The following is a 60948-nucleotide window of genomic DNA, read 5'->3' on the forward strand; positions in this document are numbered from 1 at the left end:
GTACTTAGCTCTAGGTGAGAATACGTGGGTATTCACTGAAATATGTTCCAACATTTCTACATTTGGGAGTCATTATAATAAAACATTGGCCAAGATTCTAGTTGTCTCATTAGTTATCTTTAACATCTGCTTCACATTAACCATATTGAACTATCTTCAAAGTAAATTAACCAAAGAAAGTGCATATTATTAGATTTCATTTTTCATATGTTTTCTCATTCTCTCTTCCTCTTCTTATTTTTCAGACATTTTCCTAATTTTAATGCTGTTTCACCAGGATATGTACACAGCACTTGTCAAAAATCATAATTCCCCTTTTCTGCTATACTATAGGCATACAGAGTTAAATATGGGTAATGTAAGGTTGATCTCCAACTGGCAAAAACAAACTGGCTCCAATATACCTTATATAACAGGCTGAAGATCATAATAGTGGAAACATTAGCTAAATTGCACTCAGAAAATAAAATTCAAAGAAGGAAGGTAATTGCAAACATTGCTTTTAAGTGATGAAGCATTTACACACCCATTTCAGAATTTCCTTTCATTTTAGTTGGAGAGAGTTCTCACATATTCACCTGGGAATGTCTATAAATGTTAAACCCACTAATTTTGGAAAACTTTGACATTTCACTACACCTAATTTCACCAAATACCTCATCAATTTTTTTTTTAGAAATGTGAGCCAAGTATAAACATTGATGAGTCAATAGCCTCCTACTTAACTCAGCAAAGAAATAACAAATTCAAATTTTTACCAGATGGACAGTGGAAGGGGTTTTTACGAGGTCCTTAAAGAATATGACGGAGCCGATGGTGATGGCACACGTGCCTTTAATCCCAGCACTCAGGAGGCAGACACAGGTGGATCTCTGTGAGTTTGAGGCCAGTCAGAGTGAGTTTCAGGATAGCCAGGACTGTTTCACAGAGAAACCCTGTCTCAAAGCTCCACAAAAAGAAAAAAGAAAAAAAAAAGAAAAAAAAAACTAAACAATAAAACCCCAAAACCAAACCAAACCAAAACAGAAAGCCAAAACGAAAACAACATGATGGTGGGGAAATGTCTTCTTTCTGGGCAGAGGACACCACCTGTAAATAGTGCTGTGTCTGCCTTCCTCTCTCTTCCTCTCCTCTTCCCCTCCCCTCCTCCTTCTTTCTTAGTTCCTTTTGTTCTTTGGCTCTCTCTCCTACTTTTCCTCTATCCTCCCATGTCTCGAATATTGGAGATGAATTCCAAAAAGGGCAAAAGTTTGCCCTCAGTAAATTGGAGGAAGTCACTTGTTTCCTGGGATTTGCTCAAGTCAAATTCGCAATCTTCTCAAGAGCAACAACGGGAGCTAGGTCCTTCTGGAAACTTGAGGAGTTGATACCAAGGGTAGAGAGGGCTGCAGTATTGAGTGAGCACAGGGGAATCATTCTTCCTGGGCAAGTGAAAAGTTAAACGGAGAGGAGGACTTGTTTAAAGAAATGGAATGGCACCAAGATTTTCCAGTGATTAATTTTGTTTTTTCCATACTGAACACCAACTTCTAAAGAGTTTTCTAGATGTCTTATAGAAGCAGAAGTGACTATATATGTTGTTGGACTCCAAGAAAGCAAAAATTGTGGGTTTTCTACTTCACAAACTTTAGAATTTCCAGGTTAGGCCAGGGACACATATCCCCTATGTGGAAGCCCCATTCCGTTGCATAACCCAGTTTTGCAGTAAGAGCTAGAGGCAAAACTAGGAGCCGGATTGAGAGTTCTTTTCCTCATTTGTCAAGCTGTTTTGAAACTCAAGTACTGGCACAGGAAGGCTTTTTCAAAGTTGGAGAAGCTACTGAAACATGGCCATCCTCGGATCATCCTCATAGCTTACCTCCAGGTAAGGAAGCATAAGGCTTCCTCCCCAAAGATTTTATTGTGTGTGCAAGGTGTGGCCCACAGACCAACGCAGGGGTGATGGTCCAAAGCCAGGCCAAAAGTAGCAGCAAGCTAGACAGGTGATGGGATGAACAATAACCCTCAGAACATCAGGTTTATTAACACTAACGACATGCTTGCTTCATGTTTGCCTTAGGCATTTAAAGTCCCACGAAGGACATGGGTCATGAAGAACACCTGAACATCCTGGAAAAGTCTTCCCTGTGCACTGCAAGAAGACTAGCATTTCTGTAACTGCCCTTATAAGGTTAATTAAACTGTACCCATTAGAGCGACGACCACAAAACTCTCCTATTGTCTCTTCAAATAGGAGTGTTTGGGTTCCAATGCAGAGATTCACCATCTGAGTCTTTGGGGGAAGTGACTGAATCACACTGCCATGTTAGGGCTTGCTGTCAGGATATTTGGGGAGTGAACTTGTCAGGATCTTGTGCCTAGGCTTGCTTTTTGATCATAGGAGGGTAAGATAGTCAGAAGCTAAAGGCAATAGTGCACCTTTCTGGGTTATATTACTTCACTGGGATGACCTCCCATCTTCATAAGCCAGGATTTGCAGAAAGAAAGGAAGAGAGAGAGGGGGGGAGAGAGAGAAAGAGATAAAAGAGAGAAAAAAGAAATGATAGAAAATTACTATGTCCTGAGGACAGATTCTAAATTCTTTCTCTCATTCTCAAGAAAGAGTCCCAACTCATCCAGGTTGATATAACTTTTCTAAAACTGAGAAAGAAGGAGAAGAGTGTCAGCAAATGTCAGAAACACTCTTCTGACTGCAATGGCTGAGGTGCACTAGGCTCATGGATAGATTGTTGCAGACAAAGCATGAGAAGAGAACCTCCAAAAGAAGAAAGCTGGTGAAAACTCTAGGCCAGTGTGCTGAGGAGGCCATCCCCAGGCAGATATTAGAAATCAGAGCCAAGTTTCCAGGGCACAGGCAAGAACTTAGCGAGAAAAGGCACAAAAGAGTCAGGAAACAGATGGAAACGGAATTTAGAAGGAGGCAGTCCAGGAACACAAGAGGAGGGAATGTTTGGAAAGACAGCCAGAGTGCTGTGTGTCCAGGGCTTGCTTTGTGCTCGGTGGTAACAATTACACAATGTCTGAACACAAAAAATCCCACTACTCCGAAACCTGTGATTTTTGTAGTCTACAAATAAATAAAACAACTTTTCATCAGTAAAGCTGTTATTTTTAAATATATATTTGGAATTGATGGTAAAGAATCCACAAGGGGCAAATGTGGCAAGAAACTATTCTTAAGAATTCCAAGGCGTCAGATATTCACATAAAATGTTTGTGGGTATACGGAGTTGAAAGTAAAAGAGCCTCTACCAGACACACCTAATAACATAGTTGAATTCTCATGATGCTGCAGCAGGAGAAATAGTCTTCTCCAGGGAAGGATGTACCAAGTGGTTATCTTATACCAAATGATCAGTCCTAAGAATAATCATACAGGTAACCTTATACAGACTGGGAAGTTTGTGTTTAGAAATATACATATTTTACATATATATGTATGTATATATATACTTATGTGTGCATGTAATAACAATTGATGAAAAAGACAATGAATTTAAAAGAGAGCAAGACAGGGTATATGGGAGGGTTTGGGTTTGGCATGAGAAAAAGGAAGGAACATGATGTAATTGTATTATAATCTCAGATCTCATGATTTAGATATCTAGACCTAGGAAAGTAGGGTAGGGGTCATACCGTCATTCTTGCTCAGTACAGCATGATGTAATGATGTAAGCACTGCCTGGCTTAAAACTAGAAAGGAAGTTCACTTCTTATTTCAAGGCGTTCAGAGCTATCAGGATTATCAAAACCATATTTCTTAATTACACTATATGAATTTAATGGAAAGGTTCAGATACAACAAACCTTATTAAAATTCATGTTTGAAGATATTCTTGTTTTGTAAATATTTTAGGCAGATATGTGCTCTAACGAAATCACAATTACGTACCTTCCCCCCTTTTTATTTCTTACTAGCACACAGTGCATTTTTATTTGTTGAAATCAATTAGTTAAGCTAATTCTTCAAAGCTCATTGCAGGCTTAGGAGACCATAAACAAATACTAAATGAAAAACAAGAAAGTAATTGCTATCATTAAATCATGTCTAGCTCATGGCTAATTTCCCAGCAGATGTGATAATATTTGTTATATTTTTCCTACATTCAAGAATATTGTAACGTTATTGAAACTCTTCATGGTAAATGAACAGGGATGTATAAACACAATTAAATCCCTAAAAAATAGTTTTAACAGTGTCATGTAGTAATGGAGGAAATAGTTGGAAGAGAAATTGACATCGAAACCTTTAACTTAACAAATGTGTTCAGTGCACTGTTAGTTTCCCGGATGTGTTTTTAAATGTTCTTTGATTTCCTTATAATTGAAACAAGGTGAAAATGAGAAATATGGAACAGACTGCATGTCCTGAGCCATGGAGTATCTGATACTTAGTACTTAGAGCACATTGACTAAGAATTCTAATTAAAAGATAAGATGAACACATCTATTCATGATCCCTGTGTTGAAAACAACACTTGCTACCAACTGGGACATACAGGTGCCACTGTCAATCATTTTTGCTCCAATTGAGCTCAAAGCCAACTGAAAAAGACTAATAATGCATAAACCTGTAAAGCCAATGATGATGGGATGAGTAGGAACATTGACAGGGAGCATGTCAAAACGAAGAATGATTTTAATTCTCTGGGAGAAGGGAGGAACAGGGAAATGGATGAAAAGGCTTCGTGAATGATAGGAGCCAGTTTCAAGCATGAGTCACATGGGGAAAAGAAGAAACGGGTTCTCTAAGCCGTCTGGTTTCCAGAAGGAGGAGGGGGCATAAGCTAAGGGAGACATGGCAAACATCGCAGTGCATGGTGTTTGCCTTTGGTCAGCTTCTGATGAGCACAGTCATGATGTCATGCTTTTTAATGGCCGAGTAAATACCCCACTGTGTAAAAGTGCTACATTTTCTTTCTCTATTCTTCAGTTGAGGCACATCTAGGTTGTTTCTAGTTTCTGGCTATTACAATATGAACATAGTTGAATAAGTGTCTTTGTAGTAGGAAGAAGTGTCCTTTGGGTATAGGAAAAAGAGAGGAATAGTTGGATCTTGAGGTAGATTGAGTCCTAGTTTTCTGAGAAAATATGATATTCATTTCCATATAGTGTCTGTACAAGTTTGTATTTCCACCAGCAGTGAAGGAGTGTTCCTCTTATTCCGCATTCTCACCAACATATGTTGTCACTTGTGTTAATTGATCTTTGCCATTTTGACAGGTACAAGATGTCATCTCAGTAGTTTTGATTTTCATTTACCTGAGCTAAAGATTTTAAAATTTCTTTCAAGTATTTCTCATCCATTTAAGTTTCCTCTGTTGAGAATACTGTTTAGATCTGCATGCCGTTTTTATTTTATTTTATTTTTATTTTTTAATAACTATGTAAAATAACTATCAGAAAGTTTAATATCTTTATTCAGATTCAACTGCAGGAGGATAATCTTTTGAGAGGAAACCCCAAATCTTTTACTGAGCAATTCCGTGTAGTCCAAGGTTTATAATCCCGATGAGATTCTTCTATCTGAAGCTTCTTATGCATTCAGGTATTTTGCATGATGCCTGATGTGGTGGGTGATGAAGGTTGCAATGAAGTAGCAGCTATGATCATAACCCTCCTGTAGCCTATAAACAACAGGGATTTTCTTCTCTGTGCAGGCAGCTATGAAGTTATCAGGGAGTAACTGTCCATTTGTAAAAAACTTGTCATCCTTTCCTTGATCAATTAATATGTCAATCTGGGAACCTGAAGAGGACCTCACGAGACAGGTCGCATCGTACACCTTCCATTTACTTTCATCTGGTCCCAAATATCCATTAAAAACTTTTTGCCCCAAGAACAGAGCACTGGGTTGCAAAATGGAGCAAATGCTGATACAGATTTGCATTTTCCAGGATTTTTCAAAGCACAAATCAGAGCTCCGTGGCCTCCGGTGGAGTGACCAAAAATAGACATCCTCTGTGGGTCCACTGGGAAATTGGCATTTATGAGTTGTGGAAGCTCCTCAGTTATGTAAGAGTACATTCTGTAATTTGTTTTCCTTTTTCTTCAGTGGCATTCACGTAGAAGCCCACACCAGTGCCAAAGTCCCAGCTGTCATCTTCTCCTTTAATGTTGCAGCCACCGGGACTGGTATCTGGAGCAATGACAACAAGGCCGTGTTCTGAGGCAGCTTGCTGAAAGCCAGACTTGGTTATGAAATTTTGTTCTGTGCAAGTTAAACCAGACAGCCAGTAGAGTGCAGGACACTGCCCTCTCTGCCCGTGGAGGCAGGTAGACAGCAAGTCTCATTGCACATTTCAGCTCAACACTGTCATGTTCAAAGACCTTCTGGAGCCCCCTGAAGCACCTGTTGCTGGAAATCTGCCTCAGTGCCATTCTCCTTCTGTTAAGTTGCTACTTGTTCTTTCTGTCTACACCGAAGGGCAGTGGATCTCGGGGAGAGTCAGCTCTGGGGGCTGGGGGGAGACCCTGTACCCTGTTTTTAATTGAATTATTTGGTTTTAATTTTGATACCTTCTTTTTTGAGTACTTTATATAATTTGGATATTAGTCCTCTACTGAATATTTTACCATTCTGTAGACTACCACTTTGTCCAACTGACTATGTCCTTTGCCTTACAGAGGCTTTTCAGCTTCATGTGGTCCCATTTATTTATTATCGATCTTAGGGTCAGCACTTTTGGTGTTCTGTTCAGGATAAAGTCAAGGCTTTTCTCTCCTTTCTCTCCTATCAGATTCAGTGTGCCAGGTCTTATGTCAAGGTCTGTAATCTATTTGAACTTGAATACTGTGTGAGAAGATAGCTGTTGATCTACTTGCATTCTTCTATATGTAGCCCTGCAGTTTGACCAGCGCCATTTGCTGAAGATCCTGTCTATCTTTCCAGTTTATATTTATGACTTTATAAAAAAATCAGGTTTACATAGGTGTTTGGATTTATGCCTGGGTTTCAATCCAATTCCGCCAATGAACATGTCTGTTTTAATGCCAATACCACACAGGATTTTCTTATTATAGCACTGTAGTACAGCTTGAAATAGGGAATATTGAGACCTCCTGCTGTTTTTTCATTGTTCAAGATTGTTTTAGCTGTGCCATGTTTTGTTTTTCAACATGAAGTTGAGAATTGTTCTTTTAAGTTCTGTTAAGAATTGTGTTCGAATTTTGATGGGGATTGCTTTTGATAGGATGGCCACTTTTATTGTGTTAATCCTACTGATCCATGTGCATGAGAGTTATTTCCATCTTCTGATAACTTTTTCAATTCCTTTCATTAAAGACTTGAAGATTTTATCACTTTCACTTAATTGGTTAGAGTTATGCCTAAGGGAGTTTATATTGTTTGAGGTTACTGTGAAAGGTGTTGTTTCTCTATTTTTTTCTTAGTCTGAATGTTATTTGTATAAAAGAGGGCTACTGATTTTTTGTGAGTTAATTTTGATTCCAGCTACTTTGGTGGAAGTGTTTATCAGCTGTAAGAGTTCCCCAGTGGAATTTTTAGAATCACATATGTATACCTATCACATCATCGGCAAATAACAATGCTTTGACTACTTTCTTTCCAATTTGTAGCCCCTTGATCTCCAGTTGACTTATTGTTTTAGCTAGCTAAGACCTCAAGCACTACATTAAATACATATGTAGAGAGTGGGCAATCTTGTCTTATTTCTAATTTATTAGTACTACTTTGAGTTTCTCTCCATTTAATTTGATGTTGGCTATAGGCTTACTGTGAACTGCCATTATTAAGTTTAGGTATATCTCTTGTATTCCTATTATCTCCAGGACTTTTATCATGAAGGGGTATTATATTTTGTCAAAGACCATTATTGAAAATAATGAGATAACCATATGTTTTATTCTCTTTCTTTCAGTTTGTTTATATTGAAGACTACATTTATTGACTTTTGTCTCTACATCTGTGGGATTGAAATCTACTTAATCATGATAAATGATCTTTTTCATGTGTTCTTAGATTCAGTTTGCTCATATTTTATTGCATATTTTTGTATACATGTTCATCAGGAAAATTAGTCTGTAATGCTCTTTCTCCTTTGGGTACTTATGTGGTTTTGGTATCAGGATAACTGTGTACATAAAAAAGAATTGGGCAAGGTTTATTCTGTTCCAATTTTGTGGAATAATTTGAGGAGTAACTCAATAATTCCTCAATTTGAGGAATAATTTGAGAGTTGGTGTTAACTCTTATTTGAAAGTCTGGTAGAATTCAATGCTAAAACCATATGGCCCTGAGCTTTTTTTCTTTTGTTTTGGTTGGGAGACTTTGAATGCCTGCTTCTATTTCACTAGGGGTTATAGGTCTATTTAAATTTCCTATCTGATCTTGATCTTTATTTATCTTTGGTAAGTGGTATCTATTGAGAATATTATTGTAAGTCCCGGTCTCTGGCCTCAATCTTTAAAGGCCCCATCTCTGTGCCCGCCAAGCCTTGACCCCTCCCCAGAGGAAGGTCAAGACAAGCCTGCCAAAATCTTGACCACTCCCTCAGTTCCCAGTTTAACCTCAGGGTCTTCTCAAATAACTAACTCTTTGTTTCACTGATTCTTTGAATTATTCTATTTGTTGCTGCTTTATTTATTTTAACCCTGAGTCTGATTATTTCTTTCTGTCTGCTCCTCATGGATGTGATCCCTTCTTTTTATTCTAGAGCTTTCAGGTGTGTGGTTAAGTTGCTAGTATCAGATCACACCATTTTTTTTTAAAATTTAGGCACTTAGTGCTATGAACTTGCCTTTTAGCACTACCGTTATTGTATTCCACAAGTGTGAATATGTTGTGCATTTATTTGCATTGAGTTCTAGGAAGTCTTTCCTTATTTCTCTCTTGACCCATTTTTCATTTAGTAGAGAGTTGTTCAGTTTCCCTGAGTTTGTAGGCTTTCTGCCATTTCCATTGTTATTAATATCCAGCCTCAATTTGTGGTGGTCTGACAGGATACAGGGAGTTATTTCAATTTTCTTGTGTCTGTTGAGACTTGCTTTGTGTTAGAATATGTGTTCAATTTTGGAGAAAATTCCTTGAGGTGCAGAGAAGAAGGTATTTTGTGTGTGTGTGTGTTTAGTGAAATGTTCTGCAAATATCTGTTAAGTCCACTTGGTTTATAACATCTCTTAGTTCCAGTATTTGTGTTTTTAGTTTTTGTCTGGATTACCTGTCCAGTGATAGGGGTTGGGTCTTGTATCTTCAGCACTGTCAGTGCGTAAGGGTCAATATGTGATTGATTTAAGCTGTAATAATTTTTCTTTTACAGATTTGTGACCCCTTATATTTGGGGCATAGATGTTAAGAATTACAATACCCTCTTGATGAATTTTTCCTTTGATGAATATGCAAAGTCCTTTATCATAACTTTGAATTAATTTTGCTTTGAAGTTTACTTTGTTAGATATTAAAATGGCTACACCATCTTGCTTCCTAGGTTTTTACACCATCTTGCTTCTTAGGTCTATTTGCTTGGAATATCTTTTTCCAACCATTTACCTTGAGGTAATATCTTTCCTTGTTGAGGTGTGTTTCTTGTATGCAATAGAAGGATGAACCATGTTTTTGTATCTATTCTGTTAATCTGTGTTATTATATTGGGGAATTGAGGCCATTGATGTTGACACATATCAATGAATAATGACTGTTATTTCTGTTATTTTATTGTTTTATTGGTGTTGGTGTAGATGTTGCTGTTGGTGGTGGTGGTAGGGTGTCTATGTCTGTGTCTCTTTTTTTGGTTTTGCTGACGTGAAATTATTTAATTCCTCTATTTTCATGTGCATAGTTAACCTCCTTGGTTTGGATTTTTCCTTCTAGTGTCTTCTGTAGGACTGGACTGGTAGCTGAACATTCAAATTTGGCCTATTTTCTCTATCTATGGTTATTGAACATTTTACTTAATATAGTAATCTGGACTTGCATCTCTGGTGTCTTAGAGTCTACAGCACATCTCTCCAACCCCTTCTGAATTTTAGACTGTCCACTGAGAAGTGAAGTGCAATTCTTATCGCTCTGCCTTTATAACTTACTTGATCTTTTTTCCTTCCAGTTTTTACTGCTCTTTGTTTCATATGTTTAATGCTTTGATTGTTATGTGTCAAGTGGACTTTCTCTTCTCATGCAATCTAATTGATTTTCTGTATGCTTCTTGTACCTTTATAGGCATATTCTTGTTCAGGTTAAGATATTTTTTTCTATAATTTTATTTTAAAGATATTTTCTGGGCCTTCGAGCTAGATTTCTTCTCCTTCTTCTATTCCTATTATCCTTATGTTTGGACTTTTCATAGTGTCCCAGATTTCCTGGATGTTTTCTATCATGATTTTATTTAGATTTAATATTTTCTTTAACTGACATATCCATTTTTTCTATTGTGTCTTTAATGCCTGAGATTCTCTCTTCCATCTCCTCTATTCAGTTGGTGAAGTGAAACTCAGAAGCTTTTGTTCAGGTTCCTAATTATTCATTTCCAGAATTCTCTCAGTTTATGTTTTATTTATAGTGTCTATTTCCTTTTTCAGATCTTATTTCTTTCCTTCCACTGCTTATTTATATTTTCTGCATTTCTTCAAGAGATTTATTCATTTCTTTTCTAAGGACTGCCATCATCTTCACACAGGTGGTTTTAAGACCTTTTTCCTGTGCTTCAGCTATGTTGGAATATTCAGGGCCTGCTGTGATGAGATATTTGGGCTCCAATGGAGTCAAATTGCCCTGGTTGTTATGATTGTGCTTTTTCCCTGGTACCTAGGCTTCTGAGACTTGGATGTTTCTATGTCTAGGGTCTGATTTCTGGATTTGTCTTTGTTGGATGGGTGTTTTGTTTTGTTTTGTTCTTTTCCTTAGTTGCTGTTTCCTCTTTGGGTTTTCAGAGAGTGTTATGGCTATGTGTTGTTGCTGATAGAAAGTTTTCTTTGAACTTGATAGCTGTGGTCATTGGTGGTTCTGTGTAAAAATATGTCTCTGGTTATTTGTAGTGGCATTTCATTTGTATTGTTATAAAAAAAAAGTTTGCCTGAAGATGAGAGAATAAAACAGCCCCACTGGTCAGCCTTACAGACCAGGCAGTGGTCACACACACCTTACTCCCAGTAGCCATACTAGTTGTTCTAGAACCCAGGTGGTGCATGCCTTTAATCCCAGTGATGCACACTTTTAGCCCCACTCTTAAAAGGGAATTATAAAATGGGAAAAGACAGTTCTCAATCTCATTCTTAGATTTCTGGAGGTAAGATTACCATTTCAGACTGAGGTCGAGGTAAGAGCCAGTGGCTGGCTGCTTTGCTTTTTGGATCTTCAGGATGAACCCCAATTTCTCTCTCTGAGTTTTTATTAATCGTGCTTCAGTTATTGGGATCTGACACTTAGAAGTGAGGATAGGCTAGGAATCAAAAGGGTTTCACTAGAGGGAGGAGAGCAGTGTTCAAGCAGGACCTGCTTATCTCACCTCCTTTGAATGGGGAGAAACAGTGTGGAGAGGTCACCCCAGAAGGTCTGCTATTGCAACAGGAAGGAGATTAGGGGACTGGATCTGGGCAAACAGAGGGAGAAGAGAAAAACTGCAAAGAGCCTACTTAGATTTCTGGTAGATGTGGCCTGTGGGTTAGCAAGGGGTACCAGCTGGAGTTGGGGCTGGAGAAAAATCATCAAGTGGGGAGAGAGAGATGATGGAGGAGAGTTATCTGTCTGTTACTTTCATTGGTTAATTAATAAAGAAAACTGCCTTGGCCCTTTAAGAGAACAGAAAATTAGGTAGGCGGAGTAGACAGAACAGAATGCTGGGTAGCAGGAGTGGGGAGACGCTTCAGGCAGTCACCATATGCAGTCGCTATGCTTCTCCTCTCCAAAATGGATGCAGGTTAAGATCTCTCCTGGTAAGCCACACCTTGTGGTGCTACATGGATTACTAAATATGGGTTAAAGGAAGATGTGAGAATTAACCAATAAGAGGCTGAAACTATGGGCCAGGCAGTGTTTTAAAAGAATACAGTTTCCGTGTAATTATTTTGGGTAAAGCTAGCCGGGTGGCGGGACACAGCCCCGCAGCTCCCTCTACAGAGAGGTATCCTGGGAAGATCTTGAAATTCACAGTAGATGGGAACGGGGGAGTTAGGGAAGGTTGACATGGGTGTTCTGCTGCACACCTGCAGATGATGCTGGGGGATTGACTCTGGGAGAACAAAGGGAGAAGCGAGGATCTGTAGGCAGTCTATCTAGCTTGCTGGCAGGTGTGGCCTGTGAGTTAACAGGCAGTGCCTGCTGGGGTTGAGGGCTGAGCTAAAGTTACTAGTAGATAGAGGGAAGTTTGGAGGGGGTGGTGTGTGGGCTCCACAGGAGATGTAGGCAGGGAGAAAGGACAGCTGCAGCTGGTGTTCTGTTGTAGAGCTAAGGATAAGACTGGCCGATTGGATTTGGGAGGGTGGAGCGAAGGTCTTCAGTTGATTTACCTTGTACCCTGGCCTGCTCAGCTGGTGCGTTCCCAGTGAAAGCCTGCTGGTGTTGGAGACTGGGATAATGGGATGAGTTTGGGAAAGGAATGTGGCAGGAGAAGATCCTCGTGATCTGTTGAGGATGGGGTCTGAGAGGAAAAGAAGACTCCAGCAGATTTCTTCATACAGAGCTGGGATGAGACTGGCAGGATACTTACCTGACTTTTAACAGTGATTTTTTTTTAAATAAGACCATATTGTTTAATAAACCATAGTTTTGTTTAGATGATTGTAAAAACCAAAAAGCCTAAGTCTTAATGTTATAACAACATATACGTGAGCCCTTCTGGGAGCTCTCAATAATTAGAATTACTCTTGCTTGCAGCAAGCATCACTGATGCTATAACAAATTATTTCCAACACTTTGTATTGTAAGTTCTTTATAGATCCAGTGTTCTTAGCTGTCAGAACTATCCATCAGTACTACCGATTGACAATTTGCTGGCAAAAGGGACATATACAGAGGGTCAAGTGCATGTTGGTAATGTCTGGTCTTGTCTAACTGAACAAACACAGTGTCTGCTCCCTGTCCACAAATGTTGGAAAGAATACAGAGTATTATTTTAAAATATGTAAATCTGTGTTACAAAATCCTCCCTTCTGTTTGATCTATTGGGAAATTCAAGACTTGCCCTAATGAGCACCATTCAGCTTGCAACAGAGAGTTGGGTAGAAACAGCTTTCTATTCTCATCTCTGCCAGGATGACACGGGGCAAGAATTATAAACATTAGCTCCAGGGTTCTCTCTCCCTTAAAGAGACAGCTTTCATGGGAGGGTATTAACTGAGGGTGATAACTGAGGGTATCTCTGTCTTTGAGTCTGTCTTCTGGTCACCAAAGGGTATTGTGCCACAATAGAATGTGGTATACTAGTTTGAATTACTCATCAAAAAAAAAAATGGAGAAAGATTCGGAGAACAAATGTACTGTCTCTAATTTCTCAACTCTGAGGGAAAATGATTGTGACATTTTTACTATCACCATTTTGTTCCAGCTGAAGTTGTTATCATTTCTAGAGATGCTCTTTCTGTGATTAAAGAATTAGATATCATTGAACTACAAAGGAAATGCCCTGACTCGTGATCATGTTAAACTGTTGGAAACAGAATAGAAATGATGGGTATGTACAGAGACTTTCAAAGCAACCCTGTAGGGCTGTGTGGGAGGCAGCCCACTAAAACTTCAGAATATTACAAAGTTATATACTGAAAAGAAAATGGTTTGCTTTTCCCCCAAGAATCTGATTACTTGCTTCTATCTGTAATTCACCAAGATTTCGAAATATTTCTTCTATCTCATGGTAAGTGACACATTCTTCTTTCCTAAATTTTTATTTCTCGGAGCTAACTGTCTGAAGTATAGTGTTGTTAAAATTAAAGCATTTGTAAGCATCCTCTTCCTTCAATAACACTTCCTCAGAACACTTTCACCTTTCACAGTCTCGTTTGCAGTGAGGCCACAGGAACTAAGAGATGTTCCAAAAGCACTCTCATCATTGCAGAGTGCACAACCAATTTCACTTTTTGTGCAGGGACAGTCGGTCTCTACTAATATTGTCTAAGTGTGCACCAACATCTTGAGCACTCACGTGCAATTACAGTGCCATTTGGAGTATAGAGATGAATAACTGTGGGTTTTGCTTATGTAGTGTTTATTTTCATCAGTGCTGGCTATTCGCTCTTCAATTATGTTTTTTGATGTTTTAGTGGACATCATATGATGCACTAAAAGGGGCGGCCCACTGAAAATCAAGTCATGAGCTCACGTTACAACAACCTTCTTGAATTAATACAAGAGACAGTGAACTCAAGTTTATGACAGTTGTTAACACTTAAGTTTACGAATTTCTCCTTGACAAAAATTAAGCGTGCCTACCTTGGGTTTGGTGTACACACAAAGAACCTGTAGAGTAAAATAAAAACAAAAATTAAAAATATAAAATTAAACAAAAAGAAAAGCACTGACATGAAAATATAAGAAAAGGAACCTCCAAAGATGCCGTTGAGTTCGTCTTCTGTTGGCCATCTCTTGTCTGTCATGAGGCCTACGCTTAAAAGTAGTTCGTTTCTCCATGAGACTTTCTTGGAGAAAATTCAATTTTCATTTGCAAGTGGCTATTGATGAAAGCGAGCTTCTGGGTTAGGGATGGGGCTTGTGTTTACTGCTCCTTTCTGCTCTTGGATCCTATCTGGACAGACCCATGCAGGCCGCGTGCCTGCTGCTTCAGTCATATGTGTGACTGTGAGTTCATATGTGTGTCATGAGAAGTGTCAACAATTCTTGGGCTCCTTCCACAAGAGCTGGCTGCCACATATTTCTTTTCAGATAAACTTCCATGGACTCTCATTCAAGCAATGTCTCTAACATCTTCCACATTTTTGTAGGAGTCATGCAAGTCTTCTGTATTGAAAGTATTTTCCAGGAATATATCACATCTCTCTCTCTCTCTCTCTTTCATCAATAGTGCAATATGCAAAGACTATTTGTCAACTTTTCCTAGAAAATTCTTTGGCACCTTTCTTTTTCATTCAAACCCTGGGTAGACTTTGTGTATGCTTCCTTTTTTAGTGAATTTTTATATGTTTCTTCTAGCAATTGCACCAGATTCTTGTGACTGTCTTGTATTCTTTCATCTACTACCAATGAAGAACTATGTCATTAAAGGCATCCTCACACAAGTGAAATTGGACCTGGTATGCATAGAAATTTGCTTAGTCATAGAACAAACATTAAATATAATAAACGCAATTCCCTTCTTGATATCTAAAAACTGTTACTATGCTTCCACCATGGGATGAGTTTGTCCATGTTTTTTTATGTTTCAGTGGATTCTGGGAACTTTATTTCTTCTGTGTCATAGTGCCAGTCAATCTGCACAACTCACCAGAATCTCATGCTCACCCAGATCTCATGATTTCGGATTTGTTTCCTCTTCATTGTTCTCACAAGTCTTGGTGGTCTGATTAATTTCTTGCTCTTGTACAGTGTGTGTTAATTCTCAGGGATCTTTATAAAGTTACAGTACAAGAACTTACTCCCTTCATTCTCAAGGTTTTCTTAAGACTCAACAAATAAGGTCATACTAAATTTTACTTTATCAACAAAATGTTCCTTTAGTGTAGATTCTTTTACTTTGAGTTTTCGCAGTCTGCTTAATGACCTCAGTCTAATTGTTTATACTCTCCAATTAATCCTGATTTATTTTGTCTTAATTCTGTCTTGGTCTTCTGCCACCTGAAAGTCTTCTGTTGTGTCACTTAATATGATAGTAAGTTTATAAGAAGATGCAAAAAATCATTTTCCCTAAGAAATAGAAAATACATTAAAACATGACCTAAACCCCAGTACCAGGCATGGGAAACCCCGTCAAGTTACTGGTCACAGGGAATCCAAGGAACTCTCTAAACCATATAAGCTATTGCCATTGACTTTGATTGTCTTCCAGAACTTGAAGGAATCACCCCATTTCTGAAGACACTATACTCTTGGGACAGAAACCATGAAGAAACCAAGCTCTATGTCACCTGGAAGTCTCTTCACTGAGAACTGGCTGTCTAAAGGAGCTGCAAGCTTCTAAGAGAGAAAATCATCACCTACCTGTAGGAGGAGGGCCTGCTTCTTTGTCCCAGTTGCCCAGAATTAAAAAAATTTCACAGAAACTGTATTAATTAAATCACGGCTTGGCCCATTAGCTCTAGCTTCTTATTGGCTATCATCTCCATTAATCTGTGTATCGCCATGTGGCAGTAGCTTATTGGGTAAAATTCCAAGCATCTGTCTCAGGCAGCTCCATAGCATCTCTCTCACTCCGCCCTTCCTTCTCCCAGCATTCAGTCCAGCTTTCTTTGCCTACCTAAGTTTTGCCTTGGTATAGGTCCAAAGTAGTTTATTTATTCTTTAATGGTAATCACAGCACACAGAAGGGACTCCCACATCACCTACCCAAATGAAAAGCCTGTGAACATCAACAAAATCCACATAGGCAAGATCTCTCCAATGGTGTAATAGTGGGACTTTTATATTGTGGTCACCTACAACTGTCTAATTCAACTTAAAGCCCGCATATCTGATCTTGTAAAATCATCCAACTAACCTTGGATAGAGGAGTCATAGACCCTAGGGTAGAACTTTGCATTGCCATTGTCCTAAGCCAACATCATTTCTACCACTATTGTAAATACTTGTTCGTATACCCATGAATAAGTACACAGTTCTCTGTCCTCACCAGACACTTCTTTTTGTAGTAGACAGAGTACAGAGATCTACAACTAGACAAAATGCAGAGAATCAATGATGATGGAGTACCTAGTCCCAGTTTGTCTACTATAATTCAATTCATATATCTGAGGCTCAGGAAAAATGGTGAAAGTGGAGGTGAATAGGACTGTAGAGAGCCAGAGGACCAGGGGATCTGACCCTAGACAGTGCCTTCTAGGCATGACAAGAATGCTGCATCCATGGAAGCTCACCAACACGGTTGCCTAAGGAAGAACTGTGCGATGATAAGTTCAGCCAACAGGCTTATATTATGGGAGAGGGGCATTTCACAAGACACTATCCTTAGATAAAAAACTGCAGACAATGGTTGCTAAGGAAGAGAGACAGACTCTTCTAAAGATCAGTCCCTGATAGCTTAGCCAATTCCAGTGGTGGACCCTAAACACATGTACATAGAACCTACTCTGAAATTTCTCAGTAGGTGGTATATATATAACCATATATATATATATATATATATATATATACACAATAATAACTATAGATGGATCATGAACCTGAGAGAAGGAGATGGGAGGAGTTTGAAGGGAGAGAAGGATGTGTAAAAATGATATAAATACCAGACTCATGTATGAAATTCTCAAAAACAGTAATTTTTCATAAAAGTAGTCCATAAAGCCCTTCAATTGAATAAGAAATTGTGAATTGTTCAATAATTTGATTGCCTAGCCTGCCAGAGTTACTCTAATCCTTTGAGTATCAGCAGTGAAGAAGTTGCTTTCATGCAGCCTTCTTTCCTTTAATAGACAAGAAATTTCTTTGAAATACAAGGACTGACATGATTAGGACAGTAATACATGACTGTTCAATAGCTCTTCTGAAACAGTTAACAGATCCCCACATTTCTGTTTTCTCTAAACTTTAATAATACTCTTTTGTTGTAATTTAAACTGTGTTTGTTATTAAGACAGTGAATAAAAATTTAACTATGAAGAACAATCATTGCTTCTTATTCTCTTATTATATTTTTTAGCTTGAAAATTCATAGTTTAACCTATTGTAGCTTGCTGGGTTATGCCATAATATACATGTTTAAGCAAGTTGCGCCATTTTAAGTAGACTTCTTACTTTGACTCTTTTCTTTAGAGACAGTTATAGCTCAGCTTTGTGTGGTTTTACACAAACACATTCCAAGTTAATGAAGAAGCAAGTGCACACTTGGTGGCGCACAACAGGATATTCTTCCCACTAGATCTTTTGATGCCTCCGATAGGTATGGCTCACCCTAGCTAAACTTATTGTCAAGAGCCCTTTTAGATTTATGAAACTCTAGGAAAATCCACTAATGTGTTTATCATATATTAAGAAATCTCAATCAATTTCTTGTCCAAAATATTTTTCATATAGCCAAATAAGAATATTTGTACACTAATTTAATCCAACTTTGCTGTGGATTCTAGATTCTCCCTTCTTGCCAAATATCTTACAGGATCACTTGAAATTACTTTTAAATTATCTTTTAAAATTATGACTCTCTGGTTGACTGTACTAACAATGACATTTCAGAACACACCTAGTTGAAATATATTATAGCTATAAATCATCATATGAAGAACCAGGATGTAACTTATGGTAACACACTTATCTAGCATGCATAAGACCCTGGGTTTAGTCCCAGGACCTAAATAAAAATATCAGTGAATAAAACTATTATATACCCATACTCAATTTAAAACTTAAGTATGCAGTACATGATCATACAAAAATAAACAAATGGATAAATAAAATCAAATCAAAACAAAGCTAAACAAAAACCTCTAGTATACAGTGTCATTTTCTAAATCCTTAAACTGATGATCTTTTTCATGGGTAAGCAGAGCAGGACTGGGAAGAGGCAAGTCAACAAGCTCCATGGAGAAGCTAAAATACAAATGGATCAAAGTCATGAAGAGAACATTATCACATACCACCCACTCACTCTAGCAGTACAGTCTTGTTTGTTTTATAGGATTCTTATCTTTTTTATTTTATTTTATTTTTATTTTTCCATTCAATTATTTACACTTCCTTCCTTCCTCCCAATCCCCTTCCGCTCCCCCACACCCACTCCTCCCTCTCCCACCCTTCTTGAGAGAGGGCAGGGAACCCTGCCCTGTGAGAAGTCCAAGGCCCTCTCCCCTATATCCAGGTCTAGGGAGCTGTGCATCTATATAGGATAGAGTCCCCAAAAGCCAGAACATGCCATAAAAACAAGTTCCAGTGCCTTTATCAATGGCTTCTCAGTCAGCCTCCATTGTCAGCCACAATCAGAGAGTCCGGTTTGATCACATACTCATTCAGACCCGGTCCAGCTGGATTTGGTCAGCTCCCATTAGAACAGGCACACTGCCTCAGTTGGTGGACCAACACCTCACAGTCCTGACTTCCTTGCTCGTCTTCTCCCTCCTTCTGCCTTTCAACTGGGCCTTGGGAGCTCAGTCTGTAATTCTAATTAACCCAATTAAAAAAATGGGGTACTGAACTGAACAGAGAATTCTCAACAGAAGAAGTTCAAATGGCCAAGAGACACTTAAGGTCATGTTCAACTTCCTTAGTGATCAGGGAAATGCAAATCAAAACAACTTTGAGATACCATCTTACACCTGTCAGAATGGCTAAAATTGAAAACACCAATGATAGCCTTTGCTGGAGAGGGAGTAAGAGGAACACTCATCCATTGCTGGTGGGAATGCAAACTTGTGCAACCACTTTGGAAATCAGTGTGGAATCAACCTACCTCAGGATCCAGCAATGCCACTCTTGGAAATATACCCAAGAGATGTCCAATCATACTACAAAAGCATTTGTTCAACTATGTTCATAGCAGCATTATTTGTAATAGCCAGAACCTGGAAACAACCTAGATGCTTCTCAATGGGAGAATGGATAAAGAAAGTGTTGAATATATATATATATATATATATATATATATATATATATATATATATATATATATATGCATTAGAGTACTACTCAGCAGTAAAAAACAATAACATCTTGAATTTTGCATGCAAATAGATGGAAATAGAAAACACTATCCTGAGTGAGATAACCCAGATCCAAAAAGATGAATATGGTATGTACTCACTCATTTGAGGACTTTAGCCATAAACGAAGGTCATTAAGCCAATAGTTCACAAGCCCAGAGAAGGCAAATAACAAGGTGAACCCAAAGAAAAACATATATAGATCCTCCTGGAAATTGGAAGCAAACAAGATTGCAGGGCAAAAGTTGTGAGCATGGGGGTGGGAGCAGGGGTGGGAGTGAGGTTGGGGGAAAGGGGAGAGGGGGAGAGGGAAGGGAGAAGGGAAGGACTGGCAACAGTTTGGGGGAGTGGGAGGGTGGAGATGGAGGAAGGCGGATATAGGAGCAGGGAAGATACCACCTACATTAAGGGATCCATTTTAGGGTTGGCAAGAGACTTGGCTCTAGAGGGGATCCCAGGTTTTCACGGGGATGTCCCCAGCCAGGTCTTGGACAGCAGAGGAGAGGGTGCCTAAACTGTCCTTGCCACACTATCACACTGATGATTATCTTGATTATCACCATAGAATCTTTGTCCGGCAACGGATGAGATAGGATTCATATCTTTTAACAGACAGCTTATATTTCCCTCAGGGTGGTTCTGCTTTTCTGTCTTTATGTGCATGTACATATTTATTTATTTAATCTCATTTTATTTCTAATCATTTGACATGGACATCACTTTCTCGAATGATCAAGGATCTTTTCCCAAACATTTGCAATGGAATCCACCCCTCTATCTTCCATCTCGTAACTAATTTATTGCATGGATACTATTTATCATGATCTAAAGTTACTTGAAGTCCACTCATTTATTTCTTTATTTTCATTTATTAAAAGTCAAAGTTCCTTGACAAGAAAGTCCACCATCATATTTCTCCATAGGATCCCCAGCACAGGATTGAGTTCAGAACATCAGAATGGAAAGATAAAGAGAGAGGCCTAGGGCATTTGATACTTTGAATGAGATTAGAAGAATTGGAAGCTAGACTGAGAAGTGGGGACAGGTGGTGACAGTATTATCAAGATCATGACTCTCACAAAAAAAACCCTCTTGAGCATAAAAAGGCAATGGTGTATGGCATAAGAAATATAGGTTGAACACAGCATGGGGCATGTGTGGGGAAATGGTAGGTAGTAGGCCAGATAAGTAGGTGCCTTTAAAAAGTCAGGACTTTCCATTTGGGGTTAAGTGCTGAATTTATTTTGAAAACAAGACTTTATATAATATATTTCTTTAAAAATGAATTTATTAAAAAATATTTTGGAGAAAATATGCTATGTGTTAAAACTAGATTTTGTTCCCTTATGTGACTTACTTATAAAACATCAGTAATTTTTTTAAAGTTCCTTATTTTAAAATTTTAATTTATTATAAAAGTTCATAGTGGTGAATATAGTTTTAGGTGTCAGACTACTCTGATGAAATCCCTGTATAAAACAGGGCTCTGTTAAGTTAACTATTTGCCTGTATTTAATGACAAGAGATAAATTCCTCCATATTAGAATAATTTCATAGATTGGGAACCTGACATGGGTAATTTCATGAGTTTGAAATTATCTTATAATCCACATATGAATGAACTTCCAGACTTGAAGAAATAACTCTTTTTGACCATTTTTTTTGGGGGGAATACTGATCTATTTCGTAGTTCCAGAAATTTTTGTAAAATTGCATTAAACATTTTTGAAACATTATTACATTAAGCATTATTACAAAATTTATAAATCAATGTTGAACACATAAACAAGTCATTCCTGAATTAATTATACATACATAACTAAATATATTTAGATAGGCCATCTAAATATATTCAACATGTAATAAGCAAAGGAAAACCACATTCTATCTCCCCACTGTGTATAATAAGTAAACAGTATTTATTACTCTAATGAAGGCATAAATAAGAAGATTTAATATAATTAAATTTGTATTGAGTCTGTTATCATAATTACAACTCAATGAAAGCTTAAGTAATTAGTGTAGATTTAATAAATACTCTGCTTTGGACCTTTGACCCATTACACTACTTGACTCTCTAAAGCCACACTGTCCTCCCTTTACATACACCAAAAATACAAAAAACTAAAAAGCATGAGGATGGCAAATAAATGGTCTAACAGTGCACTTGAAGTCCTAGATAAACAAAAATAAGCCAAACCCCCAATAGTAGATGACAAAAATAATAAGAACAGGGCAGAAACTAATGAGATGTGTATGAAAAGAACACCACAAAGCATAAATCAATGAAATGTTGGTTCTTTGGAAGAAATGAGTGTGATTACCAAAATTACCAAAAATAGAGAGAAGAATTAATAAAATTAGAGATGAAAGAAATGTGTTACAACAGATTTCAAGGAAATGTGGAGAATAATTAAAGAGTATTTGAATATTTATATTTTAAGAAATTGGAAAACCTAGAAGAAGTGGAAAAATTTCAAGAAACACATGATTTTTCACAATTAAATCAATAAGACATAGCAACAAAAAAGATTCATAACAAATAATGACTTTGAAACAGTAATAAAAATCCCCTAAAAAGAAGAGCCAATGATTAGGAAAATTTACTTCCCAACTTTACCAAACATTCAAGGAAAGACAATGTTAATATTTTTCTGTTTGTTCCATGCAATAGAAATGGAAGGAACACTACTAAATTAATTTTAAGAAGCAAGAATTACCTTTGCAACAAAACTGGCTTAGAAAACAAGGAAGAGAAAAAAACCAACAAAATAAATTATGATCAATTGCCCTTATGAGCATGGACACAAGTATTTTCAAACATATACATGTAAATCAAGTCCTAGAGCATATTAAGAACATCATGTACCATGTCTTCATCCCATGGTAGGGTTGGTAAAATACACCCAACTCAACTCCTGTATTTAATACAGAAAAAGACTTGAGGACAGAAATGAGGTGCTCATCTCAATTGATGCAGATAAGTTCTTTGACAAATTTCAGTATCTATTCATTATACAAAAGCCCCAGAAAAACTAGAGAATTATGTCTCATCATAATAAAGGGAAATATGACAAATTAGGGCCAATGTTATGCTAAAATAGGAAAAAGCAAAAAAAATCCTTCTTACCATTCTTATTCGGTTCAGTGCTCTAACTTTTACTCATCAATAAAACCAGAGGAAGAAATAGACAAGAGAAAATGGGGGAAAAAAGAAGTCAAAGTATTCCTGTTGAGGATGAAGTGGACTTATACTTAAAAGACATGAACATTTCAGAACACTTCGTGTGGTTAGTTAGTGAACCGTATTAAGACAACCTAGAATCACTTGGAGAGAAAAGCGTAATAGGGAATTTTCCGGATCAAGGAGGACCGTGGGCATATCTATATCTGTTATTTTTTAACCAGTCTATGAAGACCTAGCCCCTTGTTGACAGTACCATTCCCTAGTAAGGGATCCTGAACAGTATTAGAGAAGGAAGAGAAGGCTAACCAAGAACAAGCAAGCAAAGATCCACGTCTTTAATCTTCCTCTGCTCTGGACTGCCAGTGTGAGGCTTTAAGTGTCTGCCTTGATTTCCTCACATCACTTAGCTGTATAACCAATTGCAAATCAAACTCTAACTTTCTTCGCTTGCCTTCACTAGGCTATTTCATCACCTCAACCAAAATTAAACTAGGACAGTTTTAGACATGATAAACTCTTTCAGCAGAGAAGTAAATTATAAAATCAAGATACAAAAGCCAGTTCTTTTGGATGTAAACATAAGGGGGGAAATCTCATTCACAATAACCTAAAAACATTTTTACATACAAGAAAGAAGGAAGTAAAAAAAACTTGGTAATAAAAGTTTAGAACACAAGAGAAAGAAGTTGAAGAATATACTAGAACGTATCTTCTATGAATAGAGTGATATCCCAACGGGATAGATTGGCAAAATGAATACCGTGAAAATGACTGTGTAACAGAAGCAAAACCACAGATTCACCGTTTTCCCCACTAAAATTTCAATGGCATTTTGCACAGAACAACAACAAAAATTTAACATTCATATTGGAAGCACAAAAGACTCAAATGGGCAAAGCGATACTGATTAGAAGAATCATGGCTGGACTATCTCACACAATGTCTGATCTCAAATTATATAAGAACTACAGTTATAGAAATAGCATGGCGTTGCCCCTAAAAGACAGAGTAGGAGAGACAACCCAGAAATAAGATCAAAGGGCTATAGTCACTGTCAGTTAATTGTTTTCTTTTTTACATAATTGCCAAAAATTTACACTGGGAGAGAGGGTGAGCTCCTCGGTAAACATTTCTCAGAAAAAGCTAGATCCATGTAGTTCACCAACACAAATATCAACTAAAAATGAGTAAAATACTTTCATGTAAGACATTAATGTAGATAGGCTAGCATATAGGTAAGTTGTAACATCAAGATACAGGCAAGGACTTTCAGAAAAGAAAATGTATGAAACAATTCTCAGGTTTGACAAATGGGACTATAAGATGATAAAAGTTTCTATACAGCCAAGAAAACAATCCTCTGAGACAGCCTACAAAATGAGAAAAAAATATTTGCCAACTATATATTAGGCCAGAGGTTAGTGTTTACAATGTATAAATGATAACTGCCAAACAAAAAATCTAATCAATAAATGGTTTAATGAATTAAAGAAATGTAAATGGCCAATGAATATTAAAGATGTTTGATATCTTTAGCCATTAGGGAAGTGAAAACTAAATTTTCTTTAAAATTCCTACGTGCCCCAATCAGGGTGCCTAGCAACAAGAAAGCAATGTGGTAAAGATGTGGGAAAGTGAGACCTCTATCGAGGGTTGGCAGTTCTGTAAACTAGTGTGACCACTATGAAAATTCATTATCATGACTCCCTAAAACACTAAACTACCATATGAACCAACCTTACCACTCCTGGTTATATACTCACAGGATTCTAACTGATAACTACAGAGATACTTGTGGATTTACTTTCTGCTAGGAAATAGAAACAGTTTAGATCATCATCATCAAGGTGAGTGGATAAAGAAAAAGTGAAAACATACCATTTTATTTTATTCAGCCATAAAAATAAATTAGGACATTTGTAGGAAAAAAGGATGAAACTGGAGATCATTACATTTAACGAAAAAAAATTTTACAAAAGACAAGTATCATATGGGGTCCCTATTGTTGAAGACACCGTGTACTTTGGACACAGAACCAGGAAGAGCTGAGCTTGTTCTAAGCCAAAAGCCTCCTCAATGAGAACTAGCCTACATAGTACCAGAAGATGCCTTGGAAGCTCCCAAGGGAAGGAAGCAACCAATAGTCCTAGTCAGCTGTGATTCCTATGAACCACAGCAATGACAGGTATCGGGAGATAACACTAAGGGTATAGTAGTGGTGCACAAACTTTGGTGATAACCAGCAGCTTTTTAGTTGAATGTGAGGCCCACCCAACATCAGGGAAACTATGCCTGGAACCGGTAACCTAGGCAACTGCTTGTAGCTAGTGAAGTCAGGAATCTTGGAAGTGAACCTACAGCGACAACGTTACTAAAACAGGAGAATTTCTATCTACATTCTTAAAATTTTTCCTTCTATTCACAAATAAGTAATCATAGGTCATACTATTTATGAAATTTTAGCTTTATAAATAGCTCTGTTTCTCCTTCCCCCTTTCTATACCTCTTCCTCTCTCTCAGCAGTGGATCATGGGAGAAAAAGGGGGTTCATGTGAAAGTTAATGCCATCAATTTATTAAAAGTTAAAATTACATAGGAGAACATTCTCTGGGAATATCTGTGAAGGAGTGTGTGTGTGTGTGTGTGTGTGTGTGTGTGTGTGTGTGTCTGTGTGTGTCTCTGTGTGTGTGTTAAGTTAACCTCTGGGCATGCCTGTGGGAAATCGTCTTAATCAGGTTAATTGGGCTTTGGTGGTCCTTTTCCTAGGTTGGGTTACATGGAAATGGGAAAGCTATCTGAGCATCAGCATGAACTCTTTATTCTCTGCTTTCTGATCATGTGTGTGGTATGACCCTCTATTTCCAACTCTTGTTGTCTTGACTCCGATTCATGACGGGCTGCAGCCTTGAACTGTGAGCCAGAATAAACTCTTGCTCCCTTGAGTAGCTTTTACTGGAGATCTTTATCACAACAACAGGGAAAGAAACTAATGAGAACAGAAGCTAATGGAAAGCATGAACATGAAACCAGAAAAGGGATTGAGGTAGGGTAGGGTGGCTCCTAACCAGAAGGGAGACCATACAAGAAGGGAGAAGGGGGATGGGACGGGGTAGTGGAGAGCAGCATGAATAACAACAAAGTATACTGGCATATATGTAAGAAAATATCGCAATGCAATCTGTTACTTTGTGTGCTTATGTGTAAGTTTTAAAAGTGTACAAAATATACAGAATAAAATATTTTCAGATTTTATAAAAGCTGTGCAATCACCTGTAATGGTTGTGCCCTACAAAAAAAATTCATTTCCAGGCTTAAGAGAACTGAAAATACAGATATAAGCAAGCAAACAAACAAAAACAGTAAATTACAAGAAATCACATTCATGGAAAGTTAGACATGCTGTCTTATTTTTTCTCTAAGTTTTGGCAAGAGACAAATGATTGACTGCTGACGTAAACCTCATATTTTGTGCTATTTATACATCAGGGCAGAAACACAGGATTGTGAAAAATGCAAGGTACTATTATTAAAATTTTAATATAACTGGACTACTCCAATAGGAATTGTCTCAGCTAGGGTTTTTATTGCTGTGAAGAGACACCAGGACAATGGCGACTCTCATAAAGGAAAAGAAAGGATTTAATTGGGTCTGGCCTATAGCTCAGAGGTTTAGTCCATTATCACCATAGTGGGAAATGGCAGCATGCAGGCAGACATCGTGCTGGAGAGATAGCTTAAAAGTTCTGCACCTTGATCTACAGGCAGCAGAAATTTGTCTGAGAGTCACACTGAGCAAAGCTTAAGCAAAGGCGACCATGCCCCCCCCCCCAGTGACACACCTACTCCAACAAAGCCACACCTCCAAATAGTGCCACTCCCTGAGTTTATGGGAGTCAAAACATTCAAACTACCTCATTCATTAAGACTTGCAAAAACAATCCAAAACCCAAATTTCAAAGAGACACTGGCGGGAAGCAGCAGGGAGTCAGACAGATGGCAGTGTATCAATCACCCATTCCCCCACAGAAGGGTTCATATTGGAAGCTCACCAATTCTAAAAAGTAGAACCCCTTGATTGCTGGTCAATCTGCCTGCGGCTCAAGGCCTGTGAGAGGGGCGTGTGGTTCTTCTCATATTTTTATTTTGTATCCCAAACAATGCTTCACAGACATGTTTTGATCTCGAACTTTTGGTGTCTCTCATGTGGCTACTGCTGATATTAGCACTCATTAGCTCAATTCCTTGGTCCCTTCAACAAGTTTAAAACAAAGCTAAGCATTAATTTTTGCTAAGACTTTGATGTCAAATTCTCTGTTTTATGCTTTCAATCCAATACCATTTCTTCATTTGAGACGTGTTCTTGGCAGTTATTGCTGACAAAACATTATTAATTGTTAAATCAATTTTGACAAATCACGTGCGAAGCAAAATGGAAAATTCCAGTACTTCACTCCCAAGGGCCTGCCCTTTGTAACCTCCTCCCAGAGCAGAGCAAGGCCAAGCTCTCAGATCTGTTTGTGTCCAGCTGTGGTTTTCTGTGAGCTCAACGGAATTTGGGTTCACCCTCTTCCTTCATCTTCCTATATTGGACTGACCCACATTAGTCTGATACAGTATTTGTGCCCGAGAGCGTTAATTAACCAGTTAATCAATGTCCTCTTTCTAAAGTCAGAAACCATAAGCAAGCCTGCTCTTGCCCCCACCAGAACCCCATTCCTGGCTGTCCCTCCTCCTCCCAGATCAGAGCAGTGAGGCCAGACCCAAAGCAGAGGAGCGGATTCCGAGCGCTGCCCTGCGGGCTCCGTTGACGACTGCAACATGTTCCCCCCCCACCCCGCGCTTGGCTGGGGTTCAGGAGGCCGGTGCCCCACCCTTCAGGAAGCCCTTCTCGGGAGCCTCGCCCGCTGCCCGCCGTGGATCGCCCCACCTCCTCTGCACCTCCCGCCTTCCCGGGGCGGAATAGTGGATCGCGGCTGGAGGCGCCTGCAGAAGCGGGCGGTGAGCGGGGGCCGTCGGGGAGCGGGGGTCTCGGGAAGTTTGCGGGATGCGGGAGGGCGCCAGGTCCCTGGCAGTGGTGGAGGCGGGGCAGCGCCCCAGGCTGGACTTTAGCAGCAGGTGGTTGCGCAACTTTGGCGTGGTGGTGTGGGGCGGGATTTCCTGCCTTGGGATCCTGTGTACACCCCTGCTCTGATAGGGCAATGGGGCGCCAGGTTAAGGCTCCATGGGAGAGTCATTCGACCCTGGTAACCCTGGTGACATGAACTCCTGAGGGTGCGGGCCCTACATGGGCAACCCCCTCCAGTTGTTTCCCTCTTGCACCAGTGGCAGCCAGCTTCAAGGGTCTCCAGGCCTCTGCCCGGTTAAGATGTCTTCAGATAACTGCAAAGTTTGATGGGCAGAGGCTGTGTTACAAGATACAGCCTGTTTCTCCTCTTATTTTACAGAGTACAGTATTTGCCTTTTGGGACTTAGAATTTTATATTTATTGTCTGAATGTGTATACACTTTAGATCCGGAGTTTGCTTGTGGTTTTATTTTGTGTAGAGTTGTGGAGCCGGTAACAGATGTACAAATGAAGACATTATGCAGTAAGGTTGTTTTCCAGGGTACCGCAGGGATCCAGCTACTATTACAGAAGTAAACACAAAACTTCCACCTTCCTGCACCTCGTCACAGGGAGATAAGGAAGCAATGCTATTACCATTAAATTAGTTACACTGTGACATTATATGGACTAATGGCATCACTAGAACAGAGGGCAGAAAGCTGCCACTTTATGATAATATAAGTACATTCTTTAAATGTCCACAAGGAGCAGCTGATTTAGGTACAATAAGAAAGTTTAGTAAACTTTCTAGTAATATCACACTTTTTTAAATGTCATTTGAGACTCAGCTACAGGTAATCCTGAATGTACAGAAAAAACAGACTTTAATATAGTATAAAATAGCACAAAATTGAAAAAAATCTCTTAAGTTTTGTAGACTTTATTTTATGTTGCATCAGGAGATAGAAGATATATAGTCTAAAGCACAAGACTTTCGGCAGGCCTAATGCTCTAAAGCGGAAGTATGGCAAAGTACTAGTTCAAATACAAAGATGAGCAAAAGAACACATCACGTGGATGCGCAGTTATAGCTTGTATCGACGCTGCAGCCTTTGAGAACATTTGGAATACAGAGTGAATTATTGTTACTTAAGGTGTTTGTATCCTTTTATGTATTTATGTATGCATGTTTGTAAAGAAAATCTGACGTTATAATAAGAAAATTAATAATGTTGTAGAGCATCTGTGGTTTATAATTCTTGTATCTGTTTCTTTACTGGATGGAGTAGCTATTATTTACTATGGAAAAAATGTGTTTTCTCTCATGAGGATTTTCTTCTTTTTATTTTCTTTTTTTTAAAGATTCTTTTGAGATACTCCCTTGGGAAACTCCGATTTCTTCTTCAAGAATACTGATGGTTATGATGTTTATTATAAAGGGGAAAAAACACAAAATTTTTGTATATCGAGTATCATACTCATTAGTGTTACCAAAGGCAGAAAATAAAGGCGAGTTCATATTTCTTATATATTTCATCAACATTGTGCTAAACCCCACCTTGATAGGTACATATTCTTCTGGACTAAATACATAAATATATCGTTACTTAAGAAGGAAAACATCTATCCTAAGAAACAAAAATCAAACCAATAAAGGAGAAAAATAAAAACTTTGGGAAAAAGTCTTAATGTGAAATAAAATTTTAATACCCTTCCTATAAATGACAAAGAAATGAAAATTAATTAACAGAAAATGAGCAAATGACAAATGAGGCATTTCCTGCAGTGGAGGTGAAATGACTTCCAGATGCAATTAAAGCTACGCACCCTCCTCCACTACAAGATATCTGGGAAATGAAGCCAAATTTTCTTTTCCTCAAGATCGACAAGAACAAAAACTGTGGAAGACTGTCCATTATTTTGTCCAGCATGTGAATTAGTTTAAAGTCTTTGGATATCAATTTAACAGTGTTTAAAATGCACAAATATTTTACTTCTGGAATTTAAGACATTGATATACAGAGTTGTCTACATAAGTTTGTTTCACAATTGTTTGTTCTAGAATAAATTTTTGAAATAATTTTAAAATTTCACTGTTAAGCCACCAGTCAGTCAAATACATTCAGTCGTTAAATGAGAATAGTTCTATAAAATGAGAATAGACATTTTACTAAGACAAAATATGGAAGATACTCCTCTCTACTAAAAGAGAAACCACACACCCACACTCACAAACACAATATATATTATATACACAAAACTACACAGAAATGCATATAGGTGAAACACAAAAAGTCCAATATACAAATGAGAAATGGGGAGTGAATTCGTTTTATGCAACTGCTTAACTGCTTGTGTAAGTGCTTTCAGATTGTGTATGCTTTAAGATGTCTCTTTAATACATGTAGCTTTTCAAGGTTTTCTAAAGTAAGCCACCTGCCTTTCTGTTTACCTAGCCAGAAGACAATGCAGTCATGACTTGGCAACATTCCTGAGAGTGCACTAGGCTAGGTTTTGATTCTTATATAAAAGGGCCTAATATAATGTTCTGTATAAATGTAGTGAGAACATTTTTGTACACTGTGTATAATAAAAACACTCCCCATTTGAAAGCAAAAAATGAAAAGAACAAATCATCTTCTTTGCCTTTACTTTCTTTATTTTTATTTTTTATTCATTTTACATACCAACCACTGTTCCCCTCCCACACCTCCTCTAACCCCCAACTTCCCCCAACACACCCCTCCCATTCCATACTCCTCCAAAAGGATAAGGCCTCCCGTGGGGAGTCAACAAAGCCTGGCACATTAAGTTGAGGCAGGATCAAGCCCCTCTCCCTTGCATCAAGGCAGAGCAAGGCATTCCACCATAGGGAATGGGCTCCAAAAAACTCATGCACCAGGGACCCACTGCCAGGGATCCCTCAAACAGACCAAGCTACACAATTCTCACCCACATGCAGAGGGCCTTCGGTCCCATGCAGGCGCCACAGCTGTCAATTTAGACCTATGAGTTCCCACGAGCTTAGTTCAGCTGTCTCTGTAAATTTTCCCATCATGATCTTGACTCTCCTTGCTCATATAATCCTTCCTTCTTCTCTTCGACTAGACTCTAGGAGCTTGGCCTGGTGCTTGGTTGTGAATCTCTGCATTTGCTTCCCCCAGTTACTCGATGAAGGCTCTATAATGACAGGGTAGTCACCATTCTTCCCCATTATAGGGGAAGCCCAGTTCAGACACCATCTCCTCTATTGCTTAGGGTCTTAGTTGGGGTCATCCTTGTGGGTTCCTGGGAATTTCCCTAGCACCTAGTTTCTCTGTAACTCCATAATGACTCCCTCTATCAAAATAGGTTTCATTGCTCTTTCACCCCGTTCCTCCCCCAACTAGACTATCCTGTTCGCTCATGGTCTCATCCCCCATCTTTTCTGCTCTATCACCACCCCCCAGTTTACCCAGGAGATCTTATATGTTTCCCCTTCCCTGGGTGACCCATACATCTCTCATAGTGTCCTCTTTGTTACCTAGGTTCTCTGAATCTGTGGATTGTGGTCCATCTAATATCCACGTGTGAATGAGTACATACCACGTTTGTGAAAAGAACGAAACATCTTGTCAAACAAATTGTACAGGTTTAATTTTAATGACTGTCTGTGAATTTAACACTAACTCTGCTTCCATATTACCACACCCTTATTTTGGAATGTATCCCCCATACACAAGACTCTTAACATTCAGTAATAGGAAATAGTCAACTCGACACTTTTCTTTGGGAGGATACATGGTGTGAGTAAAATAAGAAATATTTTAGGTTATAAATGCGACACCAATATTTGATTTTTTCAATGCTTTTCATTTGTTCATTGACAAGCGGCTTCTCCAGTTTCTTGTCAGGTTTCGTTTGTGTGGTGACATTTTATGAATATCCGTTATGCATATAATTCTGGTGAGTTTATCTACATAACTGCCACCTTTATCTTGACAGTAAAAAAAAAACTTATCTACACTGCCTGCATTGGGTAATTTCTCAGATCCAGCCCCAACACGAGCACCTCTTCCGCTACAGAACTGTGGGATATGCTGCCTGGGTCCCGTAGTAACTCTTAATCGACTCAGCATCCGGTCTCTCCACTACTAGTTCTCTCATCACAAAGAAACCCATCAAACGACCAACACTCCACACCCCAGAAGCCAAGAAACTGGCGTAAGATCGATGGAGAAAGTTATATGAGGGGTATGCCTTCGACTTTCCTGTCTGGTACACTCTAAGGATTACTGCTTTAGGAATTCCCTGTGAAGGAATGCATTGCCAGCTTTGTTTTCTATTTGTTTTCTTCTAAGTTTAGACTATAATATACCAATTATAGATAATATACCAATTATAGATAATGTAAAGAAAAAATGGGGTTTGTCTTTGACATATTTTCTCCTTTATGTATTTTGACAAACTATATTGTAATATTACAGATTTTACGGTAAGCATTTTATGGTTCTTGCAAAGCCATTTGTGTCTATGTTTCCACGGATTCCTAGTTTATGTTTTGTTGTGAGGTGCTCTCCCAAGCCAGCATGCGACAGTATCAGTTGTCATGCAGGTTACAGCTTGCTTCCAGTCTGGATTAATTTTCAGAAAATATGGATGCTGTTCTCTTTCTAGGTTTTGAATGGTTGGCTTTATACTTTTTTTAACCAAAAAAGAAAGAAAATTGGATTCTTTAGAAATTTTTCAGGGCTCTATTGAGATTGAATGAAGGTTTGCTTTTCATTTTAATAATATGGTACAGTTGCTGATTTTTTATTAAAATTATATTTCTGGTTATAAAAATAATATATATAATAAAAATTTTAAGAAAATGTAATAAGGAAGTATATTCAATTAAATAAAATCTGTATAGTTGTTGAGATAAATCCCACTTGGTTATAGTGTACATATAGTGATATGGCTAGAGTTTGCTCTGTAGTGTTTTGTTGACTTTGAGGATCTAAGTGCTTAAAAAGTGTTAATATAGCTCTGTTTTCATAGTTTCTGAGTTTGGTTATATCAGGATCACTCTGAGTTGACCAAGTTAATTGGGATGAAATCATTTTTCTGGGAGATTTGTAAAAGCTTGGCATTCATTCATTCTTTATTTTTTTTTTTTAAAGAACTTTGTGGATTATCAGATAAGTCCTGTATTCTTTGTTTCCCAATATTCTTCAATGTGGGAAGATTCTTCAATGTTGACTCATTGTTTCACTGTGATTCTGTTTAAGTTTTCTGTTTTTTACCAAGCCGCCATTAGTGGTGTATCTTTCTAGGAAGGCCTGTGTCATTTAATTGAGCTAAACTCTCTCTCTCTCTCTCTCTCTCTCTCTCTCTCTCTCTCTCTCTCTCTCTCTCTCTCTCTCTCTGTGTGTGTGTGTGTGTGTGTGTGTATGTGTGTGTGTGTGTGTGTGTGTGTTTTCTATAGTAAGTATAGTAAGTATAATATGACATTTAGAAACAAATAAGATAACTGACATGGTGCAGGGCAGGGCTCAAACTCAGGACCTCTCCCCCCTTGAGATTTCATTCTACCGTTGAGTTGCACCCTTGATCATGATCTTTTGTTTTTCTATAGTGAGTCTGTTTGTTTGTTTTTCATATAATTTCTCTGTTTGGCTGGATTATTTTCACTCACTGACCTGCTATTAATTTAGTAGCTTTTTCACAGTCTCCATTTGACTATTGATTTCATCCTATTATGTTTAGATTTCTTGGGGTTTTTTGTATTATCTTGGTTCTAAAATTTATATCTACTCTTCCGTATCTTTCATTTCTTTGCTGAGACTTTGTCTTTACAGACTTTCTGGACCATTTTTAAATGGTTTAGCATCTGTGTACATGATGTGTGTGTATGTTTGTGTGGTGGGGGGATCCTGTGCCCAGGGCACACATGTGAAGACCAAAGGATAACCTTGTGGGGTCAGTTTCTTCTGCCACCTTTGTGTGGGTTCTGGAGCTCAAACTCGGGTCATCATGCTTGTGTGGCAAGCTTCTTCACCCAGTGAGCCATCTCTAGGCTCTGGAGCATTTTAAAAATACCTATATTATTTGTCAGGAAAGTCAACATTGATACCACACCAGCATTAACATATTTTGATATTATTTTCTAGAAGTTGACCTTGTCTGGATCTTTTTGTGCTATAATTTTGTGTTGTACCTTGGGCATTTTGAGTATGATTTAGGAGAATCCGAGTCTTATTAAACTCCATGGAGAAAGTCAGCAGTCCCTCTTTTGACAGGCAGTTCATGCACTTGGTTTGAGGTCTGTCTCCCTGGCCAGCTTCTGAGTGTGTGGCTTCAATGCCAGCTTTATTTTCTGTGACTTTCAGCTAGCTCTTGAGTGGTCGTAACCCAGCACTCAGTCTCACACTGGGCACTGTTCTATCTTGTTTGATTCTCCAGGTCTTTGTTAGGTTCTGGGAAACATTACTGGGAGTTCTCTAGAGTAACCCTTGCCTGCCCAAACCAGAACCACAAGGCATTCAAGCCCCGATGACACCAAGTGCCTCCTCCTGTATTTCAGGCTACTCTGAAGTGATATGAGACCAGGAGTACCAAAAACAAACTAGAAGTTTCTTGCCCTGTGTTCCTGATTATATCCCTGTTGTCCAAGTGGGCTAGTAACTTTTTCAGTTATCTGGGTACTTATTTCAATTTAGTTCTGCCGTTGACTACCCAGAGTCAGTACCGACTCTGCATTTTCACAGCCCACAAGACTTCCCTCACATCAGGCATTTGACATGAGTTCAAGGTTTCAAGATCACTTACAACACTCTGACAGTCTCATGAGTCCCCTCGCCTCTTCAGGGGTGTCGTTTTCTGTAACAATTCACAGGACTCAGGACAGCACTCTACAGGTGAGTAAAGATTTATTCTAAGAACACAAATCAAAATTAGAGAAATAAAAACACACATGAGGGAGGGGCTGGCAAATGTTTCAGTGAGTTTGAGTGCTTTCTGCTGAACCTGCGGTCCTGAGTTCAATCCCGAGAACACACACTGTAGAAGAAGGCACTGACTTTTGAAAGTTTTTCTCTGACCCCCGCACAACCGCCATGCCACTTTTATGGTCTTCCCCTACTCATATAGGGTGTGAGTATAAAGGTTGGATTGTTGCCCTAAGCAAAACCTTCACCCAGTGGAATTGCAGTGATTGCTTTCCTGACACTTCAGGGTTTACTAGCTGGGAAGCTGACTTGAGCCTCAGTGCTCAGCTTATATTGGGATTTCAGTACTTAGGCATGAGAGCTAAAATCCTTGCCTTTGAGTTGGACTAAGTCTCTAGTCTCCCACCTCCCCAGCAGTCAGTCAAATAGAAACATTCTAACCCTCTAACCGTGTGATGTGTCTTTCTGGCATGACCAGCCTACATCTTGAGTCACCCCTCTACGTAACCTCTGGTGTGATATGAGGGTTTACCATGTATAACAAGAATAAACCTGCCACTAAGACAGAGTTTAGAATCTAGAACAAGACCAACCACATTGGCTTGTTGCTATCTAGCAGTAAACTGCATATATAACAGCAAAAGTTTAATAACTATCGCTTTCAATGGAAGTGAAAGAAAATAATAATTCAGATAGCAGCAAGCCCTAGCAAGCTTCCCTTTTAAAGACCTAGTAGGGATGTCTTTTTAAAGACCTAGTAAATGCACTTTACTTAAGGTCTAACAGAGCTTCCGTCATTAAATAAGGCCTAGGCACTTCCTGAGAACTGTTAAAACAATAACATATTCAACTATCTTGGATCATTGTGACATATGAAGCTAAATATGAGCATATGAAGAGAACCACAATATTCTATTTAAGCTTTTCATATTCACTAAATGTAATATGACTCCCACATGAGTATAGTATCACTTATATGCCTACAACACGTAGGTTTCAACTGTGAGGACTATGCTAAGTCATGTAGTTGATATTCTAGCCCAAGAACAATGATGTTGAAAATGAAATGAGCTTGGTAAGGTGACTCAGGACTGTAATCCCAGAATTTGGGAAACAAAGGCAAAAGGTTCTTTGTGAGTTCAAGGATAACCTGGGATACACTGTGAAATCTAGGATAGCCTAGGCTACCTACTGAGACCTTATCTCTAAGGGGGGGGGGGGGCTTTAATGTAGCTAACTTTTTAAAAAATAAATAAATTTACTTATTTATTTATTTCACATTCCCTTCCCATATCCCCCCAACCCCTTCTGTTCCACCCCCAATTCATTGGTCTTGAGATAGATTGATTCACAATTTCCTGAGAAACCACTATACTGATTTCCATACTGTACAAGTTTGTCTGCCCACCAGCAGTGGAGGAGGGTTCCCCTTACTCTACATCCTCTCCAGAATGAGCTGTCTCCTGTGTTTTCAATCTTAGTCATTATGACATGTATAAGAAGAAATCTCAGAGTCCTTTTGATTTGTAGCTAGCTTTCTTTTCTTTGTAAAATATACTGCTTGGTAAACGAATTTGTTAGCCAACATTTGTTACTTGTTTGCCTACAGCTAGGATGCATGTTCCTTTCTATACTTTAGGATACATGTTCCTTTCTATACTTAAATTCTATCTGCTAGAACTTAAGCCTCTGGGAGAGGTTAAGTCTTTTCCCCAAACCCAGCATAGTCTGGCAGTTGTTTAGCAGTGCATGCTGAGTGATGGAGTGACAGAGAATTTTTATAATAATTCTACCCATGCCTAATTTACTAGTGAATTGATAATAATACAAATTTGCTAAGGATTTTCTCTAGTTCTGACACCTTTACACAGATGTATAAGCAAGCAAAACACCAGTGCACATAAAATTAAAACAAGTAAATTATATTTAAAAAGGAAGACAACATAGTTAGGTTAGAATGTGTGGTATTGAATAGGCATTCTGCTGTTGCCAGGTATCATTTGAAGTAGGAGCTGCCTTGCAAGGATGTATGCTGAGCCACCCTGAATTTCTAAGCTAAAGCCATCTTGGTCATTGTGGGCAATCTTGCTGATATTTTCTTGAATTCTATATGCAAGTATTTTATGAGAATTTTTCTATTTGTATGTATAGGGAATATTGGTCTATATTTTTATTTCTTTATTTTTCCAGGTCTTTGTGTGTTTTAATATCAAGATAGCAATAGCTTCATAAAAATAATTAGGAAGTGTTCCTTCAGTTTATATTTTTTGAAATAATGTGTTTTTTGAGGGTTTGGTACAATTTTATTCTACACTGAATAAGTCTGACCTTGGTTTTATGTGTGTGGGGGTATTTTTTCATTTTTGATTTGACTGGGGGATTTTCAATTACTGGTTCTATTTCACTAGGGGTTATGGATCTGTTTAAATTATTTATTTCATCTTGACCTAACTTTGGTTGGTTATATGATGGAGGACTCCCATTGGCTAATAAAGAAACTGCCTGGCCCATTTGATTGGCCAGCCCTTAGGTGGGCGGAGTAGACAGAACAGGAAGAAGGAAGTGAGGTAGATGGCTCAGTCAGATGCTACGCCTGTCCTAAGTTAGACAGACTGCCATGCCTCTGCTCAGGGAGAGAGATGCGATGGAGCCAGCCACCAGGTCAGACATGCTGAATCTTTCCCGGTAAGATACCATTCGTGGTGTTACAAAGATTATTAGATATAGGTTAGTCAAGATGTGAGTAAGAGGCTGAAAATAATGGGCCAGGCAGTGTTTAAAAGAATACAATTTGTGTGTTGTTATTTCGGGGCATAAACTAGCCGGTGGCTGGGAGCCGGGCGGGTTGAAAAGCAGGCCTGCCCACAGCCCCACACTACAGTTATATACATCAAAAAATTTACTCTTTTTATTGAGGTATTCTAGTTTGAAAGGATATAGATTTTTAAAATGTGTCTGTATAATGCTCTGAATTGCTTCACTTTCTGTTGCAATCCCCCTTTTCATTTCCAGTTTAGTTAGTTTAGATATTCTCTCTCTTTCTTTTAATTAATATGGTTACTGTTTTGTGAATCTCGTTACTTTTCCCAAAAGTTTAAATCTTCACTTCATTTGTAGTTTGTATTTTTTCCTGTTTATTTCAAGTCATCAATTTTAGCCTTGGACTTATTTCTTACTTTCTACTCTTTTTGATGGTACTATTTCTTCCTTGCTTTTTTCTAGAGTATGTAGGTGTATCACTAAGTTATTATTATGCAGTTTTCCAGGGTTGGTTTGTTTGCTTTATCCATTCTTCTTTCTTCCCTCCCTCCCTCCCATCCTGTTCTTTTTTTTTTCTTTATTTTTAAGTAACCACTTAGTGCTAGAATCTTGCTTTTTAGAACTGCCTTCATTGTGTCCCATAGGTTTGGATATGTTGTGTTTTCATTTTCATTCAATTATAAAAAGTTTTAAATTTTCTTCTTTATTTCTATCTTGAACAATTTTTCACTCAGTAGTGAGTTGTTTGGTTTCTATGAATTTGTAAACTTTCTGCTATCTCTGTTGTTGTACAGATATATTGTATTTGTATACATAAATTTATTAACGTATTTTATTTTTCAGGTATAATTGGAATTCATAAAAATGTCAGGTACAGTTTTATTAATTTCTTAAGATTTATTTTATTATTTTAAGGTGTGTATGTACGTGTGTTTGTGTGTGTGTGTGTGTGTGCATGTGTTTGAGTTTACACATGTGAGTTCTGATGCTCATGGAGGCCATATGTGTCTGATCCCCATTAAGCTGGTGCTACAGACAGTTGTGAGCAGCCTAGTATGGTCGCTGGGATCTGAACCTGGAAAAAACAAAATGAGGGCTGCACAAGCACTAAGGACCCAACTGCTGAGCCCTCCCTCCAGCCCTTTCACTTTTACTAGTTTTACTAGTTTTTAATGTTTTGTTTCACATGTGAATTATGTGATTGTTTTCTTTGAAGAGTTCTATTTTATTCTGAAGTATTTGACTAGTTAGCATTTTGGTACATTTGTGTGGATGTTATTTGTACATATAACCCTCTGTAAGAGGAGTAAAAGCAACTCGTATTTGCACACAGACCTGAAAGGTCTTGAAATGTTGAGAATAACTCAAATGAATCAAAAGAGAAATCGGAGAGCAAATGCAGACAGAAAGAGCTGTGGCCTTTGGTCTGGATGTGGGGGGGGGGGGGCGGCAAAATGTTGGCTCTCCTTTTCGGGTATAAGAAGAGAAACATCACAGCTACAGTCTTTTGTTTTCTCCGATATAAAATTCAATCATTTGTTTATGAAATTGAGACTCCCCCTCCTTATTGTGAGTCAAGTAAGGATTTCCTTTAATATCAAGAGAACAAAGTATAATACCATGAACTGGCTTCTTTATTACCCATGCAGCAACCACCAGGACACTGTGACCAAGTGGCTTTTGGAAAAATACAATAAGAATGTGCGTCATTACAGGTGTGGGCTGTGTACCAACTCTGACTGATGTGTTTATGACTATGTTAGCTAGGGAGAATTTTTTATTTAATGTTTTGAACTTAGACATCATATTCTCAAAAGACTATGAAGAATCAGCTTTCTATTTTCAGTGTTTCCCACATAATAAGAGATTATGATTGTCTTTAATGGACCAACTGTGCATGCAGGAGTCAGCAGAAGGTCAGCTGAAGCAGGAGCAGGAAGGCTCAAGCTGCATCCACAAGCCCTGTATGATGATTGGCCTCATTTTCTAAACTATGGTCAATGTAAAATTTATGAAACATATAAATAGATATTTTTCCTAAGAAATATGAGTGTATTTGCTGGTACTTGTAATAGGGAAACAGTGCATTTTACAACCATGCACTTACTTACTTACTTACTTACTTACTTACTTATTTACTGTGTGGGTTGTACCTCTCTTCCTCAAGGTGTGGTCCCCACAGACCCTGAGCAGCCCGCAGGAGAGATGGAAAAGCAGATAATATCACCAACTGCAGTGCCTGATGTCCCTCCTAACTACAATTCTCATTTTGTGCCCGGTAAGGTAAAATTTTAAGAATAACCCTCCTCCCGAACACCATAGCGACAGTTAAGGTTACTTTCTCAGTAAACATCTGATTCAGCAAATATGTACCAAATGTTGAGAGAGTGCCACTTTTAATATATTCCTGTGATCACAGGCTGTGCTGTGAAGACACCGAGGAAGGAAGTTGTCAAAGTAAGGATAACATTCTCTATGTTCCTAGTGGACAGATGAAGAGGGCATGGTGGGAACACAGCGGATGCTGCTGTCCGACACTTCCAGGAATTGGAAGGGAGCTGCCATTGAATAAAGCAGGATTTGATGTATATGAATTTGATAAAGTTACACAAGTGTTTATGAAGCTCTGGTAAATGGCAGGAGGGGGCAGAGAAGTAGAAAGACATAGCTATGAGCAATGATTAAGGCACTGTGGCATAGATTTTTGTGTCTTAAGACTCAGGAGGGGTTCTCACAGTACTAGAGTAAATTTTAGATAGTATAGTCACATTAGGAAGTAACTATACCATTTCCAAGAAGTAAGCATTGTTAGAATTAGGTTCTGGTCACTATGGGAAATACTTGCTTTCCTCTATATCAGAAGTAGGTGAGACTGGGGATTTAGCTCATTGGTAGAATCTTGTCTAGCAAATGAAGACCCTGTTCAGTCCCAGGAGGCAGCCTTCAAATTAAATAGGTAGGTTGAAAATGTATCCTTTGCTAAATACACTGCTAATGAACTGTCGCTACAGGGAAAAGTCACTGTGATCGCCACCTAGTGGCTCGGCCATATCCTTCACAACTGGTTGACAGTTTCACTCATATGGATCTGGTGAATTATGGGGAAGTTCAGTAGCTTTTGTCTGTGTTACTTTGTCACCCCTTCATCTTCTTTTTATTTCCCTAGAAGTCCCCATCCTACTTGGGTATCTCTCTCCCCCCCTTCTCTGTATGTGTGCATCTCTGTCTCATTGTTTCTGTCTCTGTGTGCTTCTCCCCCTGATGTATCTGTCTCCATCTGGTGTGTGTGTTCACGTGTTTGTGCATACATGCGTGTGTGTGTGTGTGTGTGTGTGTGTGTGTGTGTTTGGTTAGCATTGTTTGCATGAAGATAGGAGGGTGGCTACTTAGTTACAAGAGTATAAACGATAAAAACACGATACCATTTTTCCCAGAAACCATTAATTGCTAGTAATTCCTTAGGGAGATGTGAGGTCTCGTGAGCAGGTAGCCACAGGTGCAGCTGGTTCGTGAAGGCAGCACCTGTGCTGTGTACACAAGATGGCTTTTGGCATCATGCCACCTTGTTCCTCATGACAATCATGCCTCTGTTTTGCCAGTGAGCACATTTTCTTGGAAAGTCAGTGTTGTGGCTCACAGGATGCCTCTCTGGGTAAGACGACTGATGTCTGTCAATGGCTGTCCCAGCAGCTTGTATAAAACCAGCCATCAGGGAAGAAGCTTTTACTTCACTTCCAGCTTGATTTCTGTGTCTCTGTCTATATCCAAAGGGTATGGTTTGTGTTTTGGCAGGAAGATTGCACCATCAAGTTCATCTGTGGGACCAAGAGCAATGACAAAAACCTATTTGTTTTGAGAGCCTCTGGCACCTCCATGACCAACAACTCAGGGAAGTGTCAATTCTTAGGACACGAATTGTGTTCTTATAATTCACAGAAACCAGAAACAATATGCTTGTAAAATTTGATTTAATGAAATTATTTAGATTCAAATTTAATTTAAGTTTCCATTATAGTTCTAAATGTCTTCTCCAACCAAAAGTAACGCTGTCCAGAACTATTCCTTTAAAGAGTAGTTAATAAATAAACCATTGTTATATGGAATCTATTTGAGAAGAAAAATGTCATGGTTTGTTGAAATAGAAAACAATGGTAACACTAAAAATTATTAAGAAGGAAATCCCATAGGCATTTTCTCACAATGGCATTGGTAGGTGGCTTTATGCTAGAGTTTTCTGTAAATTAATGTGGGCTCTTGTGGTTACACAAATTTAAACATGGATTGCTTTGTTTCCGTTTGTTTTCCTGCAGAAACAGTCAAAACCCTTAAGGGCAATTTCCAACTCAAAAAAGCATAGGTTGCTAGTTTCTTACACATAATTTTACCACGTTTTTTCTTCTTCATTTTTAATGTGGATTAATACATCTTTATAACAAAACTCACTCACTTGTATAAATTGGTATATAACTACAGAAATTTAATCATATTGAATAAGTCCTTAACATAAATTCTACTTTCCTTCTGGCTATTGATCATGAACTTTTATTGCTTCAAGTGCTTTTATATTAAAAGTACAAGATATGGTAATTAACTCCTTCACATAATACAGTGATCAGTATTCTTTAACCGAGGGCTTTGAGACTCTGAGGAGGATCACTGATTATTGTAAGGGTACTCTTACAATAGTCCTTTTGGGGATAAAAGTACATTCTTCATGATAAACTCAAACTGTCCCTAATTCTTCTTCCATAGCTACTCACCTTTGCTCTCATTTAGTTCTAAGTTTAAAGCATTTTTAAATACTACTCTCCATCATTTAATTATACTTCATCAAGAGCTCTATCCCTATCCTTAAAAGCTAGTTTTCCCCATTCTCACCTGGCTCCCCCTCTCCTCCAACCTCATTTCATTTCACACTGTCTCTCATCAAGCCATCTTGACAATCCCATAATTTTTGTGCACTTTAACATAATTGTAAATCCCATCCCAACCCACATTGACATGCTACACTTTAGGTTTACAGTTGCGACTTCCTGTAGACCATGTTCTCTGCATAGCTACAGGCTCTCCAACATAATCATCAAACCACCTTTGACATCTTCCTCCCAGATTTGTACTGTTTTCCACATGTTGGAGACGTGTAGGAACATGAAGTGGAAACTTTAGAATCTTTCCTTAATAACCAGTCCACTACCAAGTTAACACATTTTTTAAATGTCCGTTTTAATGATTTCTTCTTTTTACTCTGTCTTTATCACAGCTGATACTGTGACTTACATCTGGACTCTGGCAAGCACCTCCTGCTTAATGTAACCTTGTATAGTGAGGTTTACAAACGTGAGGCATCCACTCTGCAGCCTGTTGGCACAAAGTTTAAACTCTACATACACATATGATTTACCTATATTCCTCCCTCCCTCCCTCCCTCCCTCCCTCTCTCCCTCCTATATCTCTCTCCCCCCTCTCCCCATCTCTCCCTCTCCCCCTTTCCCTTTTTCTCCTTCTCTCTCTCCCCTTCTCCCTCTCTGTCCTTCTCTCTCTCACCCTCTCTCCCCCCCACCTCTCTCTTTGCTTTTGGAGACAGGGTTTTTCTGTGTAACAGCCCTGACTGCCCTGCAACTCATTCTGTAGATCAGGCTTGCCTTGAATTCACAGATACCTTCCTGCCTCTGTCTCCTGAGTGCTGGGATTAAAGGCATGCACCACCATTCCCTAGCAGGTTTGCCCATATTCCTACCTACCTTATTTCTAGCCTTGTCCGTCAGCACTCCACAAGCAACCCTTACTTCTGTAGGGTTAAGCCTATTTTGTAAAGTTCTTCTGGTCTGTGTTCTCTTAAAACTGTTTCTTCAACGGAGGTCAGGTTAAATTAGTTAGAATTTATCATAATCCATCTTGCCTGCATGGGTTAACAGCTACTCTTCTCATCCCCTAGTACACTAAGAATCTCTTTGTGATTTCATCAGCTACTGGCTTTATAATGACCATTTGCTTTTCTTACTAGCATGAATATGCTCCTAAAAAACCAATATGTGTTTAGGTCTGTTTCTAGCCTCAGTCATAGCTGCTGGTCCTCGAAGCTGGTATGATAAAGGCTTCCTAGACAAAGTAATGTATATCTCATAGCTTCGTTTTGAGATTGTGTTAGAGAATTAATTTTGTCGTTCATGACTATTTATTAGAGATTGGAATGTCACAGATTCCTTTATCTTCAAAACTACTCTTCCCTGTTGTCTACTTCAAAACTACTCTTCTTTAATGTCTACATCACAAGGATTTGAGCTTTTACACAACTCGTTTTGCAGAAAATGATATCTTTTGCTATTTTTCACTTAAAGAAACTTCTTCAAGCTCTGAGATTGTGTCTTCCTTGTACTTATTTTTCTCAGGATTGGTGACTCCGAGACCACTGGGATGTATGTATGTAATTTAAGGATTGAGATAGCTGTTGGCACTGGAGTTGTTAAACCCAAGGCCCTCCACAAAATCCTTTAGAGAGTGTTCCTAGTTTACTTATGATAGCATATTTGCTTATGATACAGTGGGGTATTGGTGTAATGTAGCTAAGCGTACAGTAAATGTTATATAGATGCCCAAAAGGTCTTTGAAAGTTCAACCTTCTTTCTTGATTAAAAAAAACCCTGAAGAAAATACAAAATAGAAGAAATCTTTCAATATAATAATGGCTATATATGGGCATTATACTCAAAAGAAAAAAATGAGTATTTTCTTATCTGAGACAAATGCACTCACTCTCTCCATCTTATTCAGCATAATGCTTGATCTCTAAGCTAGAGCAGTAAAACAAGAAAAAGAAATCCAAGGACCACAAAGAGAAGGGGACAAAATCTAAACACTCCCATTTTCAGATACATGATTCTATACTTAAAAGACCCAAAGAATACCAGCATGAAGCACTTATCCCTAAAAAGATTTGCAGAAAAATATCAGGATGTAAAAACAGCAATTAAAAACCAGTTGTCTTACTCTAGACCAATTACAGCTTTCCAGGAAAAATTCCATTCACAATGCTTTCAATTTAATAAAATACATAAGAATAAAACCCCTAACCATAAAAGCTGCAAAAAGTGAAGCCATGAAGGAAAGAAGTGGAAGAAAACACAAGACTTCTCATGACCATGAATTGGGAGCTGATGTTATAAATATGGCTGTATTATTAAAAATGATTTTCAGGTTAAGCACAATCCCCAACCAAACCTCAATGTATTTTTCACAAAACTAGAACATATAATCCTAAAATTCATACAAAAGCAAAACTGTCAGAACAGCCTAAATTGGTGTTTCCTAAGCAGAAAAACCAATGTTGAAAATATTAAAATGCATAATCTTAAATTGTATTAAAGACAAGTAGTCACAAAAATTGAATGATACTGGCACGCAAAAAAAGAGACACAGATGGTTCTAATTTACTGTCTATTGCTGACAGGTAAAGCGTTCATTACAGTTTACAGATCATAGTCCAGCATCCATCATAGATGGGAAGCCAGGGCAGGAGCTCAAGGCAGGAACTGAAGTAGAGACATTGGAGGAAGACTTCTTGTTTCCTCTGGCTTGCAAAGCTATCTTCCTTGTATAAAGCCCAGGATGACCCAGGTCTACCATCCAAAAGATGGCACTGTTCACATTGACCTGGGCCATCCCACATCAACATCAATTACCAACCAAGAAAATAGACCACAGGGATTCCCACAGACCAGTCTGATGAAAGCCTTTCCTCAATGAAAGTTTTGTCTTAGAAGTATGTCAAGTTGACAATTATCACATAAGTCAGTAGAATACAGGATTTAGAGATAAATCCAGAGATATAGCCACCAAATTACAAAGTTGTCACAAACATACACTGTGTGTGTGGGGGGGGGGGGAGGATGGAGACAGTATCTTTTAACAAATGATGCCAGGGAAAGAAATGAAATGATCAGGGGCTTCGGTGAAAGTGTTGTAGAAAAACACTAAAGATAAAGGCACAGGCAACACATCTATGAGAAGAGCTTTAGTAGCACAGGAGACACTTACAAGAATGGACAGATGGGATTGCATGCAATTAAAAAGCTGCATAGCAAAGGTCACAAGCAACAGAAGATGCCAGCCTACAAAGTGTAGAAAATATTGCCAGCTGCACATCAGATGCAGCATTAACTTCTAGAATAATAAAAAAGTGAACAAAAACCTAATCAACAAGCAGGCTAATGGCATGAGTGGACAGTTCAGAAGAGGAATACAAACACCCCAAAACACTTTTAAAGTTCCATTATGAGGGAGGGCAGTGAGTACAAGCATACAAGGGTCAGAGTGAGTATGGAGGTAAAGGCTGACTTTGGAAGTTGTTTCACTCTTTTCATTCTGGGTTCTGTGGACTGCACTCAAGTTCAATACTGGAGAGGATGTAGGGAAGGAGTCTTAATTTACTGTTGGTGGCCTGAATATGTAAATTTAGGCAGCCATGATAGAAATCATCATGGAACGTCTCAGAAAGTTGAACAGAACTGCCATATCAGTCCAGGCTATGCACCTGAAGAATGCTCAGTCAGAATGCCACAGAGATACTTGTCTAGATGTCCATCAACACAGTTGGTATGATTTTATTTTTCTTAAAGACACGGTTTCACTTTTGTAATCCTTGCTGTCCTGGAACTCTCTCTGCAGATGAGCCTGGCTTTACACTTAGAGAGTGATGGATAGCCTAGATGTCCATCAACAGGTGAATGGCGAGGAAGACTAATATAGCATAATAGACTACATATGGCATGGAAACAGAAAGGGAGATGATTTGGAAAGGAAGGGTACCATTAGGGAAGGAGGAGGTATGGGGAAGGAAAGAGAAGGGAAAAGAAGACTAGGAACATGTGTGAAAATGCCCTAATGAAACTACTTTATATGCTAACTTAAAAAATGGTTTAAAATGATCACCAAAGAAGTTAGAAACTTTTAATTTTCCTATTTATACATACTAGCTCATGTCCTTCAGTATGTTATTCAATCTTTGGCCCAAGAAGAGCTGCCAGCATATATCTTTTTAATCCCAGCATTGAGGAGGGATGCAAAGGCAGGTAGGTGGATTTTTATAAGTATAAAGCCAGCCTCATCTAGAGAGAGTTCCAGACCAACCAGGATTACAAAGTAAAACTGTACCTTAAATAATGTTCGTACCAAATGTGTACATGGATGTGATGACAGCAGTGTTATTCTAATCACCAACATGAAGGTAATCCAAGTGTTCTTGAGTTAAAGGACACAAATAGTGTGATAGATTTCATAGTATAGAATGTCACTCAACCATAGAAAAGAATAAAGTATGAAAAACATTATACATGTGCTATAACATGCATGGAAGACAAAGACGTACAGACTGAAAGAAACCTAGCATATTGGTTATATGCTGTACACATTCATCTATGGGGCATGACCTGCCCTGGAAAACCACAGATAATGGTTTCAAGAGATGCGCGAGGAAAACGTTAAGTGGCTTCTAATGGATGATAACTCTCCTAGATTTAGGCAGTGAGGATAGTTTCTCAAATTTGTTAGCACTAAAGGAACAACAAAGCCCACTGAATTCTACATTTAGAGAAGGAAAGAAATCAAGATGACTTTCTTCACTATGTTGAATTGGAAATAGTTGAAAACTGGGCCAGTCATCTGTAATTGAGAACTCCAGGCTATTTTTTTGAAACACTATAATTGTGGTATATTGAGCCACAATTAAACAAACAATCCTGAAATAATTTTCTTATATGTTTGAGAGTAGTTGATTTAAACAACCACGTTTTAAAAAATCTACATCTGATTTTGTTTTTCCATACATTCTTCCTCTGTAGCAGACATGGCTTCAGAAGGCCTGGTGGAAGAGGAGATTATGCATTAGTTATTGTATGGTATTTTATTATTCTGAATACCCCTCTAAAACATTGGGGAATGTTGTTCCTGGGGCCTTGAATGATTTATGATGGCCTAGATAGGGTTTATTTGATTTTGAACTATTTTTGAGTGTGGAGAATTGACTATAACTATGGCTAAGTATTACGAATTGAACATTGTCTAACCTTACCCCAAATTTACCTGCTGGGCCCTATAATAAGGATTTGGGGGTGGAGTCTTCCAAGGAGTTTCTAGAGGTCCCAAGATGAAGCCATTTGTGGTGGAGTTGGTGCTCTTATGGCAAGAGAGTAATGACCTGAGTATTCTTGAAGAATGCCCTCCCCAGGCCAGGAAGAGGGTGAACACAGACTGGATTTACAGTTCATCTTGAAGTTCCAAGCTTAGAGCCAGGGAAGGTAAAGCTTGTCATTGAAAATAACCCACTTTTGGTAGCCTGGTAAAGAAATGAGCTTCAGAAGTTGGGTCTGAGAGATATCAGTGTTGGTAAGCAGTCTAGTGTCTAGATGAAAGGACAAAGAGAAGTGATTGAGCAAAGGCAACCCAGCATAGATGGGAAGGACCCCTTTGCAATAACTAGTAAAAATGACGATGATAATTGTGTGCTAGACCTTGTACTGGCCATTAAAACCAATGAAGTGCGTTTATGATCAGTAAAGGAGAAGCCCCATACAGTGAGAGGCGACTTTGTTTCTCAGTGTATCAATCTTTATTTCCATATCTGTTAAATAGGAATAATTAGGTTATAAGTTTTAAGAGAATCAGATTCACTAATTTGTGAATAATTCCCTTAGTATGTTGCTAATATATTAGGTACACACTCAGAAAACAGGGAACTTTTTTTCTTTAGGAACATGTTGCATGCTTACTTTTGAACATAAAAAAAAATCATATAACTTCCAATACACTAAAATGATAACACATATTATTTTCATCTGTTTGAGAACACAGGCCCTGCTGGACCAGCTGCCCCTCCACCTACAGGCTTGCCTATGGGACACAATATTCCACAGCATCCTGGTGCCATCCCTTTATATTATCCTATTGGTAGTACCCATCCTATTCATTACCAGCCTGGCAGATATCCTATGACCAATCAGCCTGCTCCAGTAATGTGGATGCCGGGACCACCTCCTATGCCCAACTGCCCTCCTGGTCTGGAATACTTAGCTCAGGTACTGTAATACATCAAAAACATTTTCCTTTGAAATATGCCCCTGGGGTGTGAACAGAGGAAACAAGGTATTGGCTAGAGTGAATAGGGTCACTGACGACAGAGGCTGGCTCGCTGAGAGCCAGGATGGGGGATTTACAGGTAGACAGTGGGTACAAGGACACATTCATAGGGCACATGAGTTCTTTTTGATGAAATAAAAGTGAACTTTCAAATTATTCAATGTGACTTTCTCAAGGAAATAAGAATAAAAATAAGCATGAGAGTCACTAACCTGATGCTATGCCATTTACTTAGAAGTAAAGTGTTCACACTGAGAAAAAGAGAGTAAGAAGAGAGCACTAGACAAGGGGAGGCGGTGGGTCACAAAATGTACAACCCACAACTTCTTCTTAACATCTCAGACTCTTTAACATTCCTGAGCCCCCAAACACATAATCTAAGTAAGTATAAGCTACTGCTTCAAGTCAAAATCCCTGTCTTCTTCATACAGCACAGTGACTGCCAAATTTCTTATACATGTAAATCAAAGAGCCAAAATAAAAGCTTTAACGCTGTTGTGAGGCGTTTTGGTGGATAAACGTGTAATGGTTGTCATGTTGTTAACACAGAGAGGCATGCCCTACAGATGCTGGCTGCGGACACTATTAGTTACACACTCTTGTGTCGTTTCTCTGTTAGGTGGCTTGAGGTGACACATACAGATCATGTGCTGCTTTGTTAAGACTACCACGAGGCCTTCTCCACCCACGGCAGCTTTAGAGTCTTTCCAGAGCCTTGTATTTGCCAGTGACCCCACATGTTTGTCTATTTCCTGCTGGCACAGCACCCCACTAGGAAACTTCGGCATCAGCGGTGATCAGAACATTTCACCCTGCAGCAGACACTTTTACCACGCAGTCAATGCTTTTATTCTTATTTCTATATTTTAATTTCTTAGTATTTTACAAAGGGAAGTGCAAGCAATTGTAGGAGCCATTCTGATATCTTATATGAAATGATCCCTTATTAATTTGTAAGTTTTACATTGAACATGGACTGTGTCCACCTATATCCTTTTGTAGCTAATCACACAATTTCATCCATAACCAGTTGTTTTTTTCCTTGTTATCACACTCGCATACCTTTCATTATTTAATGAATTTTGATGAAATGTAACATTTTAGGCAGCATTCTGGGTTTAGTGATTATGGATGGTCTAATGGTGTTTTGCCTGCATATGTATCTGCGCACCACTTCCATCCTGGTACCCAGGGAGACCAGAAGTGTGTGTCTGAGTCCCTAGAATGTGAAGTAGATATGGTTGTGAGCAACCATGTGGGTTCTGGGAACCAAACAAACATCCTCTGGAAACACGACTGGTGCTCTTAAGGCTGAGCCAGCTCTCCAGCCCCTGGTTGACAGATTTTAATACTGTGTCATCACATTCTTTCCTCTTGCTGACTAAAATTAATTTAGTTTTCTGTGTTCTAATTGCTTTTGCTATGTTCCCACAGCTGGACAGTATACACGTGCTTCAGCATTTTGAGCCTCTGGAAGGTATGTATAATTGTGTTTTGGCTAGCATTGTGTTTTGAGTTAGCAGTATTTTTTAAAAGAGGTGTATATTTATTATGTATACGGTGTTCAATCCACATGTATGCACCAGATCTCATTACAGATGGTTGTGATCCACCATTTGGCTGCTGGGAATTGAACTCAGGACCTTCAGAAGAACAGCCAGCAGCCAGTGCTCTTAACCTCTGAGCCATCTCTCCAACCCCTTGATTAGCAGTGTTTTAATCAGATGGAAATTTGTATTACTTCATACCTAGTGCCTTATTTTCTGTTGATGAGCTTTTAGTGATTCAAAGAGCGAAGACTATTCCCTATTACCTTATCTTCACAAAAGCAATAGAGTGAATTTTGTATGTGGTTTTATCAACCAATACTCCATACACTGATAATCTCTTGGACTCTGAAATGACTTGGATCTAATCTGGCTAGTCTCTTGGACCATTTTCTTCCTTTGCATTCACCTTATTTCGAAGAGTACAAGAAGAAAGTGAGAGGTTATCTGAGCTAGCCAGAGGCCCACACTCTGCTAGGGTCAGTGGCAAAGAGAAAGCAGAGTCCAAGACCGCTGAGTTCCAGTCTGAGGAAGTCTGAATAAATGATCCCAGTGAGGTGACGCTGTGCTCTTCTCAGTTACCTGCTTGCTTACCCATTCTCGGGAAGGAGCTGGGCACACCCCTTTGGGCACCACACAGGGCTCTGATTTTTCTGGATTTATTTTCTTATCTTTGGGGAGCACATCCCTAGTCATTTCATCAGTTCCACGTGCTGATCAATTTGATGTCTGATTCTTCAAAATGGTTTTATTACTAAAAGTTTCTGAATTCTTTTATTCCAGGAAAACTGTATTAACCATTACTTTATGCGGGAAAACTTAAATAATCTCATATTAAGCTTAGCAATTGTTTAATATTCTTAAAATGCTTAACCCTCATGGCTCACATGGTTGGATTTCACCTGAAATTTTCAAAAGCTATTTGGCCTTCATAAGTCCTAACCATACTTCTTCCTTTCTTCCTTCCTTCTTCCTTCCTTTCTTCTTTCTTTCCTTCTTTCCTTTTTCCTTCCTTCCTTTCTTTCTCTTCTTTTAAGAGCAAAGGCAACTTGAGGCCTGTCTTGACTGGTTCTAATTTAAGATTCTTTCTTCATTCTAACTTTTAGTGATGACGGGTTTTGAAACTAATAATAGGTATGATATCAAAAACAACATAAACCAGATGGTTTACATCGTAACTGAAGACACAGATGACTACACCAGGAATGCCTATCGGAACCTACGACCCTTCGTGCTCCGGGTCACTGACTGCCTGGGACGAGAGATCATGACCATGCAGAGGCCTTTCCGATGCACCTGCTGTTGCTTCTGCTGCTCCTGTGCAAGGCAAGAGGTCAGAGAACAGGAGTGGAATCGACACTTACTTCCTGACCTGCCCTTTACAATGTGATCTGTCTTTTCCTTCCGATACTACATGGGATGGAGATTTCTGACCTTACCATTCAGAATAAAACTGAAACTGAGTAGTGGGGAGGAAGGAAGCTGAGTTATTTCACAGGACAGAAACACTTTTCCTTTTTCTTCCCAAGGGAGAGATGGGGATCAAGTACAACTTGAGGCTGTTTTGTGAATAACTGCTTTCTGATCAATTTGGTACTTACAGGGATTGCCAGTAGTCATATGATAGGTAATGGTACCCACATATTCCCCAGGTGTCAAATTGGAAAGAGCTTTTGATTGCTGTACCCATCACCACCTACACCTTTGGGCAAAAAAAGAGTCCTAAAATAGATGAAATGCCAGACTGGAGTCTCCTGCCAACCGCAGAGCTAGACCTACAGTACAAATGCTCTTTATTATGATTGGTCCCTCCCCTTTGCCATACACAAGTTCAGAAAAAGAAAGCATCACTGAAGAAAAACCTATGCCTGTGTCACAGCCTCTGAGTTCATGTGAGTTAGTCCTTGTACATGCAAGATGCCGTATCCTCAGAGTCACTCATCACCTCTGGTTCTTGGGCTTTTTCTACCCCCTCTTCAGAATAGAGCCTAAGGTTTGAGGTCCGGGTGTTGATGAAGATATTCCATTTATGAATGAGTGCTCCAAAGTCTCTCACTCTCTGCATGTTGGCCAGTTGTGTGTCTCTATGTTAATTCTCACCTACTGCAAGAAGCTTCTCTGATGAGGATCGAGGCTCTGCTCTGTGGCTATAGCAACATGTTCCTTTAGCCCATGGCCTATCTAATCTCATGTACTTGGCCATTTGGATCCCTGTCATGAAGTATGAACTTCTTCCTGTGTTCTTGAATTTAGTTCCCAATATTTTACTGTTAGGTTTTCGGCTGTTGAGCAGGAGAGTTTCTCTGTAGGTTTTGGTGGTGGTGGTGATGGTGGTAGGTTTTTGTTGTTGTTGCTGTTGTTCTGCCTTTATTTGGTTTTGGTACCGGGGTAATACTACCTTTGCTCAATTAATTTGATTGTTTCTCTTACCTTCCAATTTGAAAAATAGTTTAAGACATTAACTCATTCTTGAAAGTTTAGTCAAATTTAGCTCTGGATGTCCTAGATATTTTTTTAGTAAGGAGATACAGTAATGACTGCTTTAATCTCACTGTTATTGGAGGGATACCTTGCTCGGTCTCAATACGAGGTGTAAGGATGCTTTGTCCTTCCTCAACTTGATATGCTAGACTTTTTTGAGTCCCCATGGAAGGCCTTACCCTTTCTGAGGAGTAGATGGGGTAATGGGTGAGAGGAAGGCCCAGAGAGAGGGGAAATGAGAGGAGGGAAGGAAGGGAGGGACTGCTGTTGGTATGTAAAATGAAAAAAATTTAAATAATTTTTTTATAAAAGGTTCCATATGCCACTAAAAGAATGATGGCATAGTTTAGCTATAAAGTTTCATAGGCTTTTAGGTAGTTTTCAGTCCAGAAGAAATCCTGAAGAGGGTAATGGGGTACTGAGATCTCCTATACCATTATTCCACCTCCACTGTCTGACCGTTTCTGCCCTTCTGTTTGTTTTGTGAAACTGAGAGACTAAATATTTGATGCCAGAATGTTTGCAGTTATTTTATAGTTGTAATGGCTAGGGTTTCGTTGATTTTACACAAACTAGAATCATTTGAGGAAAGGGAATCTCAGTTGAGAAGAGTACTGTCTTCTATTCCAGAGAAGCCACATTTTCTTCCCAGTACCCATGCTGGGAAGCTTTTAAACTTTAAGCATTTTCTTTTAAGTATTTTTTTTTTTGTAGTGCTGTTTTGGTTGTCATTCATTGTCTCAGTCTGTGCTTTTCTTAAATGCCTTATTTCTCTAGCATATTTAAAATATAGCTTGGCTAGGTGTTTCCATCTTGTTTGGCAGCTATTTATTTTCATTTCATGATTTCCTGGTTTTGGAGTTGATGGCAAGAGGTCGATGCTATTCTTTCTTATGTCTTTTCCTTTGTATGTGACTTGGCATTTTTCTTTTATAGCTTTAGTATTGTTTCTCACTTTTGTATTTTTTGCATCTTCATTATGGTATGACATAGAGAGGTTCTCTTCTGCTCGTTCCTGTTGTGGTTCTAAATGCCTCGGGTTTGTTGCTATGAATTTCTCTAGGTTTGCCATAATTTTTGGAATTTAGACTTTATCACATACCTTTCTTCTGCTCCAGAGATCCTTAGATCTGGTATCTTGCATGTACCCCAGAAATCTTGGAAGCTTTGTTCATATGTGGTAATTTATATATACATAGTTTGTTTAATAGTATTATATATAAATGTACATATACATACATATCTCTCTTTATATACAAACACATACATACATACATGCATACACACATACATACAGATAAACAGACAGATATGTGTTGTTGCCTTGCCATTGCCTTGAGTCCTCTATCTCATGCTCTTGCTTGGTCTTGCCTGTCTTTATGCTTTCCACTGTGTGTTTTGTTTACTTGACTGATGGCTAATTTCATTTTTATCATTTCTCTTATTGTTTTCCAGAGTCTCAAATTCCTTGCTGAATTTTTTTTCTCCTTCTTGTGTCTTATAATTTCTCCTCAATTTCACCACTTTGTAAACTTTCTTGTCTAAGTCTGGAATTAGACTACTTAGGAATTGTAAATGGTATGCTATGTTTCTAAATATTAATCTGTTTATCACAGTCTCTGTTTATCAATTTATCTGCAAATTTGAGATTATAATAAACAGTTCTTCTCTGACAAAGTGGTTGCTTTGAAGACTGAAAATTTTCAGTACACATCAGTCTCTAAACTCAATTTCTGATTATAGATAGTACTGTTGCAGCCCATCAGTGTTTCTGCTGTTCTTAATACCCCTTTGCAGTTATTATCTTCATAATAGGAGCTTAATATCTGAAGTAACTTTCTCCAGTTCTTGTTTTTTTTCTCAATACAGCAGGCATTTATAATCATACATGGCATTTGGTTTTCAAATCAAAGCCTTTAATCCTATAAAGGAGATCAGAAATAAATTAAGGGAAAACAGAACTGCAAATTTATAAACTTTCTTTTTGTCTAACGTCAGAATTAAGACAGTTTTAAACTCATTTTGTGTATTTTCCTTACACAGCCTTATCACCTATGTAGACTCCTTTATCTATCACCACATAACAAAGTCCCAACAATTTCATAACTATAGAAGCAGTCTTCATTTCTTTGCTGCTCCTTGTCTCTCATGCCCATCATTAATTATTAGAAATCACTAATTAGTTCTGCATCTCTGCCGTTTGTTATTCAAGGATGTTATATAATAAGCGAGGCATACATTAGTCATTTAGTCAAGACACAGTTCTTCACTAATATGCACCCTCTTATGCATTTATGCATTATTTAAAATAGAATTGACTTAACTTTTAAAGGATTTTAAAGTAATTTGATTTTACACAGTTCTGAGGTTTTTTCATTTCATAGGCATAACGTTTTGGTTCTATAAAATTTAATGTTTTGTATAGGTACAAATTTCTATATATGAACAATGGTTCTGGCAATGTAACTCCTGACAGCTTTTTATAAGATGTTAACATACAGGTAAATAAGCAAAACAGCATTGTGTACAATATTTTATATTAATAAAATATTAATAAATTAATTAATTAATAATTAATATTAATAAATTAATTGCCCTTAATAAAATGCAATTGTCGGTCCCTATACACAGGCTCTTACTGTAATAGCATAGCAGCTGCTCCACTTCCACCAGCAGGTTTACTTTTTGTGGTTCTCGTTACTGTAGACAAATGTAGTCTGAAATATTAATGCCAACTTCCAGAAATAAACAATCCATAAGCTGAATAGTATGGCGAATTCTGGATCATGAGTTATTCTTTTGTTCAGAGTATCCAAGGTGCACCTGCTATACACATGATAGCAATTGAAAGACTACATTCACATAATTTCTATCATGGGTCAGATTATTGTAATCACTCTCTAGTTAGTGATTGTTAGTGCTGTACTATGGATAATTGATAAATTAAACATTGCTATAGACATGTGTTGTATGGCCATAGGCATGTGTTTATGGTAAAGGGTGGTATGTATTGGGGTCAGAACTATTTGAGACCTCCACTAATGTCTTGGAACACATTGCCATCCAGCGGGGGCACTTTCACACAATTTCCCCAGTGCTTCTCTCTCTCTTGTTTCTCACTGTAGTTTTCACGTAGGAGATTTAGTTTTGCTGCTTATGATTTTTTAAGTGAACTAGTCATGTTAAATGTATTTGTTGAGAAGACATGAAAGTTCTAGATGAAACAAAGGTCATTACTACATTGTTGTTTTTCTTTTTTTTAAAGATAGGGTTTCTATGTGTATCCTCATTGTCCTGGAACTCACTCTGTAGACCAAGTTGACCTCAAACTCATGAGACTCACCTGCCTTTGCCTCCCAAGGGCTGGGATTAAAGACGTGGGCCACCACTTGCTCAAAGGTCTTTATTATGGCACAGCCACATGAATGATTCATCTCGGGTCTTCTTTGCCTCAGACCATTTAGAGTTGACTGGGAGAGGATGCAAATCTAGCCAGACAATGCTGTATGTCCTGTTAGGAACACTGGATTTAGATAACTGGAATCTATATCAAGCAGTTCAGTCGTAATTAATCCCGTCCTTTGTTCCACAGTAAAACATGAGCTCATGTCTTTAGAGTGCTTTTGGAAATACAACCCTGCAAATGGCCTTGGGGGCATTATTTCCCAGCATGAATTCCCCTTGCCCTAGAATAACCATGAAAATGTCCTGGTGTGTGCACATGGCTTGGTATAGGTGTGCACTGTGCACATCCAACATTGTATCATCTATTCCTATTTTCTCTGTAGCTGGAAGTGCAGTGTCCTCCCGGTGCCACCATTGGATTTGTCGCAGAACACTGGAACTTATGCAGAGCCACGTACAGCATCCAAAACCAGGAGAAAGAGAGTATGATGAGAGTGCGCGGGCCGTGTGCAACCTATGGCTGCGGTTCAGATTCTGTCTTCGAGGTCAATATATATGTTGCTTCTGCCTTGTCCATTAGAACCTCATAATGTCCTTGCCTTCAGATGTATGTGACTGGTATGAAGGAAAAGTTAATCACAAGTTGACAACAAATCCTTTGCGCATGATTTTTCGTGGTTATTTGACATTTTCCAAATGTGAACGACATCGCCTTTTTAAAAAATGGGTTTTTTCCCCACTTAGAACACTAAAACTTTTGGGAGTAAACATCATAATTAGATCAATAACTGTTCTTGATATGTATCATCTTTTTTTCCCTAGTTATTTTTAGAATGGGAGTAAAGGTTTTAATTGCAAAATCTAGCAAATCACAACACTTAAAGAATTCATAAGGGCATGGATATAATGAATGGCAGGGCTATAGTGCAACATTTTCTCAAAAAAAGCACAATTTTTGTTTTGCATTTTCCCAGGGGCTGGCAAAGAAATTGCTAGGAAAAAAAGCCCTGAGGTTTGGGAGACTTTCTCAAAGCCTTTTAGGAAGATAAGGCTTGCAACACACTAAATTACTGCTATTATTATTTATTCCTTCTTCTACTTCCTATGATACCAAAAAAAAAAGCTTTCTAGCTTTTATTTTATATCACCATGTAATGAAACATCATTCACTTATTAAGAACATTGTAGAAAATGTCAACAAACCAGGTTTCCGGCACAGGTTGTGTGAGGTCATTCTATTACTAGGTGACATTAAAAGCTAGGAAAGAGGTATTTTTACTGTCAAATGTTAGGGTCCCTTTTTTAGAAGCTGAAGCCCATTTTTATACCTAGATCTGCTGAAACCGGTTGGGCTTAGCTTGCAGGGGATTGAGTGTTGTGCAGTGTATATTACACACCCCTTAGCTTTGTTTAGAGGCTTCCTTGATTAGAAGTGACTTCCAATTCCCAAATTCTCACCTTCTGCTGCAGAAAATAATTTAACCATCAATTAAAACCATGCTTTCTGACAAAATCCCCAAAAGATATATTTAAGGAGGAGTAAAAGTCACTAGATTGGGAGTAATAAGATAAATCCCAGGTCAGTTACTAACAATTTCAGGCCACTTCATGCTAGGATTCCTCATTTGAAATGATGTTATTAGTGTTTTTTTTTCTTGCATTATATATTATTCTATCACAAAGTGCTTTTAAGAAGAGGATAGAGGCATGTCCCTCGACACTTTTCAGCCATCACAAAGTCCCACTCTTGGCATTGCAGGTCAGCTCTCTAGATGGAACGTCTAACATCGGCAGTATTATCAGGAAGTGGAATGGCTTTTTATCAACAATGGGAAACGCTGACCACTTCGAGATTCGCGTCCCTTTGGATCTGGACGTGAAGATGAAAGCAATGATTTTTGGCACTTGCTTCCTCATTGTAAGCCTTTTTGCTGTGGGCTTGAGAGCATCATTTTGTTTGATGAGAAGCAGTACTCTACAGGAGAAAATTTGTTTTGAAGCTAGGCCAGCTTCTGTCTGTGTCACTTCTAGGCACAGCTTTGGCACTGGGTGATGGGGTTTACAGGTTTGTAGCAGGGAGAAAAATACTGTCATCATAGGGTGATCAATCTGAGCTAAGGAAAGGCTGCTGGGGCATACCTGGAGGGTGTCAGACGGAGGATACAGTAGTCATTGTTTCCTATTATCTTTCTCACCACTTCCAAACAGCTGTCCGGTGATAATTAGTATACTATAGTAACTACGAAGCAGCTGCCCTTTTCCTCTTGCGTGCCAACTGTAATCATGCTTGTCAGTGTTAGATCGCTCTCAGTTTTACTCCGAGGTTTTCCTTCAGTTAATGCTAAAAATTAGTTTGTGCTGAATACCATCTTCATTCTCACATTAGCCGTACTCATAAATATTTTCATTAGATTATCTACTTTTACTGGAAGAGGATGTTCCTGTGATAAATTACAAAGATCATTATATGCCTTGGTATAATTATTTCTATCTATCTGCCATTCATTTCCTAATCTAAATATTATAATCCTTTTCCCATTTCAGGACTTCATGTACTTTGAAAGGACTCCTCCACGGCATTCATCAATATAGAGAGATCAAGCAAAGCATCAGTTGAAAACAAAATTAGAGAAATGTACATTGTACTCATGGCCAGCCTTCAGTTATTCACAAGTATGTTTCTCTGGCTTGAACATTGTTTTCACTGGTATAAGTTCAAGAATAAAGTCAGGATACGTATCCCAGTACCTTGTACATTTTCTTACATGCACATTTAACATTCACACACACCTTATATCTGAATGTTTATCCTGAAGCCGAGGATTACATATTGTATCTCATTTGACATGTTTCAAAATCAGTCTAATGACCAGGGTGTCCTAATGTCAGTTTATAAAAACTGAATGTATAAATTGTATCATTTTTCAACAGTACTTGACCTGACTTTCATGTTAAACAATTCTTTACACACAAATAATCAGAAGACACAGTAAATATTCCTCTACATTCTCTCGATTATCAGTGAGGACTATGGAGGACCGGCAGGTCATACTAAGGACAGTCGGTGTATGTATGAATACACCTACTAGTGAGTCTCTCCCTCTGACTTTCTACCTGCATGTGGACTGTGTTCTCTCATGGATGTTTCCTTTTAGAGGTTATTAAATGAAGATTAAGAGGAGAGCTTAGCCCACCGCTCTTTTTGAAACAGGTGCTTCATTTTCAATTACAGTAATTTTTTATGATAAAGTTTGGTTTATTCGGTTATTTGTAACAGATTGTTACTTGCTGCTATTCATTTTTTATAAGAATATGATATATGGATTGTTTTCTAAAAACTCAATACCTTATATTAAATTCAACTCTAATCTTGACTAGACATATGCATTTTTTGTAGTGCTATCTTATATTTTTTGCATATAAACCAGATAAACAGAGCTTCTGTATGAACTTGTCATTTTACCCACTCACCTTGCGTTGATAGTGCAAGTCATGATACTTTACATCTCTGTGTTTCTTACTTTAGTGTTTGTGATACTAATATTTCTATAACAGAAAAAAATTCTTAAACATAATAAAGTGGTGTCATATTTTAATGTAATTCATGTAAGTTTTTATCTCGTGATGGAATTTGATTGTAAAAAATTGACCAATGTAACTAAAACATAAACAGACCCTTTTTTATATAGTTAAGTGGTTTCTTGTCCCCTTAGGTTCTTAGACTTTTAAATAAAAAAATGTAATAGAACTAATTGTAAGATGGTATTTTATTTCCTAAGTTGAGAATGAGTCTGAATGCTTTCCAGTGAGATATTAAAAGTAATGGCTTATTAATTACTAAGCTCTTTTCATTCTTATATAGATTTACTAATTAATTTCTGAGGCAGTGAACAGTAATAACTAACACTCCTTTATAAATATTTTGTCAATTATATTTGATAATTTGAGATATTTTTCCTTTCTTTGTTGATTTTATTGAACTATACATTTTTCTCTGTAGGATTTCTGTGATGGTCTCCATTTGCTACAAAAGGAAGCTTCTTTGGCTAAGTGTTGTTGTTGTTATGTGTGTGTGTGTGTGTGTGTGTGTGTGTGTTTGTGTGTGTGCATGTGTGTGTTGGTTTTTTGAGACAGGTTTTCTCTGTGTAGCTTTAGTGCTTGTCCTGGAACTCGCTCTGTAGTCCAGGTTGGCCTCGAACTCACAGAAATCTGCCTGTCTCTGCCTCCCAAGTGCTGAAATTAAAGGCATGAACCACCACTGCCCAGCTGTGTATATACCAGTTTATATTTGCTTAAAATTTCACTGCCAGCCCTCACTGAAGAAGCTTCTTATTGCAGCAGACAGAGACTGTTACAGAAATCCCCAAGAGGTCAAAATACAGAGAACAAGTGAGAGTCTTACGCCCAGACCCAATTAATATTTGACATTTATTTTATTTTATCAAAAATTTTAGGCAGGCAGTGGTGGTACACACCTCTAATCTCAGCACTTGGGAGGTAGGGACAGGCAGATCTCTGTGAGTTCAAGGCCATCCTGGTCTACTAGAGCTAGTTCCTTAACAGGGCTATTACACAGAGAAAGCCTGTTTTGAAAAGCCAAAACAACAACAAAAATTTCATATACGTGTACTATATTTATATCATTTATATTATATACTCTTCCCTCTCTGATTTCCTTGTCCCTCCCATTCCACATGTAAAACACAACTCTTATACCTAAGATTCCCGGAGCAT

General features: G+C 38.3%; 1 protein-coding gene and 1 pseudogene across 6 annotated transcripts; one reads left to right on the plus strand and one right to left on the minus strand.

Annotated features, from left to right (window-relative positions):
* Window positions 1-5536: 5536 nt before the first annotated feature.
* LOC119810573 lies at window positions 5537-6381 on the minus strand (annotated as a pseudogene).
* A 21235-nt stretch (window positions 6382-27616) lies between these two features.
* On the plus strand, window positions 27617-59966 carry Plscr4 (phospholipid scramblase 4). Of its 6 annotated transcripts, none has more exons than XM_038323542.1 (10): window positions 27617-27931; window positions 31863-31925; window positions 38495-38522; window positions 39819-39929; window positions 48490-48720; window positions 50216-50258; window positions 51435-51661; window positions 56598-56759; window positions 57974-58279; window positions 58759-58826. In XM_038323542.1, the coding sequence occupies exons 4-9, from the start codon at window positions 39894-39896 to the stop codon at window positions 58265-58267; spliced, it is 993 nt and encodes a 330-aa protein (XP_038179470.1). In that variant the 5' UTR covers window positions 27617-27931; window positions 31863-31925; window positions 38495-38522; window positions 39819-39893; the 3' UTR covers window positions 58268-58279; window positions 58759-58826. The 6 variants fall into 6 exon arrangements, with proteins under 6 accessions (XP_038179470.1, XP_038179467.1, XP_038179466.1 ...); XM_038323539.1 differs by having other exon boundaries at window positions 48497-48720; XM_038323538.1 differs by lacking the exon at window positions 31863-31925 and adding an exon at window positions 32011-32213 and having other exon boundaries at window positions 48497-48720.
* Window positions 59967-60948: the final 982 nt, after the last annotated feature.

This window comes from Arvicola amphibius, chromosome 3 (genome assembly GCF_903992535.2).
Source record: "Arvicola amphibius chromosome 3, mArvAmp1.2, whole genome shotgun sequence".
Classification (NCBI taxonomy): Eukaryota; Metazoa; Chordata; class Mammalia; order Rodentia; family Cricetidae; genus Arvicola; species Arvicola amphibius.

Bases quoted from the DNA above. Each gene is read 5' to 3' on its own strand.
- Plscr4 (XM_038323539.1), top strand. The intron at 48,721-50,215 runs GTACTGTAATAC...ATGTTCCCACAG, and splicing joins GTCTGGAATACTTAGCTCAG to CTGGACAGTATACACGTGCT. The intron at 51,662-56,597 runs GTCAGAGAACAG...TTTTCTCTGTAG, and splicing joins GCTCCTGTGCAAGGCAAGAG to CTGGAAGTGCAGTGTCCTCC.